The 51,126-nt window shown below is 46.6% G+C and overlaps 3 protein-coding genes across 6 annotated transcripts; 2 read left to right on the top strand and 1 right to left on the bottom strand.

The window, feature by feature from the left end:
* Positions 1-1,377: 1,377 nt before the first annotated feature.
* On the bottom strand, positions 1,378-6,396 carry orc4 (origin recognition complex, subunit 4). Its single transcript, XM_024443671.2, has 14 exons — positions 6,240-6,396; positions 5,945-6,016; positions 5,537-5,613; positions 4,824-4,914; positions 4,648-4,723; positions 4,447-4,532; positions 4,316-4,364; positions 4,063-4,214; positions 3,560-3,733; positions 3,341-3,427; positions 3,142-3,250; positions 2,922-3,017; positions 2,767-2,834; positions 1,378-1,743 (listed from the first exon to the last, which is right to left on the bottom strand). Exons 2-14 carry the CDS (start codon positions 5,999-6,001, stop codon positions 1,561-1,563), a joined length of 1,305 nt encoding a protein of 434 aa, XP_024299439.2. The 5' UTR covers positions 6,002-6,016; positions 6,240-6,396; the 3' UTR covers positions 1,378-1,560.
* A 1,412-nt stretch (positions 6,397-7,808) lies between these two features.
* Positions 7,809-26,982, top strand: LOC112266287 (methyl-CpG-binding domain protein 5). Of its 4 annotated transcripts, none has more exons than XR_006081954.1 (10): positions 7,809-8,342; positions 10,134-10,631; positions 10,858-10,960; positions 12,972-13,152; positions 13,584-16,073; positions 19,475-19,725; positions 19,971-21,314; positions 21,575-22,176; positions 22,242-22,415; positions 23,925-23,999. XR_006081954.1 is itself a non-coding variant. In XM_024443673.2 (10 exons), the coding sequence occupies exons 2-10, from the start codon at positions 10,510-10,512 to the stop codon at positions 25,184-25,186; spliced, it is 4,734 nt and encodes a 1,577-aa protein (XP_024299441.1). In that variant the 5' UTR covers positions 7,809-7,968; positions 10,134-10,509; the 3' UTR covers positions 25,187-26,982. The 4 variants fall into 4 exon arrangements, 3 of the variants coding, with proteins under 3 accessions (XP_024299441.1, XP_024299440.1, XP_024299443.1); XM_024443673.2 differs by lacking the exon at positions 21,575-22,176 and adding an exon at positions 25,115-26,982 and having other exon boundaries at positions 7,809-7,968; positions 19,971-21,335; positions 22,342-22,415; positions 23,925-24,000; XM_024443672.2 differs by lacking the exon at positions 21,575-22,176 and adding an exon at positions 25,115-26,982 and having other exon boundaries at positions 7,810-8,342; positions 19,971-21,335; positions 22,342-22,415; positions 23,925-24,000.
* Positions 26,983-29,212: 2,230 nt separating this feature from the next.
* Positions 29,213-49,948, top strand: LOC112266289 (kinesin heavy chain; the record flags this gene model as incomplete). Its single annotated transcript, XM_042314376.1, is given in 14 exon segments — positions 29,213-29,689; positions 32,659-32,746; positions 33,698-33,771; positions 34,388-34,492; positions 34,804-34,852; positions 35,186-35,241; positions 36,194-36,281; positions 36,815-36,939; positions 37,357-37,461; positions 42,437-42,585; positions 45,081-45,229; positions 46,138-46,319; positions 46,568-46,636; positions 49,862-49,948. Coding segments are annotated over 14 exon segments (1,455 nt in total), but the record flags the coding sequence as incomplete, so codon positions are not given.
* Positions 49,949-51,126: the final 1,178 nt, after the last annotated feature.

The following is a 51,126-nucleotide window of genomic DNA, read 5'->3' as shown; positions in this document are numbered from 1 at the left end:
GCTCCCCGTTCAAAATGTTTAAATATATCTAGAAACAAGGAAAACGTGCAAATCTCCTATGTAAATCACAAAAGTAGGCTACCATTATGTCAGATCGTGAAATGCGTGTTCAAATGCATTTTTACCTGGATAAATTATTCAGTTCTTTTAAACGCACTGCACATTTTAGGATGGACCAGAATGACGCGATCTCCCCACTATTGATTGTTTCTGCAGTGAGAATTCACCCTCTTTAGATAATTATTTAGTAATTTATTTACAGGTAAGTTGTTTTGAAAAAAAAAAACTGTTTGTAGCTGTATGTAAATCACCAAAAAGAGCCGTTCGTTTTGCTCAAAGGTTTATTGGTGGAATGTTTGATTACTCCAGCATAATTTCCGATAATCATACGTAATCTCTATGCAACGGCACTGTTTCACTAGGACACTTTTGTAAAGATACACCCACCCCCAAACATCTTCCTGCACTATGACCCCTGGGCCCTGACCTACATCATGTCACGTTTGACCTTTCTAGCTTCCAGTGGGCTAGCTAAGAGTTCCTCCGTCATGTACTAAACATCTACAGTACTCGCTGTATATTTGACCTCTCTCTCACGGTTCAAATGTCTCATTCTCTCTGGTCGTGCTGTTGTTAAAGTGTACGAACGCAGTACGGCGGCTGGACCTCCTAAACAAGAACTTTTCATATGTCTGAGACCAGCCCCTCACGCCTCATGGAGGGGGCAGTACCTCCGCTGACCGGGCATCCACTGTTTCCACAGAGGGGAGCCATGTTCTTGAGGATTGTGGTTGACTGAGTGGTAGCTGTAGATGGAGAAACTACCACGTCATGTTCATTAGAACAGGTACTGACTGTTGAATGACAGCCCTTCATCAGCCCAATACACACACCTTATCTTTTGAGCTAGTCCCTCAGTGGTAATGATGTCTGGGTGGATTCTACAGTTAGCTGAAGTGTCCTGCTCCCTGACAGAGGGAAAGGTGCAGAAGGCTGTGCAGTACGCTGCTGGGGACACCAGCATCAATGAAGAGATGCAGGTCTTCCAGACCCCAGAACCTGTAAAAGTGCTTTGTCTCTAGCATGGTAAACAAATGTAATGCAAATCCTTATTAAACTGACATACTACTGTTCAGGAGTATTACATTTTCTTATTTTCTGAGTGACATTGACAATTATGCATTTCTTTGCATTAATTTCAGATGCCTGGTTAAATATTGTACAGAGAAAGTGTATGTTATTCCCCTGACAAAGCATGATTGCTCAATGTGAATGGACTTGTCCCCTGTAATGTCAGTTCCAAAACAGACCACTAGATGGTGGCATTTAGCATTGATTACTTCTTAGGTTTCAAGAACTGGTACACTGATGACCCCAAAAAATTGCATGACTTTATTCAATAAGTACAGCCAAATATTTACATTTACACACAAGGAATGAACACATGGCAGAAACATTTGTTAGGTCATTCATTGTCTATCCCTGAGGACAGGGTCCAGGCCACAGTCCCATATCTTTCAGAACTGCCCCACTGGACACAATATAGAAGAATATGTACCTTTAACCAAAAGCAGACATGGCCCACTGTTTAACATCTGTGGGGCATTGTGGGTATTTCTGCAGGGCCTCCATGATCTGGCTGTGGTCCAACAAAAGTTTCATCAGCTGGTACTCCTTCTGGATCTTTGCTGTGGAGCTGTCCATAGACTTAATCAGCTCCAACTGCTGCAGGTGTTCAAACGCCTGGAACAGAGTGTTGTTGGGTTGAGTAAATCTTCAGTATCAAATAATACAATGGCATACATGTGGCTAAGACTGTAATGTATACAATAAACTTTAGTCAGGGGTATTACAGAGAAGGGACAAACAACTGCATTACATACTGAACAAAAATAAAATGCAACATCCAACAATTTTACTAAGTTACAGTTCAAGGAAATCAGGCAATTTAAATAAATAAATTAGGCCGTAATCTATGGATTTCACATGACTGGGCAGGGGTGCATCAATGGGTGAGCATAGGCCCAGCCAATCCAAATGTTTTTCCCCACAAAAGGGCTTTATTAGAGACAAAAATAATCCTGTTTCATCAGCTATCCGGGTAGCTGGTCTCATACGATCCTGCAGGTTAAGAAGCCGGATGTGGAGGTCCTGGGCTGGTGTGGTTACACGTGGTCAACGGTTGTGAGGCCGTACTGAAAAATTCTCAAAAATGCAGTTGGAGGTGGCTTATGGTAGAGAAATTAACATCCAATTCTCTGGAAACATTCCTGGTGGACATTCCTGCAGGCGGCATGCCAATTGTATACGTGGCATTGTGTTGTGTGACAAAACTGCACATTTTAGAGTGGCCTTTTATTGTCCCCAGCAGAAGGTGCACCTGTGTAATGATCAAGCTGTTTAATCAGCTTCTTGATATGCCACACCTGTCAGGTGGATGGATTATCTTGGCAAAGGAGAAATGCTCACTAACAGGGATGTAAACAAATTTGTGCACAAAATAACAGAAATAAGCTATATGTGCTTATGGAACATTTCTGAGATCTTTTATTTCAGCTCATGAATCATGACCCGAGAACACTTTACATGTTGCGTTTATATTTTTGTTCAGTATACATCAACATTCAGCACATATCCACCCTTCTTCATTGTGAAATAAACTTACCTTGAGAACGATCTACAAAAACAGTATAGGATTTTTATGAAATATACTATTGGAAGGGTCTGATGTCATTCTACTGAGACCATGATGTCATGCAGACCCACCTTTATGACAACTGGCTTGTCAAAGTTATGTATAGAATGGGATTTCCTCTGCAGGAATTTCTTGAACTCTGACAAAAAAAAAAAATATCTATTAACACAAACGTATGTCATTCCCAACTATTACACACCAGCTCTTACTAACTGTTAATCCTTACCATTGTGAACCATCTGGAAGTTAAACGGCTCTCCTTCATAGATGTCATTCAAGTGTTTCATGGCAATTATCAGGCACAGTTCAAGAATGGACAGGCCTGGAAAGATCAACAAAGCAAAATGCAGGCCAGATTATCAATGTTTCATCAAATGGTCATGAGTCCATCAAAGAAATCATCTAATAATGACCTCTACCCCTAATGGCTTTAGGCTTTCAATTACCATGAAGTATGTTTGCTTTAGAGTCCACCATACAGACTCTACTGGCCTCCAGAAGATCAGTGGGCTTGATGGCAGGTTTAGATGCGCTCACTCGGCTCAGAGCCAGCATCTGCAGAGAGGGGTCCACACACACACACAGCAATATTTAGAGGGTTTTTTCCCCACTCTTTGCTTTTATACTACAGATACAAACTCTTACTAGTAACAAGTGCAGGGAACGGAAGTCCTTGCTGGAGTTATAATGTCTTTGTAAGACGTCCACCACTGATTGGTCTTCACATAGCGTCTGAAAGAAAGTCAGAGAGCATTGTGGGTAAGAAGAAAAATGCCTTTCAGATAAAGCCAACTACAGCACATCACAAATCTAGTACTGTTATAAATATATAATAATAAGTTTACAGTCCTGGACTGGCCTCACCTTGATGCCGTCATTCCACTCGTCATAGAAATTGGTGTCGGGGAAGTCTTGTGGCAGGCTGAGCTGTGAGCGGACGTTGTCCAGGTACTGTATGAAGCTCAGGGAGCTGAGCAGGTGGATCTGTCTGTGGCTGAACCTGGACTTGACCCTCTTCTCTAGCAGCTCCAGGACATCCTGCAGCAAGTAGAGATGAGACCAGTTGTGATCACCAGAGAAGAAGGTAGAGTAAAGTCACAGGAGACTGCTGAGGGGAGGATGGCTCATAATGCCTGGAATGGAGTAAACAGAATGGTATCAAACGCCTGCAAACCATGTGTTCGATACTATTACATTTATTCTGTTCCAGCCATTACTTAGAGCCCGTCCTCCCCAATTAAGGTACCACCTGTGAGTAGAGTAGAATATAATTAGATTGAAACCTATCCTTTTGAAGCTAAAACTAGTTCATCACTGGAGAGGTCTAAAAGCTAGATAGTACACAACTGAGGTAGAAGAGACCCTACCAGTCTGCAGGTGAGGCCGATCACAGCTACGGGAGCCTGGGCAGACTGGGAGACATCCAGGAGGTTGTAGAGCAGAGTCTGGTTCTTATGGTGGGCAAACAGGTCAAACTCATCCAGAATGAAGAGGACAGGACGACTGCTGCTACGATCACCTGGGACAAAGAGAGAACAGTACACTGTAGAGACATACTGTCAGCATAAAGAGGAATGATTCTTCAAAATTATAGTGAGGGCAATGTGCAGAAATGATTACCTTTCTTTAACGCCTCAAGAAGGAAGGCCAAGTTTTCTGCAAAACTACCCTGAAAATAACAATAAAATTAAGAGCAAGCAAAAAAATTGCAAAGGGACAAAACATACAGCATAACTTCTGTAAACACTTACAAACACTTTGTCTCCAACAACATTCTCCAGATTGAGCTGGCGTGTGATTTCTTTGAGCGCTATTCTATCATCAGTCTGTAAAAGACCTAGAGAGACAGTAAAGAAGAGTTGGGGAGAGAATTAACAGAGTGCAGAAACTGACAGAGAATCACCAGACACAGAAACAAACATAGAAACAATCACAGACATCCTACTACCAACCATTCAGGTGGACAGGTAACACATTCTTATTGACATCCTTCACCTCCAGCAACTCTCTCAAGACACAGTTCAGGAGCTGGAGAAAACAGAAGTCAACATGCATGACGACGACAATAGGAGTTGGCTATACAGCACAAACAGATCTGGGACAAGGCTATCCTCGTAGCAATCCATACCATTGTTTTCCCAGATCCCCTGGGTCCAACGATGAGTACAGAATTACTCTCTCCATGGACAGCTGTCCTCCTCAGCAGCTCCAGCAGGTGTCTGGAACATCAACACAAGGACCGTTACCCACAATGCCCCACTCTCTGCAGCTCAGTATACAACCTGACCAATTGCCACGTTCAAAACAACTGGGAACTCTCCGACTTCAGCGTGTTCAAAACAAATGGGAACTTTGGGGGGAAAAAAACGAGCTTCGACTGGGAACAATCTATTTAAACGGTTATTCAACTCGGGAACTTAGGCCTCTTTCTAGAGCTCCGACCTCGTATTTCTCAGAGTTCCCAGTTGTTTTAAACGCGGCCGATGGCCGCCACACAGAGACAGGCTTGACAGGTGTAGGTGGGGCTGGAGACAAATAATAAACAACAGCTGGGTCCTTGTGAAATTGAAAATCTAAACAGTTAAGCTTATTACGCTGAGACTTTCAGCCCCCAACAAAATGCACATTGCCATGACACTGTGGAGTACCCCTCATAAAACACACATTGCCATGACACTGTGGAGTACCCCTCAAAAAACACACTTGTCATGTGTTATGGCAAATAGTCCCAACTCATACCATTACCCTTACATTAATCAATCTGCTACAGTAGTCAGTGAATGTCACGTTTGTCAATTAATAAAACCTTAGTTAGCAGGTCAGCACCACCAAGGAACCTACTTGTGTTGTGATTCCATTCCCACTGGCTTTTCAGGAAGTCTCTGATGACAGAATCTCTCCCTCAATATCATCTGAACCTGAAAAATATATCCATACTAAAAAGAGTCATTATTAAGTAAAGGCGAATAATGTTGTCCATGGGACATCATACCTTAATGTGTTATCTGGGTAAGGTTTAAAAAAATGTTTAACCTTTGTTTAACTAGGCAAGTCAGTTAAGTACAAATTCTTATTTACAATGACGGTCTAGGAACAGTGGGTTAACTGCCTGTTCAGGGGCAGAACGACAGATTTGTACCTTGGCAGCTCGGGGATTCGATCTAGCAAGGTCACCACAACCAACTCATGTATTGATCCTTTACGTTGCCTGCTCAATGTACACATTCAATAAAACAAACCAATACAAACCTGAGAAATACATTCGCCGACTGGCATGTGTGTTTCCTTCACTTTTCGTTTACTCATGGTGGTGGCAACAGTCTAGAATGGACAAAACACACGAGACTTGCGCTGAAGCTAACTACAGTAACGTTAGCTAGCTAGCAAGCAACATGGCATGCAGCGCAAACAAAGCGATATATTTCTCTATTATAGGAATTAACGTTAGCTGCTAACTCGCCTTATAAAAATACAAGTGTAAGATGAAACATATGACTAAGTGATATTTACAAGTTTGGTGATGTTAATAATAATAACTATTTACTTTTTTCCCGATGACAGTGGTCTAAGCGCGAAATTGGAATCTTTGCGAAGACATTTCTCATTTAACAATCACAACTCCAATCCACTTCCGGGTCACCTAATTATTGGACCTACAATAGGAGGCTATATTACTGCACAAAATAATCTACACACATTTAAATTAATAATTCCAGTATGTAAGATTCCCTGCATCTAATTAATATCAAATGTACTTAATCAAGGAGGGGATGTTCTCTTCCAACAGTGATTATCTTACCACCGCCACCAAGTTAGCACTTGTGATGGGAATGCATAATGAATGGTCCAGACCTTTTGGTAGACAGAAGTAGTAGTCTGCTCTTGGAAGCTTTACTTATTCTATGTCAGGTCAGACACATATGTGTTGAGCCTTTTATCAGTGGTGGAATAAGTACCCAATTGTCATACTAGAGTAAAAATGAAGATACCTTCATAGAAAATGACTCAAGTAAAAGTGAAAGTTACCCAGTAAAATACTACTTGAGTAAAAGTCTAAAAATATTTGGTTTTAAATATACTTAAGTATCCAAAGTGAAAGTATAAATAATTTCAAATTGCTTCTATTAGGTCATCCAAACGGCACAAATGTATTTTATTTATTATTTACGGATAGTTAAGGGAATACTACACCATTCAGACATAATTTACAAACGAAGCCTTTGTGTTTAGTGAGTCAGCCGGATTGGTGGCAGTATTGATGACCTGGGATGTTCTCTTGATAAATGTGTGAATTTGACATTTTTCCTGTCGTGTTAAGCATTCAAAATGTAACAAGTACTTTTGGGTGTAAGGGAAAATGTAAAAATTACATTATTTTTTTTAGGAATATAGTGGAGTAAAAGTTGCCAAAAATATCAATAGTATAGTACAAATACACCCCAAAACGTTGTTTTACTTAAGTACTTTACACCACTACCTTTTATTGAATCAGCAGAAGTGAAACGTGACAGATTTGTAATTTAATTTGAATTAATATCTGGACAGACACTTTTCTGTTGGATTCCATAATTGTGTAACACGATGTGTTTCTTGTTTTTGCTCTTTGCTCTAGTCCTGTCAGAGAAACATCTGCCCCCCACTGTGCTCTCGGGAAAATACTAAATGGAATCCTTGGGACATCCCAATTTTGACGTCACCCCTTTAAAGTTACAATTTAAAAAGACAAAGGCAAAGGAGGCAAAAAAGAGCAAAGGAGGCAAAAAGAGCAAAGGAGGCAAAAAAGAGCAAAGGAGGCAAAAAGAGCAAAGGAGGCAAAAAGGAGCAAAGGAGGCAAAAAGGGCAAAGGAGGCAAAAAGGGCAAAGGAGGCAAAAAGGGCAAAGGAGGCAAAAAAGGCAAAGGAGGCAAAAAAAGGCAAAGGAGGCAAAAAAGAGCAAAGGAGGCAAAAAAGGCAAAGGAGGCAAAAAAAGGCAAAGGAGGCAAAAAAGGCAAAGGAGGCAAAAAAGGCAAAGGAGGCTAAAAAGGCAAAGGAGGCTAAAAAAGGCAAAAAAAGGCAAAGGAGGCAAAAAAGGCAAAGGAGGCAAAAAGGAGGCAAAGGCAAAAAAGGAAAAGAAAAAGGAAAGGTTTAGAGTTTAGGGTAAGGACGTCCCAAGGATTCCGAATTGCGCTAACTCTGTGCTCTCTAGCTCTCTCCTCATCTCTCTGAGGCGCAGGAGCAGTAAAGCACTCCATCTTTATCCCAAGCCTAGGGAGAACCAGCCGAGACATTTGATGGGTAGGCTTTTTATTTTTATTTTTAAAGGGCCAGAAGCAAATTGGAGGGAGTTGAAATATACTATTTCAGCCACCATCGACTTTCACGGAATCATTTGATACTCTGAAAGATGGAAAAACGTTTTTTTTAGGCTATAAGATTGGAATCTCAAAAGCTCCTGTCTTTGCAAAGCAACCCTCTGCTCAGCTATTCTTTCACTGGCCTGTCTCTGCCTCGTCCCTAGCTGGAGACGTTTCACATTGGAAAATACGCTCAACGCTCCCCAGTTACGATTTTTAAAAACTTCGACTTTCAATTCGGGATATACTTTTTTCGTACAGTGGAATATCGTTAAAGGCATGTTAATGTTTTGGAGTTTGTGTTAGATTACACGGGTATGTTTATTTACAATTGCTTTTCGGTTAACGTTAGCTACTTACTAGCGTTAGCATTCTGCTAGTTAGCTAGCTTAGCTAAGTTGGTTACCTAGCCTGCCATCGATAAATCATGTTTGGCTAGCTGTCTACTAGCTAACGTTAGATAGCTAGTCATTATCGGTGGGCTAAATAAGGCCCGCTAGTGGTTGTTTTTCTTCGTTAAAACAACCGTCTTATATTGACTTTGTAACGTTAGACCGAAGAGTTAGCTAACTGTTAGTGAGCTAATATCAGGTGACTAGATATCACCCACCTACCAGTAAACATGTTGATTCTTTGTAGCTAACGTTAGCTAGCTAGGTTAAGTAACGTTGGATATCAGCTGATATGCTAGTTTAGAAGCTAGCTATGTAGGTAGTTCAGTTGGCAAGATAGCTAGATAAATACTCTGTATGTCCCCCAAAGCTAGCTAACGTTATCTGGGTAGCTAGCTAACTTGTAATAATTAGTAGCTAGACCTTTTTGATTCTGCAGACGAAAAGGAGTGCTCTATGTACAGTAGCGTTATGCTTTATGATGCATTGATCGAGCCATTTCCACAAGCCATTTGATTTGGCATTTCAGATTTCTTTGGTGCAATAGCTTGCCATTATAGATCGTGCCAATTATTAACAATAGCCTAGTTTCGCAGCTGTACAGGTGTGTGTCTTTCTTCCTCATCTTCGTGTGGTTGTCAGTTTAATAAGAGTTAGTGAGCTACCTGCTGTCATTTCTCAAAATATATTGTGGAAATGCAGCACCTGACTCACAGAGAGCTGTGCAATGCCATTATGCCTGCTGTCATAAATGGGTCGTTGCTTTTCTGCAACCCAAAATGGGCCCAGTCTGATGTGTCAGCCCCATGACATTCCAGAGGTTCAGCCAGTAGATATTTCACCAAATCAAATCCTCACACAGGAGATTTGTCATAGATGTATTAGCCCTGTAACACCTCCGTATTTTGGCATGATGATTTCCATAAAGACGATTCGGTGTTCTTTGACAGTGAATAGAGGTTTTACATAATCAACTATCATAAGTAGTAAGTAGCCTTGGCTTGTGCAAGTGGAGCGGCTCATCTCCTGTTTCTGTATTGTGAGGCAGCTTGATGTACACTTACACCTTCTGGACAAGACGCTAGTCTATAGCAGGGCCTTTACCCTCAATCAATCTCCTTAACGCTGAGTGCCAAGCAGAGATGCATCGGGTCCCTATCATAGCTACATCATATAATACAGAGCCTTCTCTCTTCCCATCTGCTTGTTGTGAGCCTGGGCGCCTCTCCACCCATCCGCCCATACCTTGACTCCAGATAGAACCTGATGCTTGTGTTGCCTCTTTAGCTCTCCCACTCCCTCCATCCCTACACAGGGACAGTTATGAGTCAGCACACAAGGGCTTGGATTAGTAGCCTGTGACAGTACAGCACTGAGCCTTCTGACAGTCAAGGCCAACGCATGGCCACACAACAATAGTAAGATCCTTAGTCTTTAGAAAATACATTTACACCCCCCGGAGTGCCACTCCTATATCTTTGACAGAACTTGTCTGCAAGGAATTATTCAGTGTATCAAACTGATGTTAAATCTGCACCGTTAGATAATGGTGGGTAGGTCAGGTAGGTCTGAATTGGACATAACATGAATGTAGGCTACAACAACTGCACATACGCAAACCTTTCAGTTTGTTGTTACATGTAGTTTTGTGTAAATGTTGGATGATGTCATACAACAATGTTTTCTAATACTTTTCTTTATTTGTCCCAATCAGGAATCATGGGAATCCCTCAAATAACCTGCCCCAGAAGGAACCCCTAGCATGTCTTCATGAGCCACTCCTGGTTCCATCTGTTGCCCCAGCCTCTCTGAATCTGATTCAGTGTCTATGGCTCTGAATGACCGAGACAAATATGGAAATCTCGTTGGTGTTCAGTAGTAAAACTATGAAGGGTCTCAAAGGTTAGGATTCACAGTGAGCTTGCCTCACATCACACAGACCCCAGCCCATACTTCATCCAACTTTGAGAGTGAAATTGTAGTGCACTACAAAGTCCTCTTTATTGGAAGACAAAGATGCCATGTACTCTGAAGTCTCTGGTTGATGTGTGATATGCTCTAAGGTGTTGTGTACTAAACCAACTAGAACAATGAATGGAGGAAAGGACTGTAAGGGAGGGGTCTCAGAGGGGGTGGGGCATACAGCCCCTGTCCAGGTCCCTATTGGCTGGCATCGCAAGGTGGATCCAACTAATGGAGTCCTCTACATCAGGTAAGACCCATTGCAGTGCTCTGTTTTTTTTGTAATGATACCACAATAATGCACTTCTATTTGGTTTGTAACCTACAGTCTTGGTGGCTAGTATCATCTATCCAACCTGTGTGTTTCTTTCAGAGAGGTTGGGATAAAGTAACAGATACATTTCCTTATGAGACACTCGTATATTGGACGATTCATGTTTTTCTTCTAAACATTTGTTTTGGTTTGTATCCTCCAGTCCCAGTGGCTCGGTGCTGTCCTGTCTAGACCAGGTGAAGAGCTACCTGCTCACAGACGGGACCTGCAAGTGTGGCCTGGAGTGCCCACTCATCCTCCCAAAGGTACGTTCACTAACCATCTTGGTTGTCCTGTCTGTCTCAGTCTTTAGCTAACCTAAATTGACTCTCTGAATGCGTAGCTGCCAAAGAAACACCACACAAAGCTTGAAGGGATACTTTGGGATTTTGTCAACAAGGCCCTTTATCTACTTCCCCAGAGTCAGCATGCTAGCAGAGTTAGCAATTGCGCTAGTAAGCAACTTCATTCAAACCGCACGCAGAGAAATAAAACTGGTATCCACAAAGTTTATCAGACTCTGGGGAAGTGTCAGGCCTCATTTCCAATATCCCGAAGTATCCCTTTTAAGGGTGGAGATTAAGGTTTACTCCTGAGTGATGCAATGAACAGTTTTGTTAAACCTAGATATTCAATTAAACAGAGGTTGTTTTCCCACATATAGCAGGGTTATATTTAAAAAAACATATAGCAGGGTTATATTTAAAAAAACATATAATAGGCTATATTTAAAAAACATATAGTAGGCTATATTTAAAAAACATATAGTAGGCTATATTTAAAAAACATATAGCAGGCTATATTTTCTGCTGCATACAGTCTTAATTTATACTTTTTTTGTGTGTTGCGTTATATTGAAACGGAGACGGGCAGGGAACTGCGTTCCTATTCAAGGCCAATATGTATTCATATGCAAATGTGAAGTAGTCTTCTGGAGAAGCAGGAGGCTTGGAGGAGGATATGACCTGACAAGTAGCGGACGTTCCATTTTTTACTGATGTTTACTTTATGTACTTTCTTGTGGATAAACGTCGCTCCTTTCACCAAGACAGGCCAGGTAACAGAGAGCTGACTCTCCTTTCACCAAGACAGGCCAGGTAACAGAGAGCTGACTCTCCTTTCACCAAGACAGGCCAGGTAACAGAGAGCTGACTCTCCTTTCACCAAGACAGGCCAGGTAACAGAGAGCTGACTCTCCTTTCACCAAGACAGGCCAGGTAACAGAGAGCTGACTCTCCTTTCACCAAGACAGGCCAGGTAACAGAGAGCTGACTCTCCTTTTCACCAAGACAGGCCAGGTAACAGAGAGCTGACTCTCCTTTCACCAAGACAGGCCAGGTAACAGAGAGCTGACTCTCCTTTCACCAAGACAGGCCAGGTAACAGAGAGCTGACTCTCCTTTCACCAAGACAGGCCAGGTAACAGAGCTGACTCTCCTTTCACCAAGACAGGCCAGGTAACAGAGAGCTGACTCTCCTTTCACCAAGACAGGCCAGGTAACAGAGAGCTGACTCTCCTTTCACCAAGACAGGCCAGGTAACAGAGAGCTCTCTCTTTCACCAAGACAGGCCAGGTAACAGAGAGCTGACTCTCTTTTCACCAAGACAGGCCAGGTAACAGAGAGCTGACTCTCTTTTCACCAAGACAGGCCAGGTAACAGAGAGCTGACTCTCTTTCACCAAGACAGGCCAGGTAACAGAGAGCTGACTCTCTTTTCACCAAGACAGGCCAGGTAACAGAGAGCTGACTCTCTTTCACCAAGACAGGCCAGGTAACAGAGAGCTGACTCTCTTTCACCAAGACAGGCCAGGTAACAGAGAGCTGACTCTCCTTTCACCAAGACAGGCCAGGTAACAGAGAGCTGACTCTCCTTTCACCAAGACAGGCCAGGTAACAGAGGCTGACTCTCCTTTCACCAAGACAGGCCAGGTAACAGAGAGCTGACTCTCCTTTCACCAAGACAGGCCAGGTAACAGAGAGCTGACTCTCCTTTCACCAAGACAGGCCAGGTAACAGAGAGCTGACTCTCTTTTCACCAAGACAGGCCAGGTAACAGAGAGCTGACTCTCCTTTCACCAAGACAGGCCAGGTAACAGAGAGCTGACTCTCCTTTCACCAAGACAGGCCAGGTAACAGAGAGCTGACTCTCCTTTCACCAAGACAGGCCAGGTAACAGAGAGCTGACTCTCCTTTCATCAAGACAGGCCAGGTAACAGAGAGCTGACTCCTTTCACCAAGACAGGCCAGGTAACAGAGAGCTGACTCTCCTTTCCTCAGGTGTTTAACTTTGATCCGGGGGCTGCCGTTAAACAGAGGACGGCAGAGGACGTGAGGGCAGATGAAGACGTCACCAAGCTGTGTATCCATAAAAGAAAGCTGCTGGCTGTGGCCACTCTACACAAAACTATGGCGCTACCACACCCTGCTCTGACTCTTACCAGTCCTGGTGGAGGTACAAGTAAGTATCCTAGTGACTGTGTATCACTACTGTTTTGGTTGTTTTCCAATGATACATTTCTCACAGATTTCAGACTGTTTCATGGGTGATATAGAACAAGGTCAGAAAAAAAGGACATTTTGAAATTGGCTTCACAGTGGCATTAAACACTTCCAATGTTTTAAAGCTGGAGTCCGTAATGGTGAAACTGCTGCGTCTCTTTGCGGTATTACAAAAACAAAGATGATGCTTCAAACAACAAACACTATTTATTTCACTCTGACATTGTATGAGCGATAGAACAATCAAGCCTTTTTTTCTCTCCCTCCACAGTGGTGAATCTCCACTTCTGTTTCATCAACAATAACAGATGTCCTCAGGCAAACAGTGGTGCTGTTTCCTCTATTGCAGATTTCAGCTTTAACACTCATTTCACTTATCTTCCCCCTCAGGTTCAACATCAATGGCCCCGTCACATTCCACGAATCCCCGAGCAATACGGAATAAATCTCACCAGTCACCGCTACCCAACTCTGTGGTTCCCAACTGCAAGAACCCTTTCAAAATGATGATGGCGGCTGCAGCAGGTCACCGGCACTTTCCCCAAGAGCTAGGAGGTCCACCCCAGCAGCTGGAGCTTTACCCTGGTTATCCCAACAGACAGCAGAGACTGAGCAGTGAGCCTGGGCCCAGGTCTTCGTACTGCTCTGGCTATGGTAGCATGCTGAGTCCAGGGGGCCCCGGCTCCCAGCTCTATGGGCCCAGGGACGGGTCACCACTCTCCCCTAGCCTCAGGTCTGATCCTCTGGGGAGCCCAGATGGGTTCAGAAACAACCCCTGTGGCTTCCCTGGAGCCACCAGCTCCAGCCCCATCCACGGGGCCAACAGAACGCCTCTCTCCCCACCAGGGATGCTCCTCCACGGTTCTCCGACTGGGACCCAGACGTCCTGCGCTATGGCAGGAAGGACTAGCACACCCCTCTCCCCTACCGCCACTGCCAAAAGCCCAGTCATGATGAAGAAGCCTGTGTGTAACTTCCCCAGATCCCCCAGTATGGATATTTCCATACGACCACCGTTTCACCTCAATACACAGCCCAGCGCCCCACACCCTGGCCCCCCGTCTGCCATACCTCCCTCCTGTACCCTCCAGAAAAAGCAGATGACCTCTGAAAAGGACCCGTTAGGCATCCTAGACCCCATCCCCAGCAAGCCTAGCATCAGTATCAGCCAGACAAACTCCAAAACAAACTCCAACTTCCACCCTAGTGTCCACTCCTCTCAGGTACCAATGATGAATGTAAACATGAACAACCACCCTCCTCCCGCCATTGTCCCCTTGCCAAGCAACCTCCCCCTCCCCACTGTCAAACCCGGCCCAGTGGGCCACAGCCATGGAGGTCACATGCAGAGGACTCAGCATCAGACCTCCATAACCACCTCCATGTCCCCCTCTCCCGTCACCTCCCCAGTCCACATGTCAGGCCCTGTCCTGGGCAGCAGGATGGAGGCCTCTCCCCAGCGCTCTCGCTCCTCCTCCACCTCCTCGGACCATGGGAGCTTTGCCATGCCCTCAGGCCCCAGTCAGGGTCCGTGTGGCGGGATAAAGGCTCCTCCTCGCTCCCCCCGGCCCGCCATGCCCATTAACATGCCTTCCAGTCCCTCTGCCAAGCCTGACTCACACCCACTCCACCAGTACAAAGACCTACCCAGTCAGCTGCTGGTTGAGATGAGTAACCAGAACGCTATCAACACCCAGCACAACAACCCCGGCATGTACCCCCCTGCCACCTCCTCTGGCCCCTCCATCGCTGCTCCTCACCAGCCCCAGAACCATAAGGGACAGAACCACCCAGGACTGTTAGGGATGCCCCTCAACCAGATCGTGAACCAGCAGAATGCTGCTTCCTTCCCCGCCAGCAGCCTACTGTCAGCAGCAGCCAAAGCACAGCTAGCAAATCAAAACAAACATGGTGACAACAGCAGTGAGACTGGCAGTAGAGGTGGAGGCCCAGGTAGGGTTGATGGTAATGGTGGTAGTAGTGGAGTTGGGCATCCCAGTGGCCCTCTCAGCGGCATAGAGAGGCCCAGTAGCAGCACTTTAAACCCCATGCTTCCCCCTAACCCCACCATGCCCTCCACTGCGGAAGGAGCAGCAGCAGGGGGCCAGAGCGGTCGGGCTGCCCTCCGGGACAAGCTCATGGCCCAGCAGAGAGACAGAGGAGACCCCCTGCTCCGTAAGCGCAAGCAGCAGCCGCCAGTCCCACCACCGCCCAACAACCTCCTCAACCACCACGACAGCATGGTCTTCAACATGCTCAACAAGCCTCCTAACATGGGTGGAGGTCCAGGTCCCAGGCTACCACTACCAAGCTCAGCAGAACAGCTGAGGAAAGTGGCCCGGCTTGGGGGCCTACAGACCAACACCTCCATGGCCCAGCTGCTTCAGTCCATGAGCAACCACAACAACCACCATAACCAGCACCAAGGCCCTGTAGGCCCCCCAGGACCTGGTCAGATGCACTACAGCGATGTGGCTGGGGTCATGCCTCCTGGAGCCTCCCAGCAGCAGAGCCTACTGGCCCAACAGAGGATGCTAGGCCAAGGGGAGGGTCAAGGTATGTACTGCCGGAGTATAGACTCTGGAGGCCCTCATTCTCACAGCCCTCGGTTCCCAGGGTTGATGAACCAGATCCAGGCCAATTCGTTGGTGAACTGTGGCCCTCTGGGGCCCGGTGGACAAGTGGGCCTTGGCCCAGGGAACATGCCCCTGAGCCACCATCCTAACACTAACCCACCACCACTGTCCCACCCAAGTCAACATCCACATCCACATCAGCAGCAGCACAGTCACCTTCACGCTGCACTGGGAAGGACTAGTATGTCAGGAATGACACTCGGCAACAATGATGGGAGTTGTGGTCCAATCATCTCTGAGCCAGGTGAGCTACTGAGAGAAACGCACACTTTGTTCGATGATCGCGCTTTGCTCTGTGATGGTGTGTGAGTTTGATAAATCCACCTAGATGGCCTTTGAGTTGAACGACAGTCTTTAGTCTCTCGTAGAGAGTGTACGTTGAGAGACTGGCCCTCATGTTTGTATAATCATTGTGGCTTCTCTCTTTATTAGCATGCTAGTTGCAGTGCTCAGCTCAGTGGCAGAATAAAATGAAAACAGATCTTTTTTTCTCCCTCCTTTTTAAGAAACGAGCTCTTGACCAGATATAGTGAAGAGCTGGCTGGTAGCTATAGTAACGCTGGCTTCTGAATGGAGGCCTGGGTGAAGCCTTTGGAGAAGGGTTGTGTTCCTTCATTAGCCTTATTATGTGTCTGCTCTGATACAGGCCTAACTGAATAGATCATTTTTTCCTTTGGCCCACTGTGTTACACATGGCTGTATTTGGCCTACTGTTGTGTGAACACGATAGCAGGAAATAATGCTAAATACTATAAGATAGCCACTATGCTTCCTGAGAAACATATGCTATATCTTTCATCTCTTTGTGGACTGCTAGCCTATCTCCCTAGATGGGTTCATTCCAACCAAGCACTTCTCTTCTCCTACCTCATGCCCAGACAGCTCCCCCTCCCCAGCCACCACCATCCAAGCATCCAGCCCTGCCTCTGACCCCATCCCCCTGCCTAGGCCATTAAATCACATCCCTTCCTCAACCCCCAGTCTTCTTCCAGGCTGCAACCTCTGAAATAAGCCACGGCTCAGACAGCACCACCAATCACACCGTTCCCATAGCAACCTCCCCGGCAACCATCACCACTATATCATAGCAGTGCAGCCACACTGGTTGAGCACTGCGGAGGCTAGTGGGAGGGGAGGCTTGTGGGAGGGGAGGGGAGGCTTGTGGGAGGGGAGGGGAGGCTTGTGGGAGGGGAGGCTAGTGAAGGGCAGAGGCTATTGGGGGAGCTGGGGGAGGGAGGCTAGTGAGAGTGGAGGGGAGGGAAGGGAGAGTGGCATCTAGTGGGGGGAGGGGAGGAGCTTGGGAGGTGAGGAGCTTGGGAGGGGAGGCTAGTGAGAGGGGAGGCTAGTGGGGGGGGTGCTAGTGAGAGGCGAGGCTGAGGCAGAGGCTGGTGAGGAGAGGAGCTAGACTGGTGAGAGGAGGAGAGGAGCTAGACTGGTGAGAGGAGGAGAGGAGCTAGACTGGTGAGAGGAGGAGAGGAGCTAGACTGGTGAGAGGAGGAGAGGAGCTAGACTGGTGAGAGGAGGAGAGGAGCTAGACTGGTGAGAGGAGGAGAGGAGCTAGACTGGTGAGAGGAGGAGAGGAGCTAGACTGGTGAGAGGAGGAGAGGAGCTAGACTGGTGAGAGGAGGAGAGGAGCTAGACTGGTGAGAGGAGGAGAGGAGCTAGACTGGTGAGAGGAGGAGAGGAGCTAGACTGGTGAGAGGAGGAGAGGAGCTAGACTGGTGAGAGGAGGAGCTAGACTGGTGAGAGGAGCTAGACTGGGGAGAGGAGCTAGACTGGTGAGAGGAGCTAGACTGGTGAGAGGAGCTAGACTGGTGAGAGGAGGAGAGGAGCTAGACTGGGGAGAGGAGCTAGACTGGTGAGAGGAGCTAGACTGGTGAGAGGGAGCTAGACTGGTGAGAGGAGGAGAGGAGCTAGACTGGTGAGAGGAGGAGAGGAGCTAGACTGGTGAGAGGAGCTAGACTGGTGAGAGGAGGAGAGGAGCTAGACTGGTGAGAGGAGGAGAGGAGCTAGACTGGTGAGAGGAGCTAGACTGGTGAGAGGAGGAGAGGAGCTAGACTGGTGAGAGAGGAGGGGAGCTAGACTGGTGAGAGGAGGAGAGGAGCTAGACTGGTGAGAGGAGGGGAGCTAGTGAGCGAGGAGGAGAGGAGCTAGACTAGTGAGAGGAGGGGAGCTAGTGAGCGAGGAGGAGAGGAGCTAGACTAGTGAGAGGAGGGGAGCTAGTGAGCGAGGAAGAGAGCTAGACTAGTGAGAGGAGGGGAGCTAGTGAGCGAGGAGGAGAGCTAGACTAGTGAGAGGAGGGGAGCTAGTGAGCGAGGAGGAGAGGAGCTAGACTAGTGGGAGGAGAGGAGCTAGACTAGTGGGAGAGGAGAGGAGCTAGACTAGTGAGAGGAGGGGAGCTAGTGAGCGAGGAGAGAGGAGCTAGACTAGTGAGAGGAGGGGAGCTAGTGAGCGAGGGAGAGGAGCTAGACTAGTGAGAGGAGGGAGCTAGACTAGTGAGAGGAAGAGAGCTAGACTAGTGAGAGGAGGGGAGCTAGTGAGCGAGGAAGAGAGCTAGACTAGTGAGAGGAGGGGAGCTAGTGAGCGAGGAAGAGAGCTAGACTAGTGAGAGGAGGGGAGCTAGTGAGCGAGGAGGAGAGGAGCTAGACTAGTGGGAGGAGAGGAGCTAGACTAGTGGGAGGAGAGGAGCTAGACTAGTGAGAGGAGAGGAGCTAGACTAGTGAGAGGAGAGGAGCTAGACTAGTGGGAGGAGAGGAGCTAGACTAGTGAGAGGAGGGGAGCTAGACTAGTGAGAGGAGAGGAGCTAGACTAGTGAGAGGAGAGGAGCTAGTGAGCGAGGAGGAGAGGAGCTAGACTAGTGAGAGGAGGGGAGCTAGTGAGCGAGGAAGAGAGCTAGACTAGTGAGAGGAGGGGAGCTAGTGAGCGAGGAGGAGAGCTAGACTAGTGGGAGGAGAGGAGCTAGACTAGTGAGAGGAGAGGAGCTAGACTAGTGAGAGGAGAGGAGCTAGACTAGTGAGAGGAGAGGAGCTAGACTAGTGAGAGGAGAGGAGCTAGTGAGCGAGGAGGAGAGGAGCTAGACTAGTGAGAGGAGGGGAGCTAGTGAGCGAGGAGGAGAGGAGCTAGACTAGTGAGAGGAGGGGAGCTAGTGAGCGAGGAGAGCTAGACTAGTGAGAGGAGGGGAGCTAGACTAGTGAGAGGAGAGGAGCTAGACTAGTGAGAGGAGAGGAGCTAGACTAGTGAGAGGAGAGGAGCTAGACTAGTGGGAGGAGAGGAGCTAGACTAGTGGGAGGAGAGGAGCTAGACTAGTGGGAGGAGAGGAGCTAGACTAGTGGGAGGAGAGGAGCTAGACTAGTGGGAGGAGAGGAGCTAGACTAGTGGGAGGAGAGGAGCTAGACTAGTGAGCGGAGGAACTAGTTAGGAGGAGAAAATAGACCTGTGAGGAGTGGAGCACAGTACTACAGCCTAAGCCATCGGGTTCTCCAGTTTATTCGTTCAATTACAAGAATTTCCATCTTCCCACTCTTCTTCCATCATTTTGCTCAGCATTGAGTTACCCCTCTGACCTGTCTTCTCCAGGCAGTTAAGGTGTGGAATTTCCCTGATTTGAAAGTAACAATGAACAGTATTATTCTTCCACCCCAACAGGAGACCCATCTAACCTCGTAAACTGCAGCATAACCAGCCTCCAGCCTCACGTCATCAACAGCTCCAGCAGTGGCGGTGGTACCCAGGTGTTCCAGCAGCGTCATGCCCAGCAGCAGCAGCTTCATCAGGGCATTCAGCGGGCCATGCAGGGTCTCCCTCCTGGCTACCAGGGCTCACAGCAACCTGGCTTCCCTGAAAACAACAACTCCTCCAACGCCCACCCTATGGCCTGCCTGTTCCAGAACTTCCAGGTTAGTCTGTCTGTTTGAAGGGTGTGTTCAGTGACGTGAAACGCTCTGAGCGTTGCAGATAGAAATAGAATGAATAGAGATGATAAGATTATCTGATTCACTCTTCACTACGGGTGGATGATCTACATGATACATTCCGTCCTCCTCAAAAGACCCCAATAGTTGTGGATTCTCTGACATGCTAGGAGTGATAATGACACGTTTTCATTTTTCTCTCAATGAAGTTTATGTCTGTGTTGTTTCAGGGGTGTTTGCCAGACAACAGCATTTCACTCCCTCACTCACAGATGATCTCTCAGTCTGGTATGACATCACTTCCTGAGTCTCAGGGGATGCTGTCACACACCCAGTTTGGTGTCAGCCAACAGGAGATGCAACAGACTCAGGGAGAAGGGCTTCCCCCAGGGATGCACGGCTCTGATAGGCTACCCAGCGGAGGGGTGGAGTCTGTAGATGCCATCTACAGGGCTGTGGTGGATGCGGCCAGTAAAGGAATGCATGTAGTCATCACCACCACGGTTAGTGGCACTACCCAGTCCAGCCCGGTACCCACTCTCAGCACCATGACTGCCTTCACTAACTCCGTAGGGGAGCCGGTCAGCATCAACCACAACCTCCCTCACAGCCATGCTGCAGTCAGCCATAGTGGCCACCGGGTGGCGCACCAGGAGGGGGAGCAGACACCGACCCTGAGCCAACAGCCCAGACCCAGGCAAGTCAGAGCAGGACGGCCCCGGAAGCACTCTGGTCAGGGGAAGAGTACTGTTAGCATCCCCGAGGGTCAGGGAGCACTTCCAGAGGCCTCCCACCAGGACTACTTCAGATCCCCAGGCCATGGCACCCCCAGGGGGCAGTGGGAAGGCGAGACTGGGTACTCCGGAAGTCTGGACAGAGGTCACACGGCATGGGGCGGTGAGGAGTTCCTAGAGTGCTCCACTCATGTCCGCAGCAGCCCCTGTATGGAGAGACCTGGGAGTCTAGCTCCTGCACCCCCCTGTCCAGCCGACAGCTCCCCCCACGAAGGTCACCACCACTCTCTCCCCGTCCCCTCAGACAAGGCCTTCCTGGAGGATGGATTCAACCGCTTCAACAACTGCAACCGGACGGCCGTGAACATCGTTAACTACAAAGAGAGGTTGGATCAGACTGTGGAGAGATGCGCCCATATGAACGGAGGTGGCGTCGGACCCCCCCAGGTCCAGTTCTCTCTACGGGGGTACGGTGTGTCTGACCCCCTCGGCCCCCCCAGACAGGGGGACCTAACCGGGGACGACCAGTCTCCCAGCTCCTCCACCAGCCTGGAGGGTCCGTTGGTTAAAGAGTACGTGGGCCACTACAACGGTCACTTCAACGGAGGCTGTGCCCCCAGCCCGTCTGACACCAAGTCCCTGAGCAGCGAGGAGGACCTGAGGCAGCCGGACAGCCCATCGTCAGAGATGCTCCACTATAGACCCAGGACGTTTAACATGGGGGATCTGGTCTGGGGACAGGGCTTTAAAGGGTTCCCATCCTGGCCTGGTAAACTGTCAGGGGAGGAGGCGGGGCACAACCATCACCATGGCAGCCTGCAGCTCAGAGAGGACAGCAAGGTGAGATGTCTTCAGAGACAGGTGAAAGAAAAATACACACCCACAAATCTAGTTCTTTCACTATTGACTTGACTTTTGTACCTTTTTAGATTAAAGTAACTCTCGGCGATCACTACTTCTGCTACTGATGGTCATGTTGATGGGACCTAGTCAGGCTTTTGGTCCTATTCTTAGACCCAACATAATGTCTGACATCTGTTATTACCCCAGGTGGAGATGGAGAAGCTGAAAACACTGTCTGACATCTGTTATTACCCCAGGTGGAGACGGAGAAGCTGAAAACACTGTCTGACATCTGTTATTACCCCAGGTGGAGACGGAGAAGCTGAAAACACTGTCTGACATCTGTTATTACCCCAGGTGGAGACGGAGAAGCTGAAAACACTGTCTGACATCTGTTATTACCCCCAGGTGGAGACGGAGAAGCTGAAAACACTGTCTGACATCTGTTATTACCCCAGGTGGAGACGGAGAAGCTGAAAACACTGTCTGACATCTGTTATTACCCCAGGTGGAGACGGAGAAGCTGAAAACACTGTCTGACATCTGTTATTACCCCAGGTGGAGACGGAGAAGCTGAAAACACTGTCTGACATCTGTTATTACCCCAGGTGGAGACGGAGAAGCTGAAAACACTGTCTGACATCTGTTATTACCCCCAGGTGGAGACGGAGAAGCTGAAAACACTGTCTGACATCTGTTATTACCCCAGGTGGAGATGGAGAAGCTGAAAACACTGTCTGACATCTGTTATTACCCCAGGTGGAGACGGAGAAGCTGAAAACACTGTCTGACATCTGTTATTACCCCAGGTGGAGACGGAGAAGCTGAAAACACTGTCTGACATCTGTTATTACCCCAGGTGGAGAGGACTGGTCTGAGAAGGTGGAGACTGAAAACACTGTCTGACATCTGTTATTACCCCAGGTGGAGACGGAGAAGCTGAAAACACTGTCTGACATCTGTTATTACCCCAGGTGGAGACGGAGAAGCTGAAAACACTGTCTGACATCTGTTATTACCCCAGGTGGAGACGGAGAAGCTGAAAACACTGACACATGACCTAGAGGCCCTTGACAGAGCGACCAAGAGGAACAGAAAGTAAGTTCTATTGCTGTAGGATGGATGGTACTGGACATGTTGTGATTATTTACATCAGTGTGTATGTGGAACCAGTTTCTCCTGTGTTTTAAAAAGATGAACAGATGTGTTTTATTTGCTCTATTTTAAGAGTGGAATTCCATTCTAGAATGTTGATGGGCCAGGTTAGTTCCATCCTGGCTGGTTAGTTCCATCCTGGCTGGTTAGTTCCATCCTGGCTGGTTAGTTCCATCCTGGCTGGCTGGCTAGTTCCATCCTGGCTGGCTGGCTAGTTAGTTCCATCCTGGCTGGCTGGCTAGTTAGTTCCATCCTGGCTGGCTGGCTAGTTAGTTCCATCCTGGCTGGCTGGCTAGTTAGTTCCATCCTGGCTGGCTGGTCTGTGTTGAGGAGAGGTTAATACCACTGACTACTGAATCACCTGTCTGTACTCTCTGTCCCACTCTGAGCCCTGGTCAAAGTAATGCACTGAATAGGGTGTTTTTGGGACTGCTGCTTCCCTGATGATGCCCTGGCTGGCTAGTCATTACCACCTGATGATGCCCTGGCTGGCTAGTCATTACCACCTGATGATGCCCTGGCTGGCTAGTCATTACACCTGATGATGCCCTGGCTGGCTAGTCATTACCCCCTGCTGATGCCCTGGCTGGCTAGTCATTACCCCCTGCTGTTGCCCTGGCTGGCTAGTCATTACCCCCTGCTGTTGCCCTGGCTGGCTAGTCATTACCCCCTGCTGTTGCCCTGGCTGGCTAGTCATTACCCCTGCTGTTGCCCTGGCTGGCTAGTCATTACCCCCTGCTGTTGCCCTGGCTGGCCCTGGCTGGCTAGTCATTACCCCCTGCTGTTGCCCTGGCTGGCTAGTCATTACCCCCTGCTGTTGCCCTGGCTGGCTAGTCATTACCCCCTGGATGTCCTGGCTGGCTAGTCATTACCCCCTGATGATGCCCTGGCTGGCTAGTCATTACCCCCTGGATGCCCTGGCTGGCTAGTCATTACCCCCTGTTGATGCCCTGCTGTTGCCCTGGCTGGCTAGTCATTACCCCCTGGATGTCCTGGCTGGCTAGTCATTCCCCTGGATGCCCTGGCTGGCTAGCCATTACCCCCTGTTGATGCCCTGCTGTTGCCCTGGCTGGCTAGTCATTACCCTCTGGATGCCCTGGCTGGCTTGTCATTACCCCCTGGATGCCCTGGCTGGCTAGTCATTACCCCCTGATGATGAAAAACCTCCTCCACTGCACCTGTTCTGACTCACTCACACACACACACACACACACACACAGCGCTTACCTTAGCTCTTCTCCCTCAATGTTCTGTAAAAATGTACCTGGACCATTCCGTGTCATTGCTTACAGCTCATGTTATAATTGCATACTTTATCCCTGTGTAGCAGGAGGCAGAGTTGAACAAATCTATTCATGTTTTTGTCCAAAGCGAAAAAGAAAATGCTGAGTGTTTAGGTATGGACTTATTGATGTTTCTGAGACATGATTTTGTTTTCATTGTTCCCAACAGAGCTGGGAAGTTGAATAATCATTTAGAAGCTGCTATACATGAGGCCATGAGTGAGCTGGACAAGATGTCAGGGACTGTGAGTATACTAGTACCATCTAGAAAGATTAGAACACCATGCTCTCCCTCTGCCCTCCTTCTCTCTCCCTCTGCCCTCCTTCTCTCTCCCTCTGCCCTCCTTCTCTCTCCCTCTGCCCTCCTTCTCTCTCCCTCTGCCCCTCTACCTCTCTCCCTTTGCCCCTCCTGTCTCCCTCTACTACCTCCCTCCCTCTCTAGACTGTCCCCCAGGCTAAGCTGAGCAGAACTAAGACTACAGCCACTGTTGATCAAAGGGCTGTCTCTGTGTCAGCCGGGAGACACCTCACACACACACCCCCCAGTCAGAGGATTACATAAACAAGCTGCAACAACCCCTCAACCAGCACCACATTTCAATTTGAAAAGGATTCACTGTGCTGTTAATGCATCTTGCTGCCTTTCCTCTGAATTCAGACAGGCGAAATATGAAACCAGACACTTTGAGTGGAAAAGAGGACAGCTTAGTCAGATTAGGATGTCTGTGGAGTTCTGTCTGAACTCAGGTGCTATTAAACACTGTAGAATCTACACTACTACCCGCACAAGCCAACAGAGACTGGGTTGTTTGGTTGCTATTAATACATCTTCTATTGTCTTCTCTGTCCTTAGGTTAGGGTTAAAAGTTGAGGCTAAAGGTTAGGGTTAAAAGTTGAGGCTAAAAGTTAGGGTTAAAAGTAGAGGCTAAAAGTTAGGGTTTGGGTTAAGGCTAAAAGTTAGGGTTTGGGTTAAGGCTAAAAGTTAGGGTTTGGGTTAAGGCTAAAAGTTAAATGTTATTTAAATGTTAGGGTTCCATTTAAGCAATAAGGCCCCAGGGGGTGTGGTATGGGCCAGTATACCCCGGCTAAGGGCTGTTCTTAGGCACGACGCAACGCGGAGAGACTGGATATAGCCCTTAGCCGTGGAATATTGGCCCTATACCACAAACCCCCAAGGTGCCTTATTGATATTATAAACTGGTTACCAACGTAATTAGAGCAGTAAAAATAAATGTCATACCTGGGTATACAGTCTGATTATACCACGACTGTCGGCCAATCAGCATTCAGGGCTGGAACCACCCAGTTAAATTAGAGCCCTGGTCATCCATTAATGTATTATGTCTTCTCTGTCCTCAGGTCCATCAGATCCCTTCCAGAGACAGACAGGTGAAGCTGCCCAAGCCCAAGAGGAGAAAGATCTCCAGATAACATTGAATGTGTTTGGTCAGCTAATGACAGTCCAGTATCTAGCCAGTGCCCAGCCTTGGAACAACGGTTCAGACCGCCCCGCCGCGACCTTTGAACTCCAACCAGGTGCTACAATATGGATAGTAGTGGTACATTATCGTCCCACGACCTCCGTAGCTGACTGACATTGAAAGTCCTGGAAAAGCCAAACAAAAATATTACAGTTTTGAATTTCAACTGTAAAAAACAACGGTTATGTGTCTACAGCTAGCTGAATGACAACTATTTTTTCTAGAATAACATTTAAAAAAAAACTGATAAATAGAAGAAAAATACTACATTTTAAAGAAAATAGACAGTCCAAATATTTCTGATACATTTTCAATATGTATATAGGTAATACGGAAGATTTCATGAATATTAAGAAACGTATGTAAATATTGTACACTGGTGATGTACAACATACTTAATAATGCACATGTGAACTTGTATTGTACAAAGCAGCAGCAGCAGAAGTGCACCGATGTCCTGGTTTTTATTCAACACACACTGTCATTCTGACTGTATGCAAGGGACATGTAAAGACGAGATCCAGCCGGAAGCTTTTATATGGTGATGTTATAGACCTGCTGTTTATTGGCTTGACCAGCAGGGACTGTATTCAGAAAGCATTCGAGGAGTAGGAGTGCTGATCATGGATCAGTTTCACTTTTAATATTATAATGAATAAGATGACATATACAGAGTGGGGCCTGCTACTAGATCATCACTGGCAGTAGGATCAGGTCCCCCTTGTCCACATCATCTTAATTAGGATCTAAGAGGGGCGAGACTGATCCTAGTTCAGCACCCACAACTCTGAGACGCTTTCTGAATCCAGACCCAGGAGAAACGGGCTTCACTTCAACACCACTAAGTGTTTGTTCAATTTATGTGTTTTAAAAACAGAGTGAACTTTACCAGCTGAAAGTCTTTCTGTTTCTACGGTTACCATAGAAAAAGGATGATTGGAATGAAGCATCCTTCTAATTCCAGGATCTCAACCTACTAAAACCACAGACTGTTGTCAAATACCAGTCAGCTGTTTTTGCATCATTTAAATTTATTTTTGATGTGATTTATTTTTCTTAATATCATTTTCAAATAGTGTCATCATTTTATCACACAGCGATAGCTTTAGATCGCGTAACCAACCACAAGTATAGATGCCGTATGTTACTATGACTTAAGAGTGGATTGTGAAAATAACACTAACTGCCTGAGGTAAAATGGTGGAAAAGAGTTCATCCTACAATTTAGGGGCCTTATGTGTAGTTTATTTGTTATAAATTATTTATGTACAGTATTTCATATTTATTTTAAGCTTTACAATATTCTAGATGGCAATAATACAACCGAGAGTTATAAACTCAAAGCCTTACGTGTTTATTTTACACAGAAATAGCCTATATGCTGTATTCAGTTTAGCCATTAACCTGACTGTTTTCCAGTTTGATTTCAAATGTGTTCTTTTTGGATCCCTTGACGTTGTGTACTACTGTGTTTTTCCCTTCTGCTAGCTATCTCTTCTGTAGTGTTTGTTACAGTAGATCATGTCCTGAAGAGGTCATTGACTGCCTCCTTCCAGAAAGTTAAGGTTGCGTATCTCCAGTCTCTGGGGACCATGCTTATTTATAAGCATAAGGTCTGAAAAGGCTTCACTATATATTTAGGCAGCATGCGATCTTTGAAAAAATAATAATAATTCAGAATCAACTTTTAACAACCTAAATGATTCATTAAAATCAGTGCAGATAGTACAATAATAGTTTAAAGGATAGAAGAAACGTTTCAAATGGATAATGGGCAGTATGTCATATTAGTATGGAAAGAAAGAAGTGATGGTTTGGGCCTTCAGGCCGAGCCCTGTCGGTTTGGGCCTTCAGGCCGAGCCCTGTCGGTTTGGGCCTTCAGGCCGAGCCCTGTCGGTTTGTGCCTTCAGGCCGAGCCCTGTCGGTTTGGGCCTTCAGGCCGAGCCCTGTCGGTTTGGGCCTTCAGGCCGAGCCCTGTCGGTTTGGGCCTTCAGGCCGAGCCCTGTCGGTTTGGGCCTTCAGGCCGAGCCCTGTCGGTTTGGACCTTCAGGCCGAGCCCTGCCCTTCAGGCCGAGCCCTTCAGGCCGAGCCCTGTCGGTTTGGGCCTTCAGGCCGAGCCCTGTCGGTTTGGGCCTTCAGGCCGAGCCCTGTCGGTTTGGGCCTTCAGGCCGAGCCCTGTCGGTTTGGGCCTTCAGGCCGAGCCCTGTCGGTTTGGGCCTTCAGGCCGAGCCCTGTTTTGGGCCTTCAGGGCCCTGTCAGGCCTTCAGGCCGAGCCCTGGGCCTTCAGGCCGAGCCCTGTCGGTTTGGGCCTTCAGGCCGAGCCCTGTCGTTGGGCCTTCAGGCCGAGCCCTGTCGGTTTGGGCCTTCAGGCCGAGCCCTTCAGGCCGAGCCCTCGGTTTGGGCCTTCAGGCCGAGCCCTGTCGGTTTGGGCCTTCAGGCCGAGCCCTGTCGGTTTGGGCCTTCAGGCCGAGCCCTGTCGGTTTGGGCCTTCAGGCCGAGCCCGGTTTGGGCCTTCAGGCCGAGCCCTGTCGGTTTGGGCCTTCAGGCCGAGCCCTGTCGGTTTGGGCCTTCAGGCCGAGCCCTGGGCCTTCAGTGCTGTCATTCAGGCCGAGCCCTTGTTTAGGCCTGGAGAAATTCAGGCTAGCCCTGAATTCACGGCCGAGCCCTGTCGGTTTGGGCCTTCAGGCCGAGCCCTGTCGGTTTGGGCCTTCAGGCCGAGCCCTGTCAGTGCTGTCATGGAGTTGTTTAGTGGAGAAATCACTACTGAATACAATTCCAATAGAAGTGTGTTAATCGGAGACTGTCTACATATAGAACTGCTTCACTACGTTTTGTGCTGATGAGATTTGGATGCTTTTTATTGCCCCATTGAAAACAGACTTGTTATATTCACTACAGCGTGTTGTGTGCAATTCAAATAGGTTACATCATAAATCATTAAGTCAATCTTTAAAAAAATTAAAAATGATAATCTGTGTAACCGTTCATGTTACAAACCATGTCTAGATGGATCAACTGTAATTCACTCCAGACAAAAGTATTTCACTCTACTTCTAGAAAAGTATTCATGCTTTTAATGAAGCTTTTCACAAATACTCTTGAGAGCAGTCAAGAGAACACGTGAAGTTCACTCTGCCCTTGTGCAATGACCGAGAGACCCAGTCAGTCTCATGTTCAAACCCCATGTTGTATAATGTCTTTTCAATTTTACCTTTCTGTTGTCGGTCAAATGGTCAGTGCAGCACAATTTATTCACACGTGTGTATTTTGTTTTTGTGTGTGTGTGTGTGTGTGTGTGTGTGTGTGTGTGTGCTGTTTTTCTTACCCTTGCTTGCTCTTTGAATCTTTATTTGTGTGTTATTAACACTGTTGCTGTTGTCAGTGTTGGTTTTTCCACATGTAACTAAGTTTTCTCACTAATGTGTGTGTGTGTGTGTGTGTGTGTACTTTACAAAAGTAGACTACTTTGTAAAGTGTGTTGTGCACTTGATGTCATTTGTTGCATTGTGGGTGCTAGGACAAATAGTGTGAAGTCCCATATTTTCTCATTGTTTGGCGTTGTCTATTTCATGTAAGCAGCCGTTTTTATTTTGTAAATATTGTAAACATGACAGGTCATACAGTGATGTAACATTTGAACAATGTTGCACAGATGTTTTAAGATATTAAAAACTGGTCACTCCTACTTGAATTATTTGGCATTTAAGTGCACTCTTATTGAACTTTATGTATTGATACACATGATACTGTTTTAAACGTTCATGTGTATCCAATCATCACATTCTATCAAAAGGAATTTAAATATATTGCAATTAGTTGCAGGTAGTAGTTTTTTTTTCCCATTGATGGGCAATAGAATTTCAAATTTGAAACGATTCATTTCCTTTAGAGTTAAACACTGACCTCTAGCTGTTATTTCGAGCAGCGAGATGCTGGGCTCCAGCCCAGAGGGAGGGGGGGAGGAGGAAGGGGAGTGGTGCTGATGTTGATGCAGTGTGGAAGAGAAGAGCGCAGAGCAACGTGCAGTACGATGCGGGGGTTTCTCAACTCCGCGGCACTCGTCTCTTCTGAAGGAAAGGCTTTACCTATCCCTTTGTAAATTATATTTTTGTAGGATTTTTATAATTGTTTCATCCAAGACTGTCTCCGGACCAATAATTTGCATTCTGATCGAAATCTGTCTCAACTAAATGCCCGTGGCGTAGCGAAATAGGGCCACTTTGAGTGAAGGACGCGTTGGTTTACTTACAATCATTCAACAGATAAAAACCATCCGCGGATCAAAGTTGATCTGGATATCTGCTTGCCTGGATAGAACGCAACCATGGCGGATGCTGCAGCCGAATACGGCGTGAAAGTAATGTGCCGATTCAGGCCACTAAATGAATCCGAAATAACAAGAGGAGACAAATACATCCCCAAATTCAAAGAAGACGACACCGTGGTTATAACTGTAAGTGCTGCATCTAATAGTTCATTTATCTGCTGAATATAACGTTGCTTATGTAGGTCTATTGTTGCCACAACTAGACGACTCAAACACTAGCAAAACGCGCAGAGGCAATGTGCAATGCAGTGAGCATTTGCAATAGAGAGCGCCCAATGTATTGACTATCTTTACACGCAGCACATTGGATTGTAGCCTATGGATTTTTGTTTTAAAAAATATGTATGTGGCAACTTCCACAAACATTCCAAAAATGTTTGCGACCCCCTGCAGAGCATTTGTTGGTAGTCTACATGTTTTGATTGTGTTGCGCTGTAGCTTTCTCCAGCTGCAGCTGATGGCCTGAGAATTGTTGTCAGACAGGGACCCGGGGCTGTTGTCAGAGAGAGACAGGGACCCGGGGCTGTTGTCAGGGACCCGGGGCTGTTGTCAGAGAGAGACAGGGACCCGGGGCTGTTGCCAGAGAGAGACAGGGACCCGAGGCTGTTGCCAGAGAGAGACAGGGACCCGGGGCTGTTGCCAGAGAGAGACAGGCACCCGAGGCTGTTGCCAAAGAGACAGATTGTACTTTGACACTGCTGTTATGCGGTATTCACTCTGCTGAGGTGGCAGATTCCAGGTGGCTAACATACTGTCCTTCTCTGTCACCTGTGGTGAATGGAAGCACTCATAATAGGAAAATAAACACCATGTAAGGCATTTCCTCTCATTCTACTAACTACAAAGCACACGCAGCCTATACCTTTGAACGTTTTGATTGGATCTAATAGGATTTATTTAATGTTACCATTTTAAAAGTGGCAAGCCTGTTAAATTGATGTCAATGGATTACAGTACAGTAGTTGGATGACTGGCTTGGCTTGAATGATTCTTCAAGTTCAGGTTTTCAGCTAGTGGCAAGGGAGTCATATACACTTCTCCAGCCTTACGCTGTGTGTGCCCATCACCTGCCCAATCAAGATGCACTATATATACAAATGTATGTGGACATCCCTTCGAAATAATGGATTCAGCTATTTCAGCCGCACCTGTTGCTGACAGGTGTATAAAATCGAACACACAGCCGTGCAATCTCCATAGACAACAATTGGCAGTAGAATGGCCTTACTGAAGAGCTCAGAAACTTTCAATGTGGCACCATCATAGGATGCCATCTTTCCAACAAGTCAGTTGGCCAAATTGAATCCCTAGTGGAGCTGCCCCGGTCAACTGTAAGTGCATTTATTGTGAAGTGGAAACATCTATGAGCAACAGCAGCTCAGCCTCGAAGTGGTAGGCCACACAAGCTATCAGAACGGAACCGCTGAAGCGAGCAGCCGCACACAAGCCTAAGATCAACATCTGCAATGCCATGTCTCGGCTGGAGTGGTGTAAAGCTCGCCGCCACTAGACTCTGGAGCAGTGGAAATGCGTTCTCTGGGGTGATGAATCATGCTTCACCATCTGGCAACACGACTGACAAATCTGGGTTTGGCAGATGCCAGGAGAACACTACCTGCCCGAATGTATAGTGCCAACTGTAAAGTTTGGTGGAGGAGGAATTATGGTCTGGGGCTGTTTTTCATGCATCGGACTAGGCCCCTTAGTTCCATTGAAGGAAAATCTTAACGCTACAGCATACAATGACATTCTAGATGATCATTTGCTTCCAACTTTGTGGCAACAGTTTGGGGAAGGCCCTTTCCTGTTTCAGCAAGACAATGCCACCGTGCACAAAGCAAGGTCGATACAGAAATGGTTTGTCGAGATGGTGTGGAAGAACATGACTGGCTTGCACAGTGCCCTGACCTCAACCCCGTCAAACACCTTTGGGATGAATTGAAACGCTGACTGCGAGCCAGTCCTATTCACCCAACATCAGTGCCCGACCTCACTAATGCTCTTGTGGCTGAAGAAAAGCAAATCCCCGCCGCAATGTTCCAACATCTAGTGGAAAGCCTTCCCAGAAGAGTGGAGAGGCTGTTACAGCAGTAAAGGGGGGAACAATTCCATATTAATGCCCATGAATTTGGAATAAGACGCTTGAGAGTAAGTGTCGACATAGATTCTTACAAAACATCTAGATAAGAGCTAAAGGGTCTTATTTTGCATGCTCACGGGCAGCATCTTATTAAAATGTCTTCTATACAGAAGGCCTACAGAGTTCTCATCACAATAGCTGGTCTGTCTGTAAACAGTATCTCGTCATTAAGCTCCTCCCCTTGCTCAACACCCGTTCAGTGTTCATGTATTATGCATAAGGTTGCCTGCCATCATAATGAAACATTGTGTCAGTGTGTGTGTGTTAAGGAAGTACACTGTATACCACATATTTACCTAATATAATATGAAATTAAGGCCTAATGCAGTTGTGTATTATGAAGGCCTATGAGATCTCACATCAATCACTTTAGTTCCAGAGAAAGAACAGAAGCCTCTGTTTAAAGCAGTAGGCCTGCTAGCTGTTACATACATCAATGCATTCTCCTGCAGCCTGCAGACAGACAGCTCAGCTGGTACAGGCATCTCCTCATTCTCCTGTAGTCTACAGACAGACAGCTCAGCTGCTGACAGGCTGGTTGTCTTGTGTTGTGTCCGTCCCCATAGACCAGGCTGGATCGTGTTGATTAAACCTGCTGCTTGTAGCTCTATTGCACAATTGTCTCACAAGCTCTGCTATTGATTATTAATTATCATTCACAAGCTCTGGTATTGATGATTGATTACCATTCACAAGCTCTGCTATTGATGATTGATTACCATTCACAAGCTCTGCTATTGAATATTTATTACCATTCACAAACTCCGCTATTGATTATTGATTACCATTCACAAGCACTACTATTGACTATTAATTACCATTCACAAGCTCTGCTATTGATGATTGATTACCATTAACATAGTGTTGGAGAGAATAAAGTATGAGGTGGTATTTACCCATTACCTCTTTCCCATAGAGCTCTGTAATCACTGTGCATTTTGTCTGTTCTGGACAGGGTAAACCGTATGTCTTTGACCGCGTCCTGCCTCCCAATACAGCCCAGGAGCAGGTCTACGATGCCTGTGCCAAACAGATTGTTAAAGGTAGGTTAACCCCAAACAGATTGTTGAAGGTAGGTTAACCCCAAACAGATTGTTGAAGGTAGGTTAACCCCAAACAGATTGTTGAAGGTAGGTTAACCCCAAACAGATTGTTAAAGGTAGGCTAACCCCAGACAGATTGTTGAAAGTAGGTAACCCCAGACAGATTGTTGAAGGTAGGCTAACCCCAGACAGATTGTTGAAGATAGGCTAACCCCGGACAGATTGTTGAAGATAGGCTAACCCCGGACAGATTGTTGAAGATAGGCTAACCCCGGACAGATTGTTGAAGATAGGCTAACCCCGGACAGATTGTTGAAGATAGGCTAACCCCGGACAGATTGTTGAAGATAGGCTAACCCCGGACAGATTGTTGAAGATAGGCTAACCCCGGACAGATTGTTGAAGATAGGCTAACCCCGGACAGATTGTTGAAGGTAGGCTAACCCCGGACAGATTGTTGAAGGTAGGCTAACCCCGGACAGATTGTTGAAGATAGGCTAACCCCGGACAGATTGTTGAAGATAGGCTAACCCCGGACAGATTGTTGAAGGTAGGCTAACCCCAGACAGATTGTTGAAGATAGGCTAACCCCAGACAGATTGTTGAAGATAGGCTAACCCCGGACAGATTGTTGAAGGAGGCTAACCCCGGACAGATTGTTGAAGGTAGGCTAACCCCAGACAGATTGTTGAAGGATGCTAACCCCAGACAGATTGTTGAAGGATGCTAACCCCAGACAGATAGTTGAAGGATGCTAACCCCAGACAGATAGTTGAAGGATGCTAACCCCAGCTGGTGAGTCCTTCCCCTTGTAGAATAAGTGTTATTATGACTGATCCACATTCCTTGTGTATGTGTGGTGTCCGGCGGGTTGGTAAAAAAACACCAGACAGCAAAAATACACATTTCTGGACAAATTAAGTTGAACTGTATTGTATTGTATTCACACAGACGTCCTTGGAGGATACAATGGAACCATCTTTGCCTATGGACAGACCTCCTCGGGGAAGACCCACACCATGGAGGTCAGCCTGATTCTCTGTAGTAATGGCACCTGCCTAAATGAACAGAGATAGGGAATATATGATCTAAAGGCAGCCGATATGTTGTAGGTACAGTACGCCCTGAGAACACGGTACCAAGACGACTGAACGGATTATTCTCAGACAGTTCAGCAGAGAACCTTCTGACATGATGTTTCACTGGAAGTCAGTCCAGCCTTTCTAAGAGCAGTAAAACACATCAGATCAGTTAGGGTGGCAGACATACATTGCGTAATTTCATTACTCTCTGAGACTGAATTGATTTAGGGTGAGATTATGGTTCTGTAGTGTGGGTGATTTAAAGAACTGGACCACCAACGCTATAGGTTGCGTTTATCCTCGAGCAGTTAATGGCTTTTTAAAGTGGCCGTTGTTTCTTCATCCCTGAACAGCAAGGATCAGCTAAAGCCAGCAGTAGATAGAGAACAGCATATAGAACAGCTGCTTCTTGGGGGTATAGATGTCTATTACATAGAACCGCTGTAGATATTCAGTGTATATAGAACAGCTGGCTATAAGGGAAGTTCCCCAGACCCCAGACTATTTAGTGATAATAATCAGTATTGAGTGTGATGTAATGCATTGTTCCTCATCGCAGGGCAAGCTCCACGACCCCCAGCTGATGGGCATCATCCCACGCATCGCTCACGACATCTTCGATCACATCTACTCCATGGACGAGAACCTCGAGTTCCACATCAAGGTATTCAATTGTTAAACTCAACTTTATTTATTCCCTCAGGGCCCAATAAGAAAGACAAAGTCATTCTACAAGTATCAAATCAATATCAACAAGATGTCTGGTCATCAAAATGTTTTTTTTTTTTAAGTGAATAAATCCAGAGGTTAAACAGTGTGTCAGTCTCCATCCCTTCCAGTATTCTCATTTTCATACCTACACACCTGGAACAGATACTATTTGGTATCAAGGACCTTTAAGGAGTGCAGACGGCCTCCTACCATTTCTATGGTCATCAAAATGTACCCTGTATTGATTCCTGTTTTCTGGTGCAGGTCTCGTATTTTGAGATCTACCTGGACAAGATCCGAGACTTACTAGATGGTAAGAAGAACTCGTGTTGGATGGACTTCAAAGAGAAGTCGTTTGAAGACGAGCAGAGATCATTTTAGACAGGTCATAATGGGGTAGCCTAGTGGTTAAGAGCGTTGAGCCAGTAACTGAAAGGTCACTGGTTCAAATCCCCGAGGCGGCAAGGTGGAAAAATCTGGCGTTCTACTCTTGAACAAGGCAGAACAAGACAGCAACTGCTCTCGTGGATGTCGATTAAGGCAGCAGTACAGCACCTCTCTGATTCAGACACATTTCAGTTGAATACATTCAGTTGTACAACTGACTAGCTATCCTTTCCTAATGACTCGTTTCCCTCTTTTCCAGTGTCGAAGACCAACCTGGCTGTGCATGAGGACAAGAACAGAGTTCCCTATGTCAAGGTGAGCAGAACAGATGGTTAGGTAACACATGTCAAGGTGAGCAGTACAGATGGTTAGGTAACACATGTCAAGGTGAGCAGTACAGATGGTTAGGTAACACATGTCAAGGTGAGCAGTACAGATGGTTAGGTAACACATGTCAAGGTGAGCAGTACAGATGGTTAGGTAACACATGTCAAGGTGAGCAGTACAGATGGTTAGGTAACACATGTCAAGGTGAGCAGTACAGATGGTTAGGTAACACATGTCAAGGTGAGCAGTACAGATGGTTAGGTAAAACATGTCAAGGTGAGCAGTACAGATAGTTAGGTAACACATGTCAAGGTGAGCAGTACAGATAGTTAGGTAAAACATGTCAAGGTGAGCAGTACAGATGGTTAGGTAACACATGTCAAGGTGAGCAGAACAGATAGTTAGGTAACACATGTCAAGGTGAGCAGTACAGATGGTTAGGTAACACATGTCAAGGTGAGCAGTACAGATGGTTAGGTAACACATTCTGAGCAGTACAGATGGTATAATGCAAGGTTTGGTTATAACACATTCAAGGTTGTGGTTAGGTAACATAAGATGAGCTTGTATTCTGCAGGTGTATAATGCTTTATTTCTTGTCATAAGCTTGTATCAGCCTATATAATGTCTCATTATAAGACTGCCTCCCGAGTGGCGCAGCGGTCTAAGGCACTGCATCGCAGTGCTAGAGGCATCACTACAGACTCGGGTTTGATCCCGGGCTGTATCACAACCGTCCGTGGTCGGGAGTCCCATAGGGCGGCGCACAATTGGCCCAGTGTCGTCCGGGTTAGGGAAGGGTTTGGCCGGGTTAGGCTGTCATTTTAAATAATAATTTGTTCTTAACTGACTTGCCTAGTTAATTGTTAAAATAAAAAAAATGTTACAGAAATCATAAAAGGCACCAACCTGTTAAAGCTGTGATGTGATCCTGTCCCAGGGTTGTACAGAACGCTTTGTGTCCAGTCCAGAGGAAGTCATGGATGTCATCGATGAGGGAAAGGCCAACCGGCACGTGGCTGTGACAAGTATGTTGTGTCTCTTCTATCAATCAATCACATTTATTTATGAAGCCCTTCTTAGATCAACAGTTGTCAAAGTGTTTAACACTATCCCGGCCTGCAAGCAGATGCACAGAGGCCAGGAAACTTTCCCTAGAAGGGTTCCAGAAGGGTATCATTGCTACTATAATATATACTACTTCTATAATATATACTTCTTCTATAATATATACTTCTACTATAATATATACTTCTACTATAATATATACTTCTTCTATAATATATACTTCTACTATAATATATACTACTTCTATAATATATACTTCTACTATAATATATACTTCTACTATAATATATACTTCTACTATAATATATACTTCTTCTATAATATATACTTCTTCTATAATATATACTTCTACTATAATATATACTTCTACTATAATATATACTTCTTCTATAATATATACTTCTACTATAATATATACTTCTTCTATAATATATACTTCTTACTATAATATATACTTCTACTATAATATATACGTATTTTGTCCTGTTCATAGACATGAATGAGCACAGTTCCAGAAGCCACAGCATCTTCCTGATCAACATCAAACAAGAGAATGTGGAAACAGAGAAGAAACTGTCAGGGAAGTTATACCTGGTGGATCTGGCTGGGAGTGAGAAGGTAAATCAGTATGATGGTAAAGGCAGACCCCAACAAACCACCATAACTTGTGTTAGAACTGTTTATAACTTGTCATAACTGTGTTATAACTCTAGGCTTGTCTGATGAAGAGGCCAATGAACCGCCATAACTTGTTAGAACTGCATACCTGTGTTATAACTAACTGTGCTATTATTGTGTTATAAGGTGTTATAACTCCCAGCTTGTCAGTCAGGTGTAAGATGCTGAAGCATCATATGTCCTCTCCCACCTGCTGACTCACGAAGATAGATTCCCAAAAAACTTATTGTGTTATGACTGTTATAACTGTTTTATAAGGTGTTATAACTCCAGACCTGTCAGTTAGAATATGCTGCTGCATTGTGTGGCCTCTCTCCCCTGCTGACAGTCGTTTCTCTCTCTGTTTGTCTCTTTAAGGTCAGTAAGACAGGTGCTGAAGGAGCCGTGTTGGACGAAGCTAAAAATATCAATAAGTCTCTCTCTGCTCTGGGGAATGTCATCTCTGCTCTGGCTGAGGGGACAGTGAGTTCTCTCTATATATCTTACTTATCTTCTCTCTTTAATATAGGGACATCAGCAGGGATTACTGAATACTTTGCATATGTGACATTGAAATTGTGTAAAAACAATAAACCAAAATGTGCTTTTGCTGAAAAAAAGTTATGCGTCAGCAGTGAGGTCATGTTTTTATTCTGATCTGGCCCTGATGGCTGACTGGTTATCTATGAGACTGACTGGTTATCTATGAGGCTGACTGGTTATCTATGAGACTGACTGGTTATCTATGAGACTGACTGGTTATCTATGAGGCTGTCTGTTGAAAGGCCCTGATGGCTGACTGGTTATCTATGAGGCTGACTGGTTATCTATGAGACTGACTGGTTATATATGAGGCTGTCTGTTGAAAGGCCCTGATGGCTGACTGGTTATCTATGAGACTGACTGGTTATCTATGAGACTGACTGGTTATCTATGAGGCTGTCTGTTGAAAGGCCCTGATGGCTGACTGGTTATCTATGAGACTGACTGGTTATCTATGAGACTGTCTGTTGAAAGGCCCTGATGGCTGACTGGTTATCTATGAGACTGACTGGTTATCTATGAGACTGACTGGTTATCTATGAGACTGACTGGTTATCTATGAGACTGTCTGTTGAAAGGCCCTGATGGCTGACTGGTTATCTATGAGACTGACTGGTTATCTATGAGACTGACTGGTTATCTATGAGGCTATCTGTTGAAAGGCCCTGATGGCTGACTGGTTATCTATGAGGCTGACTGGTTATCTATGAGACTGACTGGTTATCTATGAGACTGACTGGTTATCTATGAGACTGACTGGTTATCTAAAGACTGACTGTTGAAAGGCCCTATCTATGAGACTGACTGGTTATCTATGAGACTGACTGGTTATCTATGAGACTGACTGGTTATCTATGAGACTGACTGACTGGTTATCTATGAGACTGACTGGTTATCTATGAGACTGAGAGACTGACTGGTTATCTATGAGGCTGACTGGTTATCTATGAGGCTGACTGGTTATCTGATGGCTGACTGGTTATCTATGAGAGACTGACTGGTTATCTATGAGACTGACTGGTTATCTATGAGACTGACTGGTTATCTATGAGGCTGACTGTTGAAAGGCCCTGATGGCTGACTGGTTATCTATGAGGCTGACTGGTTATCTATGAGACTGACTGGTTATCTATGAGGCTGTCTGTTGAAAGGCCCTGATGGCTGACTGGTTATCTATGAGACTGCTGACTGGTTATCTATGAGACTGACTGGTTATCTATGAGGCTGTCTGTTGAAAGGCCCTGATGGCTGACTGGTTATCTATGAGGCTGACTGGTTATCTATGAGACTGACTGGTTATCTATGAGACTGACTGGTTATCTATGAGGCTGACTGGTTATCTATGAGATCTGACTGGTTATCTATGAGACTGACTGGTTATCTATGAGGCTGACTGGTTATCTATGAGGCTGACTGGTTATCTATGAGACTGACTGGTTATCTATGAGACTGACTGGTTATCTATGAGGCTGTCTGGTTATCTATGAGGCTGACTGGTTATCTATGAGACTGACTGACTGGTTATCTATGAGACTGACTGGTTATCTATGAGACTGACTGGTTATCTATGAGACTGACTGGTTATCTATGAGACTGACTGGTTATCTATGAGACTGTCTGGTTAAAGGCCCTGATGGCTTGAAAGGCCCTGATGGCTGACTGGTTATCTATGAGACTGACTGGTTATCTATGAGACTGACTGGTTATCTATGAGGCTATCTGTTGAAAGGCCCTGATGGCTGACTGGTTATCTATGAGGCTGACTGGTTATCTATGAGACTGACTGGTTATCTATGAGACCCTGATGGCTGACTGGTTATCTATGAGACTGACTGGTTATCTATGAGACTGACTGGTTATCTATGAGACTGACTGGTTATCTATGAGACTGGTTATCTATGGCTGACTGGTTATCTATGAGACTGACTGGTTATCTATGAGACTGACTGAGACTGACTGGTTATCTATGAGACTGACTGGTTATCTATGAGGTTATCTGACTGACTGGTTATCTATGAGACTGACTGGTTATCTATGAGACTGTCTGTTGAAAGGCCCTGATGGCTGACTGATCTATGAGGCTGACTGGTTATCTATGAGACTGACTGGTTATCTATGAGACTGACTGGTGACTGTTATCTGAGACTGACTGGTTATCTATGAGACTGACTGACTGACTGGTTATCTATGACTGGTTATCTATGAGACTGACTGGTTATCTATGAGGCTGTCTGTTGAAAGGCCCTGATGGCTGACTGGTTATCTATGAGACTGACTGGTTATCTATGAGACTGACTGGTTATCTATGAGACTGTCTGTTGAAAGGCCCTGATGGACTGACTGGTTATCTATGAGACTGACTGGTTATCTATGAGACTGTCTGGTTATCTATGAAAGGCTGGTGGTTATCTATGAGACTGATCTGATGGCTGACTGGTTATCTATGAGACTGACTGGTTATCTATGAGACTGACTGGTTATCTATGAGGCTGATCTATGAGGCTGACTGGTTATCTATGAGACTGTCTGTTGAAAGGCCCTGATGACTGGTTATCTGACTGGTGGTTATCTATGAGACTGACTGGTTATCTATGAGACTGACTGGTTATCTATGAGGCTGACTGGTTATCTATGAGGCTGACTGGTTATCTATGAGACTGTCTGTTGAAAGGCCCTGATGGCTGACTGGTTATCTATGAGACTGACTGGTTATCTATGAGACTGACTGGTTATCTATGAGACTGACTGGTTATCTATGAGACTGACTGGTTATCTATGAGACTGACTGGTTATCTATGAGACTGAGAGACTGACTGGTTATCTATGAGGCTGTCTGTCTATGAGGCTGTCTGGTTATCTATGTCTGTTGAATCTAGGCCCTGGTTATCTATGAGCTGACTGGTTATCTATGAGGCTGACTGGTTATCTATGAGACTGACTGGTTATCTATGAGACTGTCTGTTGAAAGGCCCTGATGGCTGACTGGTTATCTATGAGACTGACTGGTTATCTATGAGACTGACTGGTTATCTATGAGGCTGTCTGTTGAAAGGCCCTGATGGCTGACTGGTTATCTATGAGGCTGACTGGTTATCTATGAGACTGACTGGTTATCTATGAGGCTGTCTGTTGAAAGGCCCTGATGGCTGACTGGTTATCTATGAGGCTGACTGGTTATCTATGAGACTGACTGGTTATCTATGAGACTGACTGGTTATCTATGAGGCTGACTGGTTATCTATGAGACTGACTGGTTATCTATGAGACTGACTGGTTATCTATGAGGCTGACTGGTTATCTATGAGGCTGACTGGTTATCTATGAGACTGACTGGTTATCTATGAGACTGACTGGTTATCTATGAGGCTGTCTGTTGAAAGGCCCTGATGGCTGACTGGTTATCTATGAGACTGACTGGTTATCTATGAGACTGACTGGTTATCTATGAGACTGACTGGTTATCTATGAGACTGACTGGTTATCTATGAGACTGACTGGTTATCTATGAGACTGACTGGTTATCTATGAGACTGACTGGTTATCTATGAGACTGACTGGTTATCTATGAGACTGACTGGTTATCTATGAGACTGACTGGTTATCTGTTGATGATGGCTGACTGGTTATCTATGAGGCTGACTGGTTATCTATGAGACTGACTGGTTATCTATGAGGCTGGTTATCTATGAGACTGACTGGTTATCTATGAGACTGTTATCTGTGAGACTGACTGAAAGCCCTGACTGGTTATCTATGAGACTGACTGGTTATCTATGAGACTGACTGGTTATCTATGAGACTGACTGGGTTATCTATGAGACTGACTGGTTATCTATGAGACTGACTGGTTATCTATGAGACTGACTGGTTATCTATGAGACTGACTGAGACTGACTGGTTATCTATGAGGCTGTCTGTTGAAAGGCCCTGATGGCTGACTGGTTATCTATGAGACTGACTGGTTATCTATGAGGTTATCTATGAGGCTGACTGGTTACTGACTGGGTTATATATGAGGCTGACTGGTTATCTATGAGACTGACTGGTTATCTATGAGACTGACTGGTTATCTATGAGGCTGACTGGTTATCTATGAGACTGACTGGTTATCTATGAGGCTGTCTGTTGAAAGGCCCTGATGACTGACTGGTTATCTATGAGACTGACTGGTTATCTATGAGACTGTCTGTTGAAAGGCCCTGATGGCTGACTGGTTATCTATGAGACTGACTGGTTATCTATGAGGCTGTCTGGTTATCTATGAGACTGACTGGTTATCTATGAGGCTGACTGGTTATCTATGAGACTGACTGGTTATCTATGAGGCTGACTGAGGCTGAAAAGGCCTATGATGGCTGACTGGTTATCTATGAGGCTGACTGGTTATCTATCTATGAGGCTGACTGGTTATCTATGAGGCTGTCTGGTTAAAGGCCCTGATGGCTGACTGGTTATCTATGAGACTGACTGGTTATCTGACTGGTTATCTATGAGACTGACTGGTTATCTATGAGACTGACTGGTTATCTATGAGGCTGACTGACTTTATCTATGAGACTGACTGACTGGTTATCTATGAGACTGACTGGTTATCTATGAGACTGACTGGTTATCTATGAGACTGACTGGTTATCTATGAGACTGTCTGTTGAAAGGCCCTGATGGCTGACTGATCTATGGGACTGACTGGTTATCTATGAGACTGACTGGTTATCTATGAGACTGACTGGTTATCTATGAGACTGACTGGTTATCTATGAGGCTGTCTGTTGAAAGGCCCTGATGGCTGACTGGTTATCTATGAGACTGACTGGTTATCTATGAGACTGACTGGTTATCTATGAGACTGACTGGTTATCTATGAGGCTGTCTGTTGAAAGGCCTGATGGGTAAATAATGAGTTGTTTGTTTTCAGAAAACCCACGTCCCGTACAGGGACAGCAAGATGACCCGTATCCTGCAGGACTCTCTAGGGGGGAACTGTAGGACCACCATCATCATCTGTGCATCTCCCTCCATCTACAACGAGTGTGAGACCAAGTCTACCCTCATGTTCGGACAGAGGTGGGTCAGCACCTCTCTACAGTTTACCTGGTCTAGTGGCAGACTGTTAACATAAGTCTACCCTGTTGGGACAGAGGTGGGTCAGCACCTCTCTACAGTTTACCTGGTCTAGTGGCAGACTGTTAACATAAGTCTACCCTGTTGGGATAGAGGTGGGTCAGCACCTCTCTACAGTTTACCTGGTCTAGTGGCAGACTGTTAACATAAGTCTACTCTCTACCTGGTCTAGTGAGACAGACTGTTAACATAAGTCTACCCTGTTGGGACAGAGGTGAGTCAGCACCTCTCTACAGTTTACCTGGTCTAGTGACAGACTGTTAACATAAGTCTACCCTGTTGGGACAGAGGTGGGTCAGCACCTCTCTACAGTTTACCTGGTCTAGTGGCAGACTGTTAACATAAGTCTACCCTGTTGGGACAGAGGTGGGTCAGCACCTCTCTACAGTTTACCTGGTCTAGTGGCAGACTGTTAACATAAGTCTACCCTGTTGGGACAGAGGTGAGCTGAGAGATCCACTGCACCATACCCAGTTCCCCTATTTTATGTGAACAATGAAAGGTTTCCCATGGCAGATGGGCCGTCCTTAATCCACCAGGAGACGGACAGTGACTGTTGATGATGAGTAGAGCTGGTGATTCCCAGTATTTTCCTTCCTATTCAGTGCTGACTGTTGATGATGAGTAGAGCTGGTGATTCCCAGTATCTTCCCTCCTATTCAGGGCTGACTGTTGATGATGAGTAGAGCTGGTGATTCCCAGTATTTTCCTTCCTATTCAGGGCTGACTGTTGATGATGAGTAGAGCTGGTGATTCCCAGTATTTTCCTTCCTATTCAGGGCTGACTGTTGATGATGAGTAGAGCTGGTGATTCCCAGTATCTCCCCTCCTATTCAGTGCTGACTGTTGATGATGAGTAGAGCTGGTGATTCCCAGTATCTCCCCTCCTATTCAGGGCTGACTGAGTGGTTGCATAACAAGCCTCTTCTCTAAATCTTTATCCAGATGATGAAGACATTGTTCATCTCTCTGACCTTTAGCTAAGTGTTACATCCATCCACTCCCCTACATCCTGATCTGTAGGGTTTTATCCTGCCTCCTGGCTGGACAGCAACAGTAGCAACAGTGTGAGTTATCCTAGGCTGCTCTGTGTGTTAGAGGACACAATGAACTTCCAGCACATTCTATCTCTGCTGCCCTGCTAGAGGACACAGGGGACTTCCAGCACATTCTATCTCTGCTGCCATGCCAGAGGATACAGGGGACATCCAGAACATTCTGTCTCTGCTACCATGCCAGAGGACACAGGGGACTTCCAGAACATTATGTCTCTGCTGCCCTGCCAGAGGACACAGGGGACTTCCAGAACATTCTATCTCTGCTGCCCTGCTAGAGGACACAGGGGACATCCAGAACATTCTGTCTCTGCTACCATGCCAGAGGACACAGGGGACATCCAGAACATTATGTCTCTGCTACCTTGCCAGAGGACACAGGGGACATCCAGAACATTCTGTCTGTGCTGCCCTGCGAGAGGACACAGGGGACATCCAGAACATTCTGTCTCTGCTACCATGCCAGAGGACACAGGGGACATCCAGAACATTATGTCTCTGCTACCTTGCCAGAGGACACAGGGGACATCCAGAACATTCTGTCTGTGCTGCCCTGCGAGAGGACACAGGGGACATCCAGAACATTCTGTCTCTGCTACCATGCCAGAGGACACAGGGGACATCCAGAACATTATGTCTCTGCTACCTTGCCAGAGGACACAGGGGACATCCAGAACATTCTGTCTGTGCTGCCCTGCGAGAGGACACAGGGGACATCCAGAACATTCTGTCTCTGCCGCCCTGCCAGGCTTAGGAGAGTAGTTAGATAGAGGTAGAACAGTAGGGCTACAGAGCAATGTGCTGTGGTGTGGCATGGTGTGGTGTGGTGCGGCATGGTGTGCTGTGGTATGGTGTGGTGTGGCGTTGTGTGGTGTGGTATGGTGTGGTGTGGTGCGGCATGGTGTGGCATGGTGTGGTGCGGCATGGTGTGGTGCGCTCCACACCATGCCGCACCACACCATGTGACCATGCTGCACCCATGTGACCACTACTGCTGTCTGTGAGAGGAGGCTGAGAGGAGTTGGACTTTACACATCATTGTACGGTCTACAGTACCCAGCAGGGCTAATTAGTCCCCGGTCATCTTCACAGGGGACAACCTCCTGCAATAGATCTCAGACCAGTTCAAATATGGAGCTATCTGCCTCCCTGCTTCTTATTGGATCCCCTCCTCCAGTTGTGTTGATTCAATGTTTATCCATCTGCTCCTGTTCTGACAAAAAAATATACTGTGGAGAAAAAAGTGATGAGTAAATGAGGCCACAATGTCCTTTAGTGGATGAATTACAGCCCATTAGCCATGTCAAAGTAGTGCACTGCTGTATAGGGAATAGGGTGTGATTAGATATAGGAATCTGAGTGTCTGTCCCACCCTCCACACAGAGCCAAGACCATCAAGAACACCGTGTCTGTGAACCTGGAGCTGACTGCTGAGGAGTGGAAGAACAAGTACAACAAGGAGAAAGACAAGAACAAGAGTCTGAAGAACGTTATCCACAGGCTGGAGATGGAACTCAACCGCTGGAGGAACGGTGAGGGAGGAGGGAGATGGGGAGGGAGGGAGATGGGGAGGGAGGGAGATGGAGCTTAACCGCTGGAGGAATGGTGAGAGAGGAGGGAGGGAGGGAGATGGAGCTCAACTGCTGGAGGAACGTGAGGGAGGAGGGAGGGAGATGAGGAGGGAGGGAGATGGAGCTCAACCGCTGGAGGAACGGTGAGGGAGGAGGGAGGGAGATGGGGAGGAGGGAGAGAGATGGAGCTCAACCGCTGGAGGAATGGTGAGGGAGGAGGGAGGGAGATGGGGAGGAGGGAGAGATGGGGCTGGAGGAACAGTAAGGGAGGAGGGAGATGGAGCTCAACCGCTGGAGGAACGGTGAGGGAGATGGAGCTCAACTGCTGGAGGAACGGTGAGGGAGGGAGATGGAGCTTAACCGCTGGAGGAACAGTGAGGGAGGAGGGAGGGAGCTGGGGAGGGGGAAGGAGATGGAGCTCAACTGCTGGAGGAACAGTGAGGGAGGAGGGAGGGAGATGGAGCTCAACCGCTGGAGGAACGGTGAGGGAGGAGGGAGGGAGATGGAGCTCAACCGCTGGAGGAACGGTGAGGGAGGAGGGAGGGAGATGGGGAGGAGGGAGGAGGGAGATGGGGAGGGAGGGATGGGCAGAGGAGGAGATGGCGGGGAGAGTGGGGGAGGGAGTGAGTGAGACAGAGAGGGAGGGAGAGGGAGGAGGGCGAGAGAGGGAGCGGGGGTAGGGAGGGAGAGATTGAGGAGGGAGGGAGTGGGGAGGGAGGGCAGAGAGAGAGAGAGAGAAATGATTGAAACCCCTTCATATGAAATCGACAGAGCCACACTGAGTTGGACATGAGTTAGTGTTCCAATGGTAGATATTGAGTGAATGAGTGCACAGTTCAGGGTAGAGAATCTGTTTGTCCCCGTCTCAGGTGAGAACGTCCCCGAGGAGGAGCAGCTGAGTGCTAAGGAGCAGAAGCACCTGGAGCCGTGTGACAACACTCCCATCATAGATAACATGGCTCCAGCTAACGGACTGGTTCTGGTCTCCACCGAGGAGAAGAGCAAGTACGAGGAGGACATCAGCAATCTGTACAAACAACTGGACGACAAGGTCAACAAGGGAAATCTAACCAGACTAGATTAGAGAAGTCAAATAATTTTGGAGGGTACAAACTCAACGTACATAAAGAATAACAGACATTAAAACACAGTTTAAATAACAAACATGCATCAACATTAAACGGAAGGCTAGATTGGGCAGGAACAGGAAGGGGTTGGATTTTTTACAGACAAATCAATGTTACCAATTCTATTCTAACTGAAATGTAAATTGCTGCTTGTTTTGTTTGTGTCACCCAGGATGATGAGATCAACCAGCAGAGCCAGCTGGCTGAGAAACTCAAGGAACAGATGTTAGACCAGGATGAGGTGACCAATCATGAACAACCCTCTTTTCTCATGTTAAAGGAGAATGTCACTCAAAAACTATATTTTGGTATTGTTTCTCATTAGTCCCCTGTTGATACAGTCTGTCAGTCCAAAATGTTTTGCATGTAAGCAGTCAATGCCATACAACTCTCCTTCCGTGGCCTCCAATTGCTCTTAAATACAAGCAAAACTAAATACATGCTCTTCAACCGATCGCTGCCTGCATCTGCCCGCCCGTCCAGCATCACTACTCTGGATGGTTCTGACTTAGAATATGTGGACAACTACAAATACCTAGGTGTCTGGTTAGACTGTAAACTCTCCTTCCAGACTCATATCAAACATCTCCAATCCAAAGTTAAATCTAGAATTGGCTTCCTATTTCGCAACAAAGCATCCTTCACTCATGCTGCCAAACATACCCTTGTAAAACTGACCATCCTACCAATCCTCGACTTTGGCGATGTCATTTTCAAAATAGCCTCCAATACCATACTCAACAAATTGGATGCAGTCTATCACAGTGCAATCCATTTTGTCACCAAAGCCCCATATACTACCCACCATTGCGACCTGTACGCTCTCGTTGGCTGGCCCTCGCTTCATACTCGTCGCCAAACCCACTGGCTCCATGTCATCTACAAGACCCTGCTAGGTAAAGTCCCCCCTTATCTCAGCTCGCGGGTCACCATAGCAGCACCCACCTGTAGCACGCGCTCCAGCAGGTATATCTCACTGGTCACCCCCAAAGCCAATTCTTCCTTTGGCCGCCTCTCCTTCCAGTTCTCTGCTGCCAATGACTGGAACGAACTACAAAAATCTCTGAAACTGGAAACACTTATCTCCCTCACTAGCTTTAAGCACCAACTGTCAGAGCAGCTCACAGATTACTGCACCTGTACATAGCCCATCTATAATTTAGCCCAAACAACTACCTCTCCCCCTACTGTGTTTATTTATTTATTTTGCTCCTTTGCACCCCATTATTTCTCTCTCTACTTTGCACATTCTTCCACTGCTCATCTACCATTCCAGTGTTTTACTTGCTATATTGTATTTACTTCGCCACTATGGTCTTTTTTGCCTTTACCTCCCTTATCTCACCTCATTTGCTCACATCGTATATAGACTTGTTTATACTGTATTATTGACTGTATGTTTGTTTTACTCCATGTGTAACTCTGTGTCGTTGTATCTGTCGAACTGCTTTGCTTTATCTTGGCCAGGTCGCAATTGTAAATGAGAACTTGTTCTCAACTTGCCTACCTGGTTAAATAAAGGTGAAATAAATCCATTTTAAAATGTTAAAAAGTCAAGTTGTCAAGATCTTGGACGTTTTGAGTCATCTGATGCATTCTGGTTCTTCGTCATGATGATGTGGCTGGAGACACTGTTCTTCTTAAAAGTCCAAAGTCTTGATGATGCTTTCAGATGGATGATCTACATCTAAGGGGGATTCAGCCATGTTAAATGGTGTGCTTTTGCCCCTGTGTGTCTCCCTGTGTGTCCCTGTGTGTCCCTGTGTGTCCCTGTGTGTCCCTGTGTGTCCCTTTTGGGTCCCTGTGTGTCCCTGTGTGTGTCCCTGTGTGTGTCCCTGTGTGTCCCTGTGTCTCCCTGTCCCTGTGTCTCTGTGTGTCCCTTTTTCCCTGTGTGTCCCTGTGTGTCCCTGTCCCTGTGTGTCCCTGTGTGTCCCTGTGTGTCCCTGTGTGTCCCTGTGTGTCCCTGTGTGTCCCTGTGTGTCCCTGTGTGTGTCCCTGTGTGTCCCTGTGTGTCCCTGTGTGTCCCTGTGTGTCCCTGTGTGTCCCTGTGTGTGTCCCTGTGTGTCCCTGTGTGTCCCTGTGTGTGTCCCTGTGTGTCCCCCTGTTTGTGTACCTGTGTGTCCCCCTGTGTGTCCCTGTGTGTCCCTGTGTGTCCCTGTGTGTCCCTGTGTGTCCCTGTGTGTGTCCCTGTGTGTCCCCTGTGTCCCTTTTTTGCGCGTGTCCCTGTGTGTGTCCCTGTGTGTCCCTGTGTGTCCCCCTGTGTGTGTCCCTGTGTGTGTCCCTGTGTGTGTCCCTGTGTGTCCCTGTGTGTCCCCTGTGTGTGTCCCTGTGTGTGTCCCTGTGTGTCCCTGTGTGTGTCCCTGTGGTCCCTGTGTGTGTCCCTGTGTGTCCCTGTGTGTGTCCCTGTGTGTGTGTGTGTCCTGTGTGTCCCTGTGTGTGTCCCTGTGTGTCCCTGTGTGTCCCTGTGTGTGTCCCTGTGTGTCCCTGTGTGTCCCTGTGTGTGTCCCTGTGTGTCCCTGTGTGTCCCTGTGTGTGTCCCTGTGTGTCCCTGTGTGTCCCTGTGTGTCCCTGTCCCTGTGTGTGTGTGTCCCTGTGTGTCCCTGTGTGTCCCTGTGTGTCCCTGTGTGTCCCTGTGTGTGTCCCTGTGTGTCCCTGTGTGTCCCTGTGTGTCCCTGTGTGTGTCCCTGTGTGTCCCTGTGTGTCCCTGTGTGTGTCCCTGTGTGTCCCTGTTGTCCCCTTTTTGTGTGTCCCTGTTTGTGTACCTGTGTGTCCCTGTGTGTCCCTGTGTGTCCCTGTGTGTGTTCCCTTTGTGTCCCTGTGTGTCCCTGTGTGTGTTCCCTGTGTGTGTCCCTGTGTGTGTCCCTGTGTGTGTTCCCTTTGTCCCTGTGTGTGTCCCTGTGTCCCTGTGTGTGTCCCTGTGTGTCCCTGTGTCCCTTTTTTGTGTGTGTCCCTGTGTGTGTCCCTGTTTGTGTCCCTGTGTGTATGTGTCTCCCTGTGTGTGTCCCTGTGTGTGTCCCTGTTTGTGTCCCTGTGTGTGTGTCCCTGTGTTTGTCCCTGTGTATATGTGTGTCCCTGTGTGTGTCCCTGTGTATATGTGTGTCCCTGTGTGTGTCCCTGTGTGTCCCTGTGTGTGTCCCTTTGTGTATGTGTGTCCCTGTGTGTGTCCCTGTGTCCCTCCCTGTGTGTCCCTGTGTGTATGTGTGTCCCTCCCTGTGTGTGTCCCTGTGTGTCCCTGTGTGTGTCCCTGTGTGTCCCTGTGTGTGTCCCTGTGTGTTTCCCTGTATATGTGTGTCCCTGTGTGTCCCTGTGTTTGTGTCCCTGTGTGTGTCCCTGTGTATATGTGTGTCCCTGTGTGTCCCTGTGTGTGTCCCTTTGTGTATGTGTGTCCCTGTGTGTGTCCCTGTGTGTGTCCCTGTGTGTCTCCCTGTGTGTGTCCCTGTGTGCCCCCGTGTGGGTCTCTCCTCAGCTGCTGGCGTCGACGAGAAGAGACTATGAGAAGATCCATGAGGATCTGTCTCGTCTGCAGACGGAGAACGAGGCTGCCAAGGAGGAGGTGAGGGAGAATATTCTGGATGAATCCATGTTATTCCAGAATTCTAAATGAGCCCATCAAATCAAATTGTATTAGTCACATGCGCCGAATACAGCAGGTGTAGATCTTACCGTGAAATGCTGAATACAGCAGGTGTAGATCTTACCGTGAAATGCTGAATACAGCAGGTGTAGATCTTACCGTGAAATGCTGAATACAGCAGGTGTAGATCTTACCGTGAAATGCTGAATACAGCAGGTGTAGATCTTACCGTGAAATGCTGAATACAGCAGGTGTAGATCTTACCGTGAAATGCTGAATACAGCAGGTGTAGATCTTACCGAAATGAAATGCTGAATACAAATGCAGGTGTAGATCTTACCGTGAAATGCTGAATACAGCAGGTGTAGATCTTACCGTGAAATGCTGAATACAGCAGGTGTAGATCTTACCGTGAAATGCTGAATACAGCAGGTGTAGATCTTACCGTGAAATGCTGAATACAGCAGGTGTAGATCTTACCGTGAAATGCTGAATACAGCAGGTGTAGATCTTACCGTGAAATGCTGAATACAGCAGGTGTAGATCTTACCGTGAAATGCTGAATACAGCAGGTGTAGATCTTACCGTGAAATGCTGAATACAGCAGGTGTAGATCTTACCGTGAAATGCTGAATACAGCAGGTGTAGATCTTACCGTGAAATGTTTAATACAGCCCCTAGGTGCAGATCTACCTAAGATATAAAAGTAACGTAATTAAAGAGGAGCAGTGTTTGCAAAAAATACAGATAAGAATAAGAATAAGAGTCAATGTGGATAAAAGTAACAGGGGTAATCAATAAAGAGGAGTTAGTAAAAAAGTCAATGTGCAGGGGCACCGGTAACAATATATACAGAGGCTACAGAGGGTACGGTACAGTCAATGTGCAGGGGCACCGGTTAGTTATGTACAGAGTTAATGTGGAGGCTATATACAGTAGTATGTACAGAGTTAATGTGGAGGCTATATACAGAGGGTACCGGTACAGTCAATGTGCAGGGCACCGGTTAGTTGAGGTAGTATGTACAGAGTTAATGTGGAGGCTATATACAGAGGGTACCGGTACAGTCAATGTGCAGAGGCACCGGTTAGTTGAGGTAGTATGTACAGAGTTAATGTGGAGGCTATATACAGAGGGTACCGGTACAGTCAATGTGC

Source organism: Oncorhynchus tshawytscha, unplaced genomic scaffold, assembly GCF_018296145.1.
Source record: "Oncorhynchus tshawytscha isolate Ot180627B unplaced genomic scaffold, Otsh_v2.0 Un_contig_3643_pilon_pilon, whole genome shotgun sequence".
Taxonomy (NCBI): Eukaryota; Metazoa; Chordata; class Actinopteri; order Salmoniformes; family Salmonidae; genus Oncorhynchus; species Oncorhynchus tshawytscha.
This window is presented reverse-complemented; position numbering and strand designations above follow the sequence as displayed.

What these genes read in the sequence shown, in the direction of transcription:
- orc4 (XM_024443671.2), bottom strand. Translation starts at nt 6,001, where the DNA reads ATGAGTAAACGAAAAGTGAAGGAAACACACATGCCAGTCGGCGAATGT. An exon ending in GGGGATCTGGGAAAACAATG is followed by an intron (nt 4,724 to 4,823) that starts GTATGGATTGCT and finishes TGTTTTCTCCAG; the next exon opens with CTCCTGAACTGTGTCTTGAG. An exon ending in GTTACCTGTCCACCTGAATG is followed by an intron (nt 4,533 to 4,647) that starts GTTGGTAGTAGG and finishes CTGTCTCTCTAG; the next exon opens with GTCTTTTACAGACTGATGAT.
- LOC112266287 (XM_024443673.2), top strand. Translation starts at nt 10,510, where the DNA reads ATGAATGGAGGAAAGGACTGTAAGGGAGGGGTCTCAGAGGGGGTGGGG. An exon ending in GCCCACTCATCCTCCCAAAG is followed by an intron (nt 10,961 to 12,971) that starts GTACGTTCACTA and finishes TCCTTTCCTCAG; the next exon opens with GTGTTTAACTTTGATCCGGG. An exon ending in GCGACCAAGAGGAACAGAAA is followed by an intron (nt 22,416 to 23,924) that starts GTAAGTTCTATT and finishes TGTTCCCAACAG; the next exon opens with AGCTGGGAAGTTGAATAATC.